The sequence below is a fragment of the Oratosquilla oratoria genome, chromosome 12, assembly GCF_046742065.1.
Source record: "Oratosquilla oratoria isolate Oo_2021 chromosome 12, ASM4674206v1, whole genome shotgun sequence".
Classification (NCBI taxonomy): Eukaryota; Metazoa; Arthropoda; class Malacostraca; order Stomatopoda; family Squillidae; genus Oratosquilla; species Oratosquilla oratoria.
In genome coordinates this window covers 62736856-62803913 of record NC_134788.1, presented here as the reverse complement: position 1 = coordinate 62803913, position 67058 = coordinate 62736856, and the positions used below count along the sequence as shown (strand labels likewise).

The following is a 67058-nucleotide window of genomic DNA, read 5'->3' as shown; positions in this document are numbered from 1 at the left end:
TTAATCTGTCAATTTATTATTATTTACTATTTACCTATTTGTTTATTAAAGTTTACCTATTCATTATTATTTCTATTATTATGATTTTTATCAATGTATTTATTTATCATTATTATAATTTCTTTGCATCTGACCTAGTTATGGACCAAAAGGTCTCCTGTCAGCATGCTCCTTTGTAAAATTTTGATGAGCTTCCCAATTTGCACTCGTAAGAAACAAAAAGATAAAAACTGTTGTATAGAAATGGGAAGTCTGCCACGTAGACTGAACTCACTTTGCGCCACTGAAGTGGTGTTACGGGGCTAAAACACTGTAAACATAATGAGATGTGCATGTCACCAGCCACCACTTGACTGCTGCTGTTAGTATTGATCACTGATTTTCTTTTTTATCATATCAGTATTATATATATACACACCCATGATATCATCTTGATAGATATAATGGAAATCGTGAAAATGGTAAACTGGTCATTCTATTAGTGGGTGCTCCGACCCATTAATATTGTTTCACTACAAAGTAAACAAGAACACAGTTGCCAGATCAACTCTGTGACACAAGGCACTATCCAGCCAATGTACTGGATGTAAGTGCTGATGATAGTACATCCATTCATACTATTATTATGTTCTTGTATAGTGTTCATATCTTGGAAGGAGTGATGTGGTAAATGCTCAATTGAGCCCAAAGCTTACAGAACATTCAAATTCATGTTGATTAAAGTTAATAGGCAGGGGCACCTTCTAAATGAGATAAAACTAACATCAGATAAAGGTTGCACAAAGAGAACAAGATTTTTCCTCTTCTTTTTTGTCATTATCATAAAAGTGTCACAACTAGTAAGGGAGATGGCACAGGCATCCTGAAAGATGACTGGATTTGTGTATATTATGCCTTAGATAACAGTTCTTACCTGAGTACTTCATTATTGCTGAGATTGTTTTAGTGGGTCTATCTTATATGTATATTTTTCTAGTCGACAAACAGGTATTTTAGGAAGTGTGACAAAAAAATATGGAAAGTACCTCTACAACTACTTAGATCAATTTTATTGATTACATTTTATAAAAAATTATATAACACAGGTACACCACCTACCAGTGTATCTTAAACAATGTAACTTGCATCACAAATTTGAGTGAGATAAACTGAATAAACCCTAGAGTAGGTCATGTTTAGATTGAGGTCTTGTGAGCCCAAACATGGAATGTTATGGAGTATGTTAGAATATTTCTGCTGTGGCCAGCTGTGCCATTCCCCACTTCCAAATGTTGTGATGTGAGGAAAACAAATACAGCAAAATTCAAGTAATTCTGGTCGTGGTAAGGAGAGTATGCTTGTAGCTATTGGATGATTTTCAGCATGTTTCTAATGAAAAAATAGATCACAATATGTCATAGCACCATATCTGTTATTGTTTCTATCTATGTTAAGTTAGGTGATGGCATGTACAAAAGGTCTGTTTAGGTACAAAGAGACTTTAGTATGAAATGCTTTACATATGAAAAATCCATCATCTTATTACAGTGTATTACACAATTTCAAAGAGTTAGATGTCAGTCTTTTAATTACATCTTTTTCCAGGATGACGGTATCTATCACCATTGCTTTGGAAGGAAGAGCTCTCTGTAGATTCCATGTGTCATACTATGAAAAAGTGTGACATCTACAGCACAGCTATATCACAGATCATCATAAATATTACATGATAAACCTCTCCAGTGTGACCTGTGTGCTTCCACTTTGTAAGAAAAGGGTGATCTCACATAGCACAAAAGTCGCCTCAAAGGTCATATGACCCACACAGGATCTGTGTGGTTCTGATTTCTCACAAAAGGGTTCTCTCGCACGACATATGGGGAATGATGAAGGAGAAAAGCCTTTCCAGTGTGACCTATATGAATCTGCTTTTTCACATAAGGGTGTTCTCACAAAACATATGAGGACCCACACAGGACAGAAGCCTTTCCAGTGTGACCTCTGTGATTCTGCTTTCTCAAAAAAGAATAAACTCGCAAGGCACATGAGGACCCACACAAGAGAGAAGTCTTTCCATTGTGACCTGTGTGATTCTGCTTTCTCACATAAGGAAAGTCTCAGAATGCATTTAAGGACCCACACTGGAGAGAAGCCTTTCCAGTGTGACCTGTGCGATTCTGCTTTTTCACAAAGGGGTCATCTCACAGTGCATAAGAGGGCCCACACTGGAGAGAAGCCTTTCCAATGTGCCCTGTGCGATTCTGCTTTCTCACAAAAAAGTGGTCTCATGCACCATATGAGGACCCACACTGGAGAGAAGCCATTCATGTGTGACCTGTGCAATGCAGCTTTCTCACGAAAGGGTCATCTCATACAACATCTGAGGACCCACACAGGAGAGAAGCCTTTCCAGTGTGACCTGTGCAAATCTACTTTCTCACACAAGTATAATCTTACAAAGCATATGAGGATCCATACAGGAGAAAAGCCTTTCCAATGTGACCTGTGCAATGCAGCTTTCTCAGAAAAGGGTACTCTCACAAACCATATGATGACCCATACAGGTGAGAAGCCTTTCCAGTGTGACCTGTGTGATTCTGCTTTCTCACGAAAAGCTCAGCTCACACATCATATGAGGTTCCATACTGGAGAGAAGCCTTTCCAGTGTGACCTGTGTGATTCTGCTTTCTCACGAAAAGCTCATCTCACACATCATATGAGGACCCATACTGGAGAGAAGCCTTTCCAGTGTGACCTGTGTGATTCTGCTTTCTCACAAAAAGTTCATCTCACACATCATATGAGGGCCCATACTGGAGAGAAGCCTTTCCAATGTGACCTGTGCAAATCTGCTTTTTCTCAAAAGGGTAGACTCGCAAGGCATATAAGGACCCACACTGGAGAGAAGCCTTTCCAGTGTGACCTGTGCAAGTCTGCTTTCTCATATAAAAATAGTCTCAGCAGGCATATGAGGACCCACACTGGAGAGAAGCCTTTCCAGTGTGACCTGTGCCAATCTGCTTTCTCACGAAAAGCTCATCTCACACATCATATGATGGCCCATACTGGAGAGAAGCCTTTCCAGTGTGACCTGTGTGATTCTGCTTTCTCACGAAAAGTTCATCTCACAGAACATATGAGGATCCATACAGGAGAGAAGCCTTTCCAGTGTGACCTGTGCAATGCAGCTTTCTCACAAAAGGGTACTCTCACAAGGCATATAAGGACCCATACTGGAGAGAAGCCTTTCTAATGTGACCTGTGCAATGCCGTTTTCTCACAGAAGTGTCATTTCACACAGCATATGAGGAGCCACACTGGAGAGAAGACCTTCCAATGTGACCTGTGTAAATCTGCAGTTTTCTTACAAAATGATTAATTAAGGCTTCATGGTGGTTTTTAAATACTGGAGAAGTAAATCCGGACAAGTCTTCAAGTCTCACTTTGGATCCAAAGTAAATAAGGAGGCTTTGTGGTCAATGGTCAATCATGTTCCACAACATCACATTATTTCCGAGTTAAATGACTTCAAATACTTCTCTTACCTCTTTTGTAAATATTCATCCAGGTGTTATCCTTATCTAATTGAGATTCTGGTTGTTGAAGTGATTCAAAATATGTAAAATGTATTTGATATTCATAGATGTTTTTTTTTTTGTTTTTTGTTTTATAACTAGGTAAGAGGTTAGTAGACCAGAAAGAGAGCCACTGTCTGATGGATGGTTGTGTTTAAGTTTGGAAAGGAATGGTAGTGCATTGTAACAAAAAGAAGGGGACGACACACCTTGTGTACTCATTAGGAGTAGCTAAGCTAGTTAGCCTATTTTCTTTTACTTCTTGTTTAGTTCTAATGTACTTTGCCAAGCTATTAGGGTGGTTTTTTGTATAAGGGTGGTTGTACTTTTACTAAGCTATTAGGTTGGTTTATTGATAGAGTGTTGAGAGGGACACAAGGATATTCTATTATTGGTGTCACCAAAGCTTTGCATAGGTGTATATTCATACTATTTTCTGAGCAATATAAATCACATGCAATAACATATGCTAGATAAAAGTGTATAATCTTATTTTCTACATGGTATATCAAATAATCACTTTGCAATTAAATAATATATATGTTAGAATATCTTTTATTATCCTAATATGCTTTTTTTTCAATTATTCATGAATACACACAAATATTTTTATAACTATGTTAAGGAGAGACCATAAAAATAGTACTAAAAGGCATGAACAGAGTATAGTTTTATCTTTCACAGACCTGTAACCAGTTTCCCCTAAATAAATTATTCAAAACTGGAGCTGCTCTTTATATCAAGTTATATATGTGTGTGTGGTCTGATACACCTGTAGCCTCGTTCATAGAGAAATTTCCTTTCAATTAAACATAAATAGAAACCTTGTCAAAATTTGACTGAATTTTACAGAACACATGATGGCGGTACACTAGGCATTTCTCATTAACAATCTCTTGCGTACCCTTCACACAGGGGGTGTTTTTTTTTTCAGGTGAGGCTGGTGGACCATTTTCAACATTCCCAGGTAAGTCATCGTTGAACAATGGGACACTTTTCCAAAGCTCAAAGCCCAATTCAAGGTTAACTCTAGACTCATAAAAGCAATACTTTTCTTCACTGTGGCTCGGTGTCAGAGCAGTATCTAAATGAAAATCTTACAGTAGATACCTTACCATGTTTCAGTGGCGGATCCAGGGTGTGGGGCTGAAGCCCTCACAAAATTTGTTCTTTCATTTCCTCTTAGCAAAGGTCGAAAAACCTTCCTCGTGTACACCGGTATGTCGGAGAAAGGATTACAAAGGAGGGGCATGCAGACAGGAGACCTTTTGGTCTATAACTAGGTCATATGCGAAAAAATATGATGATAAATATATAAAAAATAGTATAAATGATGATAAAACAAATACTGGTATGTAAAGTTGAATAATAAACAGGTAAATAGTAAGTAATTACTTATGTGTCCATTTGTTATTGCAATAATGAATGGGCAGATAAATAATAGTATAAAACAAATGACAGGAATTACAACATCTTGTTAATGTATTTATCTAAACGAACCTTATAGCTTCGAACAGATGTACATCGCACTGCCTCAGCAGGGAGTTTATTCCATTCATAAACTATACGATTAGCGAAGTTGTTTCTATCCACATCCAAATTAAATGTATTTCCTGACAGTTTGAGACCATTATTGTCTGATTCTCATTCAGTATGAAAATGTTGTCGCTTTTGATACCGTCAATTCCCTTTAAAATCATAAAGACCTGTATCAGGTCACTTCTGATTTTTTTTTTAGAAAATAGATTAACGTTTTAATCGATTTTCATATGAATTTATATAGTTTGTAAATGAGAGATGGACTTTTGAAGTCAAAAGATCGCGCAATCAGTCCTAGAATCTTTTTGCTTTCTCAGAGGCTGAAATGCACTGCTTGGATGATTTGAGATCGTTACTGATAATTACGCCGAGGTTCTTTTCACTACCCACTTTTGTTATGGAAGTTCCAAATAGCTTGTAATTGTACTGTCATTTTTACCTATGGGCATAACCTTGCATTTACTTTTGTTAAATTTCATTGGCCACTTTTCAGACCATTGCTGTAGTTTGTCTAAATGTCCTTGAATATCTAATTGGTTCAAGTGGTCATTTGCCATTTCACACAGTTTTGTATCATCAGCAAATTTGGAGAAAATATATTTCAGTTTGTGGCCAATATCATTTATACTATGAATAGAAGGTGCCCATGAACGGAACCCTGAGGGACTCCACTTGTAACATTTTTCAATCTAGAAGTTTTGCCATTTAGAACAACTCCCTGTTTTCGATCGTTTAACCAATTACTAGTCCAACTTAATAGACTACTACTTATTCTGTGTGAAGCAAATTTAGTAAGTAGTCCTTCGTGAGGGAAGGTATCAAAAGCTTTCGCAAAGTCTAGATATATTAAATCTACATTGCAGTAATAAAGTGGCAGAAAATTTCCCAGTATTTGATAAAACACTTCAGTGTTTTGCCAAATATTTTTATAGAAACTAAAGTGATGACATATACTTCAATTTATATTCAAAGTAATTGTGATCGTGCTACAGAATACATCTGTTTAAAAACATCTATATTTACAAAATTCAGGTTAGCTCTCCCCTAAAGTGTCATCAATATTTACAAGCTTCAAGTTAGCCTCCCCCCCCCTCACACACACATTTTGATCCTTGACCCGCCACTGCCAGGTTTCTTATGTCTTAGAGGGTATTTTTGTAGACTATGTGTGTCTTGATCGATAGCTAATGCAAATTTATAAATGTATGTATTATCCTTTGGTGAGGGTCCAGAGCCTTTATTAACCATACAGCTTTGGTCATAACAAGTTGTAGTTACTTTAGGAGATAGTTTGGCAGCCCATACTACTGTAGCCAAGCCCTTCCTTAATTATGGTATATATTTATTGTATATGTATCTCCTTTAATGTATATGTCATACTTCTTTATTACACATGAGTACGTAATATCATCATATATCTATTGTAAATGTTTTGTATAAGTAAGCCTATGTAGTCATTACATTATATAAGAGCCCTATACATAATTATATAACGAATATACATACGTCATTAGGCGTACGCTAAACGCGTATGCGTCTATGCCAATTGTACACGTCGTAGAATTAAGGAACTAAATATATGTTACCCTTAACCATTTTGCATGCATATTCATCATTATATGTAATTGTTCTCTTGTTGCTGTATATTTCTATGTATATACCTAGATATGTTAGTATGTATTGTTTTGCCCAATCTTTTTCCCGCCTAGCAACAATGTAACAGAAAGTAGGCCACGGGCGCGTCTTAATGCCCAGCTAGGTCCCCCAAGCATTCGCTTGTGACAGATCACTTCCTGTCTTACTTGTGTGTAGATCTCCGCAATAAACTCCTACCAAAATACTGCGTGTTTGGCACTTACCACACTACAATGAGTTGCAGTAGTTAAGTTTGTTAATTAAGTGATTATGGACAAGCATCTTCATGGTGGTTCCATCTAGGTATTTCCTGACGAATGTAATGTTTGATACCCTGCTGTTCTTACCACCTGTTTAATTTCATCAGTTGGACTCCCAAGTCCTTTACTGCCTTTCCTACTGTCATAATGTTTTCATTAATTCAATGACTAGATATATAAGATAACATTTCCTTACAATCAGACATTAAGTTTTTTTTATCATTCAACATTACTTGGAATTCATCCAATTACGTCTTTCATGATTCTGCTTTGTTTAGCTTCAGTGTTTTCAGCATCATTCAGCTAAAGGTACAACTGTTGGCATTTGCATAAAATTTGGAGTCAACTCCATGTTTTCTAACCAAATGTGAGAGTTATGTAGTGTATACGCAATAAAATCGGGCTCAAAACACTTCCTTGAAGGACATCTTCGTACATTTATTTTTTATTTATTTATTTATTTATTTTATCTAAATATTCTTGAATATCTAATTGGTTTAAATGATCATTTGCTATTCCGCACAGTTTTGTATCATCAGCAAATTTAGAGACAATTGATTTTAGTCCGTGGCCTATATAATTTATATATACCAGTACTATGAATAGAAGTGGCCCAAGAACGGAACCCTGAGGAACTCCACTCATAACATTCTTCCACCTAGAAGTTTTGCCATTGAGGACAGCTCTCTGTTTTCGATCACTCAACCAATTACTAGCCCAACTTAATAGGCTACAACTTATTCCGTGTGAAGCTAATTTAGTAAGTAGTCTTTCGTGAGGGACAGTATCAAAAACTTTTGCAAAATCTAGATATATTAAATCTATATTTTTTCTTTTGTCATAATTTGAGATGGCTGTGTTGTAGAATTTGAGGAAGTTATTATCATCATGATCATGATCATTATTATTGAAAGTGGCAGCAGACTGGAAATGAGCATTAAGGGAGAGCGACTGGAGAAAGTAGATAGTTTTAGATACTTGGGTGCAAATGTAGCAGGAAAAGGTGGAATGGAGGTGGAGGTAGAATGTAGATTGAGAGAAGCAAGTAAATGCCTTGGTGGATTAAAAAGTGTAATGAGGAATAGACATTTGGGAATGGATGCTAGGGAGACTGTATGAAGGAGTGATTGTGCCAACAGCACTGTATGGGGCAGAAACATGGAACATAAGAGAGGAAGAGAGAAGGAGTTTGAGATGAGGTGTCTGAGAAGTATGATGGGGGTTACTAGGCTAGATAGAGTGAGAAATGAGGAGGAGAACAGGGGTGGAAAGGGAGTTGGGAGATAGGGTTGATGAAAAAGTATTAGGATGGTTTGGACACATGGAAAGAATGAGTGAAGAAAGACTAGTAAAAGAGGTATGGAAGGCAGATGTAGAGGGAGTGAACATGAGGGGACGTCCTAGGATGAGGTGGATGGATGGGGTGAAGAGGGGAATGTCTGTTGAGGAAGGACGGGAGAGGACAGAAGACAGGGGTGAATGGAGAATGGTTGTATATGGATGATGTTGTGATGCATGAGGTGGAATGGGATGGGGGATGAGGTAGTATGTGTGAGCAAAATTTGACGCAGCCCGAAGGGATTTCTCCCCGTCTTCTCCTTTTCTGCATGGGGGGACGGAGAGGGGGGTCACCGATTTGATGAAGCGGCCTTGCTGTGGATGTGCTGTGTCTTGCGACACTGCTTCTGACCCAGGGCAGTGAACAAGGTGCATGGATGACCCGTCATCCAGGAGGTGCTAAGCTAAGAGGGAGGGTGGAGGGGTGTGGAGTGTATTCAGGGATGGAATGGGTGGGAATGATTTTATGCCTTTTCCTTTTTGGCTACCTCTCTTGTAATGGGGGAAAAGCCTTGGTATATGTATGTATGTATTGTTATTATTGTTGTTGAGGCGAAAGAGTATGAATGAGTGTTGCATGGTGTGCCTGGATGGTTGGTCTGGGAAGTGAAATGATTTGTAACGTGGGTGGATGTGTGATTGGTGCATGATTCGGGGAGAAATTAGGGTAGGAGAAGCGAGGGTATGTGGGGGGGGGGACGCAGGAGGGTAGTCCTTGCGGGCCCGCCATAACCACCTAGCGGCAGCACGGTTGCCAGTTGGGCTACAAGTCGCAAATTGGGCTACTTTTGAAAGCTCGGCGCGACTTAGATTTGAGTTTTGCGACTTGCGACATTTTGGGTTACTTTTGAAGTAAGTTGGGCTACTAATGAGAATACTGGTAGTTATTATTTCTGCATACATAAAGACTTGGAGAGTAGTGATTATTTCTGCATTCAGGAAGTAATTTTGGCATAATTTGGCATATTTTTGGCGACAGTTGGCATTTTTTTCTTGGTAAAACCAACCAGGCAACCCTAGTCCCTAGTCCGATTTGAGACTGCTACGTAGGATGAAAATTAACAGGAACCTATTCAACGTGCTAGATCGTCCCGTTCGCTTCTCGGCTTGCAGACGCACAGTACGAAATGAACGTATTCGAATGTGAAAATTAACAGGAACGTATTCAACGTGCTAGATCGTCTCGCTCGCATCTCGGCCCGGAGAGGCTCAGTACGAAATGTACGTATTCGATTAGTCATCTTATATGTGACGGTCGATTGAGGATCATAGTGTTGTAAGCTCCACAGATCTAGAAATGAAGAGGTGGTCAAACTACTCGAAAACGTTTCAGTCTGCCTGGTTAAAGGATCCCCTGTTTGAAAAATGGTTAGCAGAAGTGAAAGGGGATGGAAATAAGGCACGTTGTAAAGTTTGTAGAACGGATATGAGAGCTCACAGAACGGGTTTAAAAAAACACAGCGAGTCGTTAAAACACAAACAAAATGTACTGAAAGTAAGTTACAAGCAGATGAACATCAAGTCTGTTCTATCAAAGAAGGAGGATAAACTTAGTAGATTTTAAATTCGTCTCTCCGTATATGTAGCATGTCATTCTTCTATTCAGTCAGTTGATCATCTGAGTGAACTCTTGAAAGTAGAAATGCCATCAACATCAAGTGCGAGCTCCTGCAATTTGCGGTTTCATAGAACGAAGTGTAGTGCTCTAATTAAGAAAGTCATATCACCAACCCTGCTTAATGAACAGGTTGAAGGTCTAAAAATGTCTCCATTCTCTGTCATCATAGATGAATCAACTGATATTGCCTGTGAGAAGCATTTGTGTTGATATTATAGTGCTAGATGCAATAGGATTTCATCTCAGTTTCTAGGACTAATTTCAGTCACAAGCACTACTTCTGAAGCCTTGTGTCAACACCTCAAAGATTACTTTAGTAGTATTGGAGTTGATTTGAGGCAGTGTTTTGCCATTGGCACAGACGGGGCATCAAATCTGTGTGGAGCTCATCACTCACTTTACACTCTGATGAAGAAGGACATTCCACATTTGATTCTCATGAAATGCACATGTCACTCTTTGCACTTGGCCTGTTCATCTCATGCATCTGATGAATTGCCTTCCAACATCGATTTCATGATTAGAGAAAGTTACAGCTGGTTCCACAGGTCATCACTAAGGAGAGAAAGTTATCTAGAGATTTACAGACTGATAAATGATGGAAAATATCCCTTACAGCTGATCCCTTTGTCAGGAACACGATGGCTAGCAAGGAGTAATAGTGTAAAGCGGCTTTTAGATCAGTGGGATTCTTTAAAAACTCATTTCGAAATGGCTTCATCTTCCTGTGATAGATGTGTTGCGAGACAACTATTTTCAATGTATTCTGACCCTACCAACAAGTTTTATTTCACATTCCTGAAACCAGTCCTAGATGATTTTGAAAGGATCAATTTACTGTATCAAAAATATGAACCAGATCAGTGCGGCCTCCACACTGAGTTGGAAAACTTTACTCTTGGTATGCTTGGAAGAAGTTTGCATCCTGAGCATGCAAGGCTTGATGCTAACTTGAGTATTAGCTCCATTTACTTGCCCCTAGAGAAAGTAGACTTTGGCTACGAGTTGACTAAATTTCTGACCATTAATAGACAAAACAATGCTGTAACCGGAGAAAACCTTCTAAGTAAGTGTTCAACAGAGATGCCACAATTTCTTAGTGAGAGCTTGCAAAGAGCTCCTTGTTCGCATTCCTAGTAATGCTGAAACTTTGAGAACGGTGAAGTACTTGTTGTCACCTAGCATATGCCTTAGCCACACACGGCCACCATTTTTAGAACTTCCATTAGTACTGGGGGTCACCGCAATTCGACAGGGATGGGGCGGTCCATCATCGGTCGAACCTGCGTTCTGTCGAATCATGATGCAGTTTTTCCCATAGGAATACATTGTAATTAGGGGGGATAGGGACAGACCTCCACCCCAGACCCCCCCAAAAAAAAAATATATATATATATCACTATGACCTCTAAAAAACACTAACTTAGACTAGATCAGTAATATTAAAGGCTTCATTTTTATCTAATTTTGTTTATTAAACACATTAAACTCCTGTACAGTACATTTTTGGTGGTGGATATTGTGACCTGCAAGTCCTCCCACAGTGACAAGGCACGCTCCTGCACGAGCCCCATGCTGATCGGCATCTTGCGTTGTGTCCTGCCCTCTATCCACTTGATCAACATGTCCTCCATCGTGTCGAGACGGGAGTCCCTTAAGCCACGGAGAACAAGGGAGGTCGTGGAAGATGCTGATGCAGCGGCCTGCCAGTGTACTGGCAGGCCGCTGCATCAGTATCTTCCACGACTTCCCTTGTTCTCCGTGGCTCAAGGGACTCCCGTCTCGACACGATGGAGGACATGTTGATCAAGTGGATAGAGGGCAGGACACAACGCAAGATGCCGATTAGCATGGGGCTCGTGCAGGAGCGTGCCTTGTCACTGTGGGAGGACTTGATACTGTTGATCTCGGGGCACTCATTTCCGCTGCAACGGCAGAATGAGCCATCCCTGCCTCACACTTTCTTATAAGCTCAAGCTTATCTTTGAAAGGCAGGAAAGTGTGTTACTTAGGGGTGGGGCCGGAGGTGGATTTGCGCAGCATGGTGGAGGTGGAACAGCGGAGCGTGGCTTGCCTCGACGATAGCTGGGGCATCGGGAGTGGCGGCAAATTCGACCGGGTGCGTGGCGCGCGAGATTTGAATGTCGAATTGTCGAGTGTGGCTGTCGAACCTTGAGGGTTGGGTATAAATTAGCTACTGTCGAATTTGCGATAATTCGAATTACGAACGGTCGAATTGCGGTGACCCCCTGTATTAGCTGACCAAGCAAAGCTTAGTGCGATTGAAAGCCAGTGGCGGCGTCTACTGTTAACCCCTTGATTGGGACAGAATTTGTGAAGGACAAGTTCCAATATCCGGATCGTCATTTTGGACCAAAGCTATAACTGTCAAGAATGCTGTTGGAGATCCCATGCTGTTTGATCTCGCTAAATTTGCGCTGAAAGTATACAGCTTACCAGTCGGTAATGCTCTGGTTGAACGGGTATTTTCGAGAGTAACCTCGGCTGAAAGCCTCAAACTAAACTGAGAAATCGAATGGGACTAGAGCTTTTGACATCAATCTTAAGAATTAAAAGTTACCCTGAAGAAAACGGGACTTGTTGCTCATCATTTGAACCACCCTTGTCTATGATGAAATATGATTCATCAATATACAAACATGAAGTTGTGGATATAGCTGAGGAAGAATTATTTGATAACCTATCACCGTAAAGACATGTTATGTGTACACAGCTATAATTGTGCCTCATGCAGTAAGCCTCGGTGAGCTACCCTATTATTCATTTAGTATGAGTAGTGTGCTCTATATGTTTCAATGTGCAGATATGAACATCGAATCAACCATACATGCATATACAGTACACACACACACACACATATATATATATATATGTATATATATACAGGGTGTTCCAAAAAAATTGACGTCATTTTAAATGCCAGTATCTAGGAAACTACTCAGTGCATCTCAATGAAACTGCACAAACTTTATGTTGAACATCATAAGTTTTATTAGTTGACATTTAAAAAAAAAAAATTGTAGATTCTATGACCTATTTCACAAGTTTCACAAATGTTCAATATGAGCGCCGCCTGTGACTCTTGTAACGTAATATTAGATATTACGTCATATGTGTAATTATGTTATAGAATTGTGTTCCTTTGTATTACATAACTATGTTCATATTTCTTGTCTATGTATGTATTGTAACAATGTTAAGCAGTAACGCCCGTCCACTATATGTAATCTTGCCTACGTGCGGAGAGAGGTGCGCACTCTTGTAGAACAAACAGACAAGCGAAATCCTGAATAGTTCGGAGCGCACAGATTTGACAGTTACTAAATAAATAGATTGTTCAAGCGAGTCGAGGGTCCTAAAACTACCCATGTTGGCGTGTTAACTTACCCTCCTCCTCACTCGCACACTCACCGGAAGTATCCCGCTTCCGGTCCAATGGTATATAAGCGGTTGAAATCGCTCACTCGTCGTCATATTCCCACATATTGATCTCTTGATAAAAACTAGAAGGTTTAGATTCATGAGACGATTGGTGTGAAGTGATCACCCTTTTTGCCTACATTACGTGTCTGATATACATTGCATTACTTTACTTATATTTGTACTTATTACTTATTCTGATGCATGTTCCTGATCTCTTTGTACTTAGATAGTACCATATTGTATACGTATCTTGTTTCTTATTTGAACGATAATTTCCATATTCTTATAATCATGTAACGGTCCCATTGACCCTACTGCCCATTCTCTTTTGTGTTGATTGCCTGTAAATATTTTCCATTAATAATTTCGTTTACTAGTTTTATCGCTAGTTTAATATTCCTTTCCTGGAATCTTCTTTGTTACCTTTACTTCTAGTCTTACGAATTATCTAGGCCCTGACCAGATAGTTCAGTCCTACAGTGGCTTCTAGAAGTGAGCTGGTTCTTAAGCACTTAGACGTTATACGTAACGTATCTTCACATACCAGCCGCCCGTAACAAAGTGGCGACCCTTGCCAAGGATATTGGATCAGGTATTTAACACATTCTTATAGAGATGGATGATATAGTTCAAGAATTTGTTCAAAATCCCAAGGTAAGTTTCTTAAAGAAACAAACTAAAGACACTTTGATAGAAATAGGCAAGCACTTTGGAGTAGACATTGATACAAGTTTGCGAAAGAAAAAAATACTTCAGGAACTCGTTGAAAATCTGATCGAAGATGAGATCTTATCTCCAGAAGAGATTAAATCAATACAAATTCCTTCAAATAGGTTAGAAATAGAGGCACGACTAACCGAACTTAAGATTAAGGAGATTTTGAGGAGGAAGCTAAATTGAAACAAATGCAAATTGAGGCAGAATTTAAAGCTAAAGAGGAGGAAACTAAACTGAAACAAATGCAAATTGAGGCAGAATTTAAAGCTAAAGAGGAGGAAACTAAACTGCAACAAATGCAAATTGAGGCAGAATTTAGAGCTAGAGAAGAGGAAGCTAAAGCGAAACAAGTAGCTAAAGAGGAGGAAACTAAACTGAAACAAATGCAAATTGAGGCAGAATTTAGAGCTAGAGAAGAGGAAGCTAAAGTGAAACAAATAGAAAGAGAGAACGAAACTAAAGTCAAATTGGCAGAGTTAGAATTAAAGAAGGCAGAAGTAGAAGCTAGGATTGTTGATAGACGACCCGTAGTTCAGGAAGGTCATATAGATATTTCAAAGTATGTAAAACTTCTACCCCAATTTTCAGAAGGAGAGCCAGAAATTTTCTTTCTTCAGTGGGAAAAATTGGCGCAACAGTTACAAATCCCTAAAGAAAATTGGCCATTAATCATTCAAACACAATTTAAGGGTAAGGCTCAGCAAATTTATACTTCTCTTTCAGAAGCAGAAAGCGAGTATGATAATATGAAAGCTTGTATTTTAAAAGCTTATGAACTAATACCTGAGGCCTATAGACAGAAATTCCGTAATTATAGGAAGACACCTCAGTTAACATACGTAGAATATGCGGCTCAACAAGAGAGGTTATTCAATAGGTGGTGTTTGGCTAGTGAAACGGACACCTTAGATAGACTTAAACAGTTGATTTTATTGGAGCAGTTTAAGAATACCTTAGAGACAGATCTTAGGATTTTTATAGATGATCATGTTCCCGAAACTTTAACTAAAGCTGCTGTATTGGCTGATGAGTTCACACTAAATCATAAACCTAAGTCAAGACAAATGGAATCCCAAAAGTCAAAGTCATATATTCCAGATTCAACAAAATACTCTGATCCTTGGTCCCCAAAGAAACACTTTGAAAATCAGTCTAGCCCATCACATTTCAGTTACAGGTCTGATTTCAATCAATATCCTCCAAACCAACCTTGGCAAAGAATGGAAAGGTTTAAGACTAATCCCCCTGTAACTTGTTCATATTGTAAACAGGTTGGCCATCACATTTCTAATTGCAGAAAGAGACTGACACCCTCATTCTCCAATAAGACACCAACTCTTGTAAGTAATATAAAATCAGATGATTCAAAATCCTCTATTCAGGATAAACTACCAAAGAAGCCAGTATTGTCAAGTAATGTAGAACCCCCCTCATCAGATCATGATCCTTGTTTCAAACCATTTGTATCTTCAGGAACTATATCTCATAGTAGTAGTTCACAACAATATCCTATTTCCATACTCCGAGACACAGGAGCAAAGCAAAGTCTGATTTTAAATTCTGTCTTGCAGAATCTGGGTGAGTCATATACAGGTTATGATATATTGATAGAAGGAGTTGGAGGAATTGTAAAATGTCCATTACATAATGTTTTCTTGCGGTCTGATTTAACAACCGGAATGGTTAAAGTAGCAGTAGTAGACTCTCTTCCCATAGTAGGAATATCCTTATTGTTGGCCAATGACATCGCTGGAAGCAAAGTCATTTCTCCCTTAATAACAAATAACCCTAAGACCTCAGTAGAACCTTCAGATAACTTACAGTTGTTTCCCGCTTGTGCTGTAACCAGATCTCAGTACAAGAAATCTGAAGAGGAGACCTATAATTTAGAATCCCTATTCTCCCAAACTGACCCATCTTCTTCTTCACCAGTTTCTCTATCTAGAGCAGAATTAATCAAAGAACAGAAGTCAGATCATTCTCTTAAAAATTTGTACGAGATCGTTTCATCTCCAGAAGAAGTTGAAAATATGTCACGAGGTTTCTATATAGAAAACGGAGTCCTAATGCGAAAATGGAGAGCATCCACCGCAACCGCTGACCAGCCATGGCAAGTAAGGAATCAAATAGTCCTCCCTCTTGGTTTCAGGAATAATGTTCTAAGATTGGCTCATGATACTCCCTTAGCAGGTCACTTAGGGGTAAGAAAGACCTTGTTCAACATAACCCAACATTTCCATTGGCCCACGGTTGTCAAAGATGTTGCCCAATATTGTAAAACATGTCATACATGTCAACTTGTAGGTAAGCCCAACCAGAAAATTGTAGAAGCTCCACTCCATCCCATTCCTGTAATGGAAGAGCCATTTAAAAAAGTTCTTATTGATTGTGTAGGACCTTTACCTCCTTCAAGTAAAGGAAATCAGTACATTCTCACAATCATGTGTATGAGCACTCGTTTTCCAGAAGCAATTCCTTTGAAAAATATTAAAGCTCAAAACATAATCAGAGAAAATGTTGAAATATTTCACTATGGTAGGATTTCCTAAGAACATTCAAAGTGATCAAGGAAGTAATTTTCTTTCCAACAAGTTTAGAGAAACTCTTGTAACACTAGGTATAAATCATGTAACTTCCTCCGCCTATCATCCTCAATCACAAGGTGCTCTAGAGCGCTTTCACCAAACACTCAAGACAATGTTAAGAATCTTCTGTGCTGAGAACACTCGAAATTGGGAAGACGGACTCCCCTTTTTGTTGTTCGCCACCCGAACAACAATTCAAGAAAGCCTTGGATTCAGCCCGTCAGAATTAGTCTTCGGTCATGAAGTCCGTGGTCCCCTAAAGATACTTCATGAACAATGGATGAAAGAAGAACCACCTGTTCCTTCTTTGAAATACGTGTCCCAGGTCACCGAGAAGTTGTTAGAAGCTTGGAAGTTGGCAAGAGAGAACTTGGCGAATGCTCAACGAGAAATGAAAGGTCGGTATGATAAAAATTCTAAACTTAGAACTTTCTCTCCAGGAGATCAAGTGTTATTTTATCTTCCCATACCAGGAGATCCATTGCAGGCTAAATACAAAGGACCCTATGAAGTCTTGTCCAGAGCCAGTGATCTCAACTACATAATCAAAACTCCAGACAGAAGAAAGAGTTCCCGTCTCTGTCACATAAATACCTTAAAACCTTATCATTCCCGAGATCCAATTCCAGCTTGCAGCTCTACCACAATAGAATCGGAAGACCATCCTGATAACCTGCCTAATCCTCCTGAGATTCCCTTGGAAAACTCTCAGATACTACAAAATCTTCAGATAAAAGTAGGACACTTATCTGAGAAACAAGGTAAAGACATTCTTTTCCTCTTAAGAAGTTTTCCAAAATTATTTCTAGATTCCCCAAGATTCACTTCTTTGATAGAACACGAAATAATTCTAGACTCGCCAAGGGCTATCAAACAAGCCCCTTATAGAGTCAATCCAAAAAAGGAGTTCATAAAAGCAGAAATAAACACACTGCTTCAACAGGGAATAATTGAACCCTCCAGTAGTCCTTGGGCATCTCCTTGCATTCTTGTCCCTAAATCTGACAATTCTTATCGCCTGTGCATTGACTACAGGAAAATCAATGCCCATACTAAGGCCGATGCTTTTCCTATCCCTAGGATAGATGATATCATAGACAGTCTAGGAACTGCCAAGTATGTATCCAAGTTGGATATGTTAAGGGGATACTATCAAATCCCTGTACACCCTCGCTCAAGAGAAGTTACCGCTTTCATTACGGAAGAGGGATTGTTCCAATTCAGAGCAATGCCATTTGGGCTTAAAAATGCCCCTGCCACTTACCAAAGAATGATAAGTAATCTTGTTGCAGGATTGCCAGGAGTAAAAACTTATCTAGATGATGTGATAATATTTAGTCAGTCTTGGACAGAACACATTGAACACCTAAATAATTTCTTTTATAGAGCAGACCAAGCAAACCTTACCATCAATTTGTCCAAATGTGATTTCGGACATACACAGGTCCCCTATTTGGGATTTAAATTTGGAAATTCCCAAGTGTTTCCAATAGACGCCAAGATAAAAGCCATCAATGATGTACCAACACCCACTAATCGTAGAGAGGTACGTCGATTCCTCGGAATGAGTGGCTATTATCGCCGTTTTTGTCCAAATTTTTCAGATGTAGCAGAACCATTGACTGACCTGTTGAGAAAAGACCACGACTTCGTGTGGACACCTACCTGTGAGACGGCCTTCAAAAACCTGAAGTCCCTTCTCACTAACGCACCAGTTCTAAGGGCACCCGATTTCCAACGACCCTTTCTTCTGCAAGTCGACGCCAGCGACACCGGTATCGGTGCCGCCCTCTTGCAAGAACACAATGAAGTTCTTCACGCTATCGCCTACTACAGCAAGAAGCTGTCCCCTGCGCAGAAGAACTACTCAACAATTGAGAAGGAGACGCTCGCTTTGGTCCAGGCCCTTATCCACTTCGAAGTCTACCTGGGTTCCTCAACTACCATTCAAGTATATTCGGATCACAACCCCTTAAAGTTCCTACAGACTATGAAAAACAAGAATCCGAGACTTACACGTTGGAGTTTATTTCTCCAACCCTTTAATCTAACAATTCATCATATAAAAGGCGTCTTTAATGTTTTAGCCGACGTCCTTTCTAGAACATAGCTTTTCAACAGAAAGTGAAAAGCTTTCCCAAACGGTGGAGGTGTAACGTAATATTAGATATTACGTCATATGTGTAATTATGTTATAGAATTGTGTTCCTTTGTATTACATAACTATGTTCATATTTCTTGTCTATGTATGTATTGTAACAATGTTAAGCAGTAACGCCCGTCCACTATATGTAATCTTGCCTACGTGCGGAGAGAGGTGCGCACTCTTGTAGAACAAACAGACAAGCGAAATCCTGAATAGTTCGGAGCGCACAGATTTGACAGTTACTAAATAAATAGATTGTTCAAGCGAGTCGAGGGTCCTAAAACTACCCATGTTGACGTGTGTTAACTTACCCTCCTCCTCACTCGCACACTCACCCGGAAGTATCCCGCTTCCGGTCCAATGGTATATAAGCGGTTGAAATCGCTCACTCGTCGTCATATTCCCACATATTGATCTCTTGATAAAAACTAGAAGGTTTAGATTCATGAGACGATTGGTGTGAAGTGATCACCCTTTTTGCCTACATTACGTGTCTGATATACATTGCATTACTTTACTTATATTTGTACTTATTACTTATTCTGATGCATGTTCCTGATCTCTTTGTACTTAGATAGTACCATATTGTATACGTATCTTGTTTCTTATTTGAACGATAATTTCCATATTCTTATAATCATGTAACGGTCCCATTGACCCTACTGCCCATTCTCTTTTGTGTTGATTGCCTGTAAATATTTTCCATTAATAATTTCGTTTACTAGTTTTATCGCTAGTTTAATATTCCTTTCCTGGAATCTTCTTTGTTACCTTTACTTCTAGTCTTACGAATTATCTAGGCCCTGACCAGATAGTTCAGTCCTACAGTGGCTTCTAGAAGTGAGCTGGTTCTTAAGCACTTAGACGTTATACGTAACGTATCTTCACATACCAGCCGCCCGTAACACTCTGCACACGTCAAGTCGGTACTCAAACTCGTGCCAAACACGCTGCAGCATGTCTTTGGTACCATTCTCCAGTGCGGCAGTGATTCTCTGCTTGAGTTCTTCAACGTTAGCAGGAAGAGGGGGGACATAGACGAGTCCTTTCACATATCCCCAGAGGAAAAAATCACACGGTGTCAGGTCAGGTGATCGTGGTGGCCATTTCAGCAGCAAATTGTCTTCCTCACCACCACGCCCGATCCATCTCTCTGGCAGATTCTCATTGAGATAGGCCCGTACAGTGAGCTTCCAGTGAGGTGGAGCCCCATCCTGTTGAAAAATGAAACTTTCATGTTCATTTTCAATGAGCTGATCAAATAGCCAGTTCTGAAGCATTTGCAGATAAACATCCCCGTTCACATTTCCTTCAAAGAAAAATGGTCCATGAATTTGATTCTTGGAGATGGCACAGAACACATTCACTTTTGGTGAGTCCCTCTCGTGCTCAATTGTGGCATGGGGATTTTCTTCGCCCCAAATGCGAACATTGTGCTTATTGACTTTGCCATTCGTATGAAACGTGGCTTCATCACTAAAAATTAGACGCTCATCGAACTCGTCTTCTTCAAGTTTCTCTAGCATATCATGGCAGAATTCTTTACGTTTTCGCTTGTCATCTTCCTTTAAAGCCTGAAGGAGCTACAGCCTGTAGGGTTTCATTTGCAATCGTTTCCTCAGAACGCGCCAAACTGTTGTTCGAGGAATCTGGGTTTCCACACTTGCTCTACTTACAGACCTCCGGGGACTTCGTAGGAATGTTTCACGAACTTTCTCGACCTTCTCTTCCGATGTTGATGGCCGTCCAGATCCTTTAGCCCTGCATAAGCAGCCTTCCTCTTTAAATTTTTGGTGCCAGGTCCAAATTTGTTTACTAGTTGGTGCATTTTTTGGCAAATTTTGCAAAGAAGGCACGCTGCACGGTCTTGGGTGACTGTGTTTGAGCATATTCCAACACGCAAAATGACTTTTCTTTTGAAGTGAACGGCATTTCTCAACCTGAAAAGAGATAAATGTCAAACATTAAACATAAAATCTTGAACTGTTTCTATGCAAGCTGTGAAAATTTGAGGTCGTTTCAACGAAAATTTCCAAAATTATTGGCCTGCGAAATGACGTCAAATTTTTTGGAACACCCTGTATATGTATATATATATATGTATATATATGTATACATATGTATATATATATGTATATATATAATATATATATATATATATATATGTATATATGCAAAGTAGACCACTTGGAAAAAAACTAACGAAGTAGAGCGCTTTCGTATATTACATCTTCAGTGCAACAAGTGAAGATGAAGATGTAATATACGAAAGCGCTCTGCTTCGTTAGTTTCTTTTTCCAAGTGGTCTATTTTGCATAAGTGAACACACGTACCCGTGTTCTTATTAGCATATGTATATATATATGTGTGTATATATATATATGTATATATATATGTATGTATATATACATGTATATATATATATGTATGTATATGTATATATATATATATATGTATGTATATGTATATATATATATATATATATATATATATATGTATGTATATATATATATATATATATATATATATATATATATATGTATACTGTATATATATATATATATATTCAAGCAGTATTAAAGACGACCGAGACTAAGTTATGTTAAAGTTCAACGAAATTGCGGGGCAAGGAGACAAAGTAGCGTTGGTGATTTTAATAACAGAACGTTTCGTAACTTTGAGTTGCATTATCAACTGAATATAAGTGTGTTTTTATATGGGCATATATACATACACATAAGGGTTACGGGGAAGGTCACAAGAGTGAAGATAATTTGAGCCAATCGATGAAAAATTAACATAGTATACGGACTCAGTATGGGGCCCTCGTGGGTGGACATTTGTGTTTCTTTGAGGGGAGAATTAGAAAATTATTACCACTCTACAAGTTGATTGTGGGTAATTATATATATATGTATCTATATATATATATATATATATATATATATATATATATATGTATGTATGTATGTGTATATACATATATATATATATATATATATGTATATGTATATACATATATATTTATATTTACATATATATATATATATATATATATGTATATACATTGTTACATCTGCGATGTATACTTGCCAAATATGTAATTATTATAGTTTCGAGGAAATGTCATGTACGTGTGTTCGTATTGTGCTGCTTTGGTTATGTCCAAATATGTCACCGTAAGGTATTTTCTTTATGTATTGTATGTATTTATTAATGTAACTATGGTATTAGTTTATAATAATATTGATTGTTTTTTTGGCAATATGTTGATTATTCAAGTGTCCATTGCGCATGCGTCTCTGCTACGTCACAGGCCGTGACGTAAAAATATTTCGTTTGTATTTCCCGCTTAAACAATGTAGGCTCGTCAGGCTAGGTAAATCCCGCCCCCCCCCCTTGTAGTATCCAATGAGCTACGAGCGTATTGCCTCGTCACGCACCGGTCAACGAGTCTATACGATTGTCCAGACCCTGCCTAAACCTACTACACGGGTCAGATTCAAAATGCCAGCCTTGAGGTTAGTACCCTTTTCCCTTGGTATAGCAGTGAGCCAGATCTACTAGGACTTAGCTTTGTAGAGCCCTATTATAAGTGAACGCGGAGTGAGTAGCATTGGGGCTTAGGATTAGCTTATATTTCATGACTGTTTGGTGATCTGTGACCCGGTCTTACGTCTATTCAATCCCGTTAAAATCTTCGAACTTGATTCTTTTGTGTAATGTCAAATGTATGATCAGAAGTCAGATGTATTATGTAAAATCATGTTTGTTTAATTGTAATAGTGTCTTTGTTATATTATTTTCGTGTCATTTTACTTGTATTAACTTTCATACTTATAATTTATTTGATTATATTTCTTTAAGTTAAGTTAGTTTGATTTTCTTTCCCCGGTGTCCGACCGGGTGGCGACCTTATTCAGTTCTTTTGACCGTTTGAACCCGTAATAGACATAGGGTTCCCTTGATGTTACAAACTTCAGACATTCACAAGGCCGGTGAACCTTTGGTACTTTAGAGAGGTTTGTAACAACATATATATTTATATTTACATATGTATATATATATACATATATATACATATATACATATATATATATACATATACATATATATACATATATATATATATACATATATATATACATATATATAATATATATATATATATATATATATATATATATGTTCACTATAAACTCACTGTCGGAGAAATAACAGAAATAAAGGGAAACTGTATATTTCGACTACTGTCTGTAGTCCTCTTCAGCAGAATGCTTACAGGAAGTTAAGATGCAAGTATATATAGGGTGGTGAGGTAGTACATGAAAGGGGGATGGGGCAAAGTAGGGGGACTCAGGTTACATGCCCTTGAAATAGTGTGTGTATATATATATATATATATATATATATACGTATTATATACATATATACAGTATATGTATACTTATATATTGGGCTACTTTAGTCAGATATTTGCGACTTTTTGTCCTGCAGCTCGCGACTTTCAGCAGTTTACATCTGGCAACCCTGCTCGTCAGTATGACTTGAGCGGTGGAGATGGGAGGACGTGCCAGCGGTCGATTTGGATACGTAGTAACTAATGTTTGTGCGTTTACTGTGATGATTTACATTAGTTGTGTTTTTTTTTTGTGTGTCAATGAACTAACAGTATGCTGTGCAGTCTGGGATTATGAGTGCGGTTGTTGTAACCACCGCCTGCTTGTAGGCAACATTGGCTGTTGAACACTGGATCCGAAAGGTAAGTTCGGCAGCTAAATAGTTTCTGGACGGCTCGCCAAGGGACCCCTCCGAAATTTATGGTATTTTTTTTTTCTTTTTTTTCCAGAAGTGCACACCTTCACGATTATTCTTTAATTATATTTTATATTGTAGTTATTTATTAAATATTGGTTGTCCCATGCTTTATCAAACTGACTCCCAAATTTAATAACTGGTTTTGAGTCGATGACATACTTTAGTGCATTCCAGTTGTTTGCTGCTACAAAATGAGTTCTTCCTTTTATCCAGTTTTGGTCTTTACTATTTTCATAGGATGTCCTCTGGTTGTGCCATTTCCCTATAGTTCCAAAATGTCATGGCATACGTCCTCATCGTAGACTCCTGTCAGGATCTTAAGTGATTCAATTGTATCGCCTCGTGCACGTGCTAGTGCTAGTGTGGGTTTCCTCAGTCTCCCCTCACAGTTTCTTAAGTTTTGGTACCAGTTTGGTCACTCTCCACTGTACTCCTTCGACAGCTTCAGTGTCCTTCAGCAGATATGAAGCCCATACTTGGTTTGCATACTCCAAATGGGGGCCGATTAGCGCCACATAGAGAGACCTAAATATTTCCTCATCCAAGGAGACAAAGGTTCTGACATGTCCTATAAGTCTGTTAGCTTTATTTATCTTTTCTGCAAGATGATTTGAGAACTGGAGCTTACTATCGATTATTGCCCCTTTATCCTTTTCTGTACTTATTTCTGTTATCTTTTCATTCATGTTATATCCATAGTTTCTCCCACCACAGTTTCCAATGCACATGAATTTACACTTTTTTTTTTTATCAAACAGCAATGTCCGTATGGGTTTTAATTTGCCTGTAAGGAAGCGCTAAGAAAATGACAGTGTTGAGTGAAGAAAATGGAGGAGAAATAAAGAAAGATGAGGTGAAGGCAGTTAAGATTAAAGATGATGAGAGCAGGTAAGGCACCTGGGTTGGATGGGTGTCATGCAGAATATCTTAAAAAAGGGAGGTACAGTGATGGTGGACTGGCTGGTGAGGTTATTTAATATTTGTTTAAGAGAGGGTAAGGACTGGAGGAGTGACTGCATAGTTCCACTTTACAATGGAAAAGGGGATAAGTGTGAGTGTAGTAGTTTCAGAGGGATCAGTTTGTTAAGTGTAGTTGGGAGGATTTTGATTGAGAGGATTAGGAGAGGAACAGAGGGAGGAATTGGTGAGGAACGGTGTGGGTTTAGGACAGGTAGGGGTCGCGTGGATCAGATTTTTGTGGTAAGACAGATATGTGAGAAAGCTTTAGGAAAAGGTAAGGATGCATTTTGGACTTTTAAGGATTTGGAAAAGGCTTATGACAAGGTGGACAGGAAGGCAGTGTTGGAAGTATTATATATGGGATAGGAGGAAAGCTGTTAAGAGCAGTCAAGAGTTTTTTACAAGAGTAGTAGAGCTTGTGTTAGAATCGGAAATGGAGAGTGTGAGGGGTTTGAAGTAAAGGTAGGGATTTGTCAGGGATGTGTTCTGTTGCCATGGCTGTTCAATTTATACATGGATGGGGGTGGTGCAAGAGGTAAATGCAAGGGTAGTGGGTTGCAGACTGGAAATGGTTAAAGAAAATAGAGAAAAATGGGAGATAAGCCAGTTGTTCTTTGCTGATGACACTGCGCTTGTAGCAGGATCAGAGGAGGGATTGAGGAAGTTAGTTTTACAAAGTCAGGTTTGTTATACATTAATCTTCCTTCTCTGTGTTTCTCATTTCTTCTCACATCATTTTGTTTCTTAAGCTCGAACTGTATTAGTATGTGGTCACTCTTCCCAATTGGTGTCTTATAATTCATTTCGTCCACAATTTCAGGCTCAGAAGTGAATATCTAGTCTCAATGGTTCTTCATTGTGTCTATATCTAGTGTTTTCTTTAACCCATTGAGTCAATGTATAATCAGGGGTCAGATCCAGTAGGACATTGCCCCAGAGTTCCTCTCCACCTTGTATTGTCAATTCTTCTCAATTTATTTCCTTTGCATTTTCTTGCAAAATACTGTTGATATTTATTTGGCCATTTGGCAAGGATGCAAACACATCATTTTTTGGGGGTGTGAGTAACTGCATACTTACAATATTAGTACTTTTCTCAATTTTAGGGGATGGGCTGAAGCCCCTCTCCCCCTTGTATAAAAAGTGTTTGCACCCATGCCATGTAGGAATGTAAATATTGTAATATTAGGCCCATACCTACCTGTAGATACATATGTTGCTGATTGAATGCTATAAATTTGTTTACTTTGGTTGCAGTGAGGAAATATGAATATGTGACCCCATACAGGATAAGCAGAGTAATTTCCAATTTTTATATATAAGCAGCGGTTTTGCTGCACCTGCCTCTGGCAGGTTGCTTGTCCTGTGGCACTTGCTCGCTTCGTTTGTGGGCCATACAATCCACAGATATGTTTTATATCTTAGTAGATGGTTTGCCTTGATCAGATTCTACCTCAGAGCATTTTTCTGCGAGAAACCTACGTTTAGGCGACCTATGTTCTTCGTCGCTGTCTTCACCGCTCATCCTCTTCATCATGATGAAGATCTGATCCAACTTCTTGTGTAGTTCCTTATTTTCCTTCCTTAGTTTGTCCAAAATCTAATCCTTAATATCCTCCAATGAATCTCCAGTGGTTGATGTGTAGTCGGTGTCGTAGTCTGGCATAATCATCTTGATAGCTTCTTCTGTTAGTTTGAATATGTCTTCTGGAATATTGATTACTCCGTACTCAATTAAAAAGATATTCATGAACAACTTATATGCTACATTGTGTGGTAGTTTAGTTACTATTTCTCCGTTTTCTTTAGTGGTTCCGGTATTGATAACACAATGTAACATTTTTTTTCAAAAGTTTTGTTTATTGTATTTTTTTAGAGTTTATTAATCCATTCTTCCTGCTGATTTCAAATGTGCAATTATTTTTTCTGTATCATCGACCGTTATAGAAATACATATAATTTCAATGTTACCATGTATATTTTGGAATTGTTATGTGGTCTGCTACTAAATGTTTATCTAATTTTCTCTTTCAGATCAATGACTGAACTATTTACCTGTTAAGATGGCTACTAGAGGATGTGAAAATTCTCCTGATACATTTTGCTATGTGTGTGGTTATTATATTGGGAAAAAACAAGTACTACATAAAATCGTGAGAGGTGCTAAAGTGTGGATAGCGTACAGACTCTATTTCGGAATGCCCATGGGTGACCAGGACAAGCCATGGGCACCTCATGTGATATGTGGAAGCTGCCGATCTACTCTAGAAGGATGGCTGAGAGGTACAGGAAGGGCAATGCCTTTTGCCATTCCTAGAATATGGAGAGAGCCGAAGAACCATCACGACGACTGCTACTTTTGTATGATTGATGTGACGAAGTACAGGAAAGTGAAAGGAAGACAAGCTCTGCAGTATCCAGACGTACCATCATCTAGAGCACCTGTTCCACATGATGATAGCTTACCAGTACCACAACCACCAGAAAATGCAAGTTTATTTTTATCATACTCTCTTTACTTTTAATTAACTTCAATATATATACATTCACTTTCCTAAAGATATATGGAATACTGATGCTATCGTCTTTGTTGAAGTTGCTATATTTAGTTATTTCTTTCTTTCCAGATGGAAGATGCAATGGAAATTTCATCTGAAGGGTCAGCAGGTAGCAGCAGCCATGAAATGGGAGACGAAGATTTTGCACCAAGAACGACTTCGGAGCCTCACTTTCCAAGTCAGAGTGAGCTAGATGACTTAATCAGAGACTTAGGTCTTACTAAGTCAGGAGCTGAGCTTCTTACATCAAGGATGAAAGAATGGAATCTACTAGGAGAAGACTGCAGGACATCTGTGTACCGGAAACGACATGAAGAATTTAAAATTTACTATGACTTTAGTGATATGTGTTATTGTAAGGATGTTACTGGTTTGTTTACAGCCCTTGGACTCGAACATGATCCTGCAGAATGGCGACTGTTCATAGATAGCTCAACACGAAGTCTCAAAGCAGTATTGCTCCACAATGGAAATAAAAACCCATCTTTGCCTCTTGCACACTCAGTACAGAAGAAAGAAAACTATCATAATGTCAAACAGCTTCTTGAAAAAAACAATTATGCTAAATTCAAATGGGATGTTTGTGGTGATTTCAAAATGCTAGCCTTTTTGCTCGGCTTACACGGGGGATACACAAAGTATTCCTGTTTTCTTTGTTTATGGGACAGCAGGGCTGATGATGATCATTATAATAAAGTTCATTAGCCCCCAAGAGTTGAACTGCAGCCAGGAATGTTAAATGTTCTCAGACAGCCTCTAGTAGATTCGAAAAAAGTTTTATTACCCCCACTTCATATCAAGCTAGGGTTAATTAAACAGTTTGTGAAGGCTTTGGATTTTGGAGGCGAAACTTTCCAAGAAGTTTGTTTCATGTTTCCCAAGCTATCTGAGGCTAAGCTCAAGGGTGGTATATTTGTTGGACCCCAGGTAAACAAAATGTTGAAGTCGGAGAAACTGGAAAGAGCGATGACGAAAGTTGAAAGAGAAGCTTGGTGTTCATTTCGTGATGTAGTTCGTGGATTCCTAGGAAATCACAAGGACCCTAATTATAAACAAATAGTGGCAAAGCTTATTGAGAACTTCAGGAAACTTGGTTGTCGTATGTCCTTGAAGATACATTTCTTGCATTCTCACCTAGATTTCTTCCACGAAAACTTGGGGGCTGTCAGTGAGGAGCATGGCGAGAGATTTCATCAGGATATCGCAACTATGGAAAGAAGATATCAAGGACGATGGAATACTGCTATGATGGAAGATTACATATGGTCACTAGTCAGAAAAGACGAAAGCATGCATTCTAGAAAATCTCGATCGTCAAAGCACTTCTAATCATGAGAAGAGTCATCAAAACACTTGCAGTGCAAAGTTGTGTTGTTTATTTTGTTCTTACTAATATTGTAGCTCTTAAATACACTTCATATTATGAAAAAAATACTAGATGTTGTATAATTATCCTTAGAATGCTAAAGTAGATTGAATCAATTAACTACTGTAGAGAAAGGTTGCGTATATAACAATAAAATATAAAATCAAGAATAAATAAATATCGATGTTACGTCAAAACTAATGTGATATTTGGATTCAGTGACACGAAATACATATATAAACATGAAAAAATACAAATAAACAAAACATGTGTTACATTGTGTAATCAGAGAATCCCTTACGGAAATGTCTCCCAAACACCGACACCGCTGAGGTCATTTCAGAATTATTTTGAAAGTTATGTTCTTGGTTTGAGGTAGATGTAGTGTCGTGTATGATAACTTTCTTTTTCATTTAATTCTTATGCTTAATCAGAGCTTTTACCTTTCTTATAGTGTATTTGTTGTGAATAACAGGTTTTTTTTGTGTGTGTTTTGAAAAGTCTATCTAAGAAATCCATCTGGAAGTTCCTGTGATCAGACTTTGCACCATGTTTAATGAATTTCTTATATCCTGAGAAGTAATGCCGCATGAATGCCTCTGAATCCTCCTCTATCATATTGTCTGAACACTCCAATCCGTCAAACATGTCATCACTGTATTTGAATTGTTTATCGTTCTCTAGAGTTAAGTTGAAGGTGATCACCTTCCCTTGGAACTTGCATATAGACACTTTCACATTAAAGGTCTTGATGTCAGCATACAACCCAGGGGACATTTTACTGTACTCGTCCCTTAGTCTAGCTGCCAACACTTTATCTTCTTGGAATGTCTTCTTCATTATACCCTTGGTAGCTGTTAGCCACTTTCATATGTACTTCTGTCTACACTTCTTCGCTGTTTTGTCTCCTGGAATCGTATAGGTAGTCGGTATTGTACAGCCAATCACCCTTACGGAAGTGTCCCCCAAACACCGTCGCCGCTGAGGTAATTTCAGTATAATTTTGAAAGAGTTATATTTTTATTTATATATTGAAAAACTATTTATGGTGAAACTACAAATTGAAACATCAAAATAGAAATCTATGGTAAAACTAAAAATACAAAATAAAGACTATTTTAGGGAGTTGCTAAATGTGAAGGAGGATAGGGAGGGAAACGTAGTTGCAGTGGGAAGCACTAAGAAAATTACCATGATGAGTGGAGAAAATGGAGGAGAAATGTGGAAAGATGGTGAAGGCAGTTGTTAAGATGATGAGAGCAGGTAAGGCACCTGGGTTGGATGGATGTCATGCAGAATGTCTGAAAAAAGGAGGTACAGTGATGGTGGACTGGTTGGTGATGTTATTTAATGTTTGATTAAGAGAGGGTAGAGTGCCAGAGGACTGTAGAATTGCATGTATAGTTCCACTTTACAAGGGAAAAGGGAACAAATGTGAGTGTAGTAGTTTCAAAGGGATCAGCTTGTTAAGTGTAGTTGGGAAGTCCAATGGGAGGATCTTGATGGAGAGGATTAGGAGAGGAATAGAGGGAGTAATTGGTGAGGAACAGTGTGAGTTTAGGACAGGTAGGGGTCGCGTAGATCAGATCTTTGTGGTAAGACAGATATGTGAGAAAGATATAGGAAAAGGGTAAGGATGTTTTTTGGGCTTTTATGGGTTTATGAGTGTTGGGATGGTTTGGACACATGGAAAGAATGAGTGAAGGAAGATTAGTAAAAGAGGTGTGGAAGGGAAGGTGGAAGGAGTGAACATGAGGGGTCGACCTAGGATGTGATGGATGGATGGGGTGAAAGGGGCATTGGAAAGAGGGAAATGTCTGTTGAGGAAAGATGGGAGAAGATAGGGGTGAGTGGAGAGTAGCTGTATTTACCTAATTGTAGTATACAAATGTATATGGATGATGCTGTGATGCACGGAAGGGAGTGGGTAGGGGATGGGTGTGGGTGAGGAAGCATGTGCAAATGATATTTTGATGCAGCCCAAAGGAATTCCTCCCCATCTTCTTTTTTTCTGCATGAGGGGATGGAAATGGGGGTCGCTAATTAAATGAAGTGGCCTTGCTGTGGAGGTGCTGTCTCTTGCTGCATCGCTTTTGACCCAGGGCAGTGGGAGAGATGTAGGGATGACCCATCATCCAGGAGGAACCAAGAAAAGAGCCAGGGAGGGGTGGTGAGTGGGAATGAAGTACTGTACTGTATGTTGGGATGAAATGGGTGGGAGTGGATGGTTTTATGCCTCTGAGTTTGGCCACCTCCCTTGTAAGGGGGGAAAAGCCCTTGGTATATAATTGTATTGTGTGTCCAACTCCCTTTCCACCCCTGTTCTCCTCCTCACCTCCTCATTTCTCACTCTATCTAGCCTAGTAACCCCCATCATACTTCTCAAACTCCTTCTCTCTTATGTTCCATATTTCTGCCCCATACAGTGCTATTGGCACAATCACTCCTTCATACAGTCTCCTCTTAGCATCCATTCCCAAATGTCTAGTCCTCATTACACTTTTTAATCCACCAAGCATTTCCTTGCTTCTCTCAATCTACATTCTACCTCCACCTCCATTCCACCTTTTCCTGCTACATTTGCACCCAAGTATCTAAAACTGTCTACTTCCTTCAGTCACTCTCCCTTAATGCTCACTTCCAGTCTGCTGCCACTTTCAATAATAATGATCATGATGATAATAACTTCCTCGAATTCTACAACACAGCCATCTCAAATTATGACAAAAGAAAAAATATAGATTTAATATATCTAGACTTTGCAAAAGTTTTTTATACCGTCCCTCACGAAAGACTACTTACTAAATTAGCTTCACACAGAATAAGTTGTAGCCTATTAAGTTGGACTAGTAATTGGTTGAATGATCGAAAACAGAGAGCTGTCCTCAATGGCGAAACTTCTAGATGGAAGAATGGTACAAGTGGAGTTCCTCAGGGTTCCGTCTTGGGCCACTTCTATTCATAGTACTGGTATATATAAATTATATAGGCCACGGACTAAAATCAATTGTCTCTAAATTTGCTGATGATACAAAACTGTGTGGAATAGCAAATGATTACTTAAACCAATTAAATATTCAAGAATATTTAGATAAATAAATAAATATACCAAGGCTTTTTCCCCCTTTCAAGGGAGGTAGCCAAAAAGGGAAAGGCATAAAATCACTCCCACCCATTTCATCCTTAAATACACTCCACACCCCTCCCACCCTCCCTCTCATCTGAACAACACCTGGATGACGGGTCATTCCTGCACCTTGCCCACCGCCCTGGGTCAGAAGCAGTGTCGCAAGACACAGCACATCCACAGCAAGGCCGCTTCATTTAATCGGCGACCCCCCCTCTCCGTCCCCCCTTGCATATGAGGAGAGGACGGGGAGAAATCCCTTCGGGCTGCGTCAAAATTTGCTTACACATACTACCTCACCCCCACCCCCTGCCCATTCCTCCTCATGCAATCACAACATCATCCATATACAACCACTCTCCACTCACCTCTGTCTTCCGTCCTCTCCCTTCCTTCCTCAAGAATATTTAGATAAAATAAATAAATAAATGAATAAATAAATGAATAAAAAATAAATGTACGAAGAGGTGTCCTTCAAGGAAGTGTTTTGAGCCTGATTTTATTGTGTATACACTATATAACTCTCAAATTTGGTTAGAAAACATGGAGTTGACTCCAAATTTTATGCAAATGATAACAGTTGTACCTTTTGCTGAATGATGCTGAAAACACTGAAGCTAAACAAAGCAGAATCATGAAAGATGTGATTAGATGAATTCCAAGTAATGCTGAATGATAACAAAACTTAATGTCTTATTGTAAGGAAAAATTATCATCGAATTAATGAAAACATTATGACAGTAGGAAAGGCAGTAAAGGACTTGGGAGTCCAACTGATGAAATTAAACAGGTGGTAAGAACAGCAGGGTATCAAACATTACATTCGTCAGGAAATACCTAGATGGAACCACCATGAAGATGCTTGTCCATAATCACTTAATTAACAAACTTAACTACTGCAACTCATTGTAGTATGGTCTACCAAACTATCTCCTAAAGTAACTACAACTTGTTATGAACAGAGCTGTATGGTTAATAAAAGCTCTGGGCCCTCACCAAAGGATAATACATACACTTATAAACTTGCATTAGCTATCGATCAAGACACGCATAGTCTACAAAAATACCCTCTAAGACATAAGAAACCTGGCAGTGGTGGGTCCAGGATCAAAATGTGTGTGTGTATTTACCTAGTTGTATTTTACGGGAAGGGGAGCTATGCTCGTGGGGTCCCGTCTTCATATCTCATTTTATCTAAACTATTTTTAAATTCATGTATCGTTTTTGCACACACCACTTTCTCATCTAACTTGTTCCAACTGTCTATTGCTCTGTGAGGAAAGCTGTTCTTTTTCAAATCTCTTCTATAGTTGTCTTTTTTTATTTTCTTTCCGTGTCCTCTTGTATTTCTGTCATCCCATTTTATCAGATTCTCTCTATCAGTAATTTCTATGCCTTTCATGATTCTGTAAATAGCTATCAAATCTCCTCTCTCTCTTCTTTGCTCTAGTGTCTGTAGTTTAAGTTTTTGTAGTCTCTCTTCATATGATAGTTTTGAGAGTGTTGGTGCCAGTTTTGTAATTGCTCTTTGTATTCTTTCAAGTTTTTTTATACATTTTTTTGTACTTGGTGACCATATCGTTGCTGCATATTCCAATCTTGGTCTTATCAGGGTGATTAGGATTTTCCTCACCATTTCTTCATCCAGGTATGTAAATGCCACTTTGATTGTTCTTATTAAATTATAAGTTTCTCCAAAAATCTTATTTATATGTTTCTCAGGTGACATATTATTCATAACAATGACTCCCAGGTCCTTCTCATTTTCTACTTTTTTTATTCCTTCTTCTCCCAAATTATATGATCCTGTTATTCTGTTTTTGCTTTTTCCAAATTCCATTATACTACACTTTTTTGTATTGAACTCCATCTCCCACTTCCTACTCCATTCTTGTACTTTATTTAGATCTCTCTGTAGTGATTCACAATCTTCTTCAGTTTTCACTCTTTTCAGTAGTTTTGCATCATCTGCAAAGAAGCTCATATAGCTTTCAATTCCTTCATCCATATCATTAATATATATAGCAAACATTATTGGGGCCAGAACTGTTCCCTGCGGGACACCGCTTATTACTTCATTCCATTTTGAGTGCTGATCTCTTATCACTACTCTCATTTTTCTTTCTTGCAAAAAGTCTTCCATCCAATTTAGCAATTTACCTTGTATTCCTCCTTCATATTCTAATTTCTTAAGCAACTTCTTATGTGGTACTTTGTCAAAAGCTTTTTTTAGGTCTAGAAATGCACAATCAGCCCATCCATCTCTTTCTTGTATTATATCTATTAGCCTTGAATAGAAACATATTAAATTGGTGACGCATGATCGTCCTTGTCTGAATCCAAATTGCCTTGGATTTAGTACGTTGTTTTTTTCCAAGTATTTTACCCATCTACTTTTGATAATTCTTTCACATATTTTTGCTATTGTACTTGTTAGAGAGACTGGTCTATAGTTGGTAGGTTCTTCTTTATTTCCTCCTTTATATATAGGTACTATATTTGCTTTTTTCCAATCTTCTGGAACTTTTCCTTCTTTTAAGGAACTGCTTATTATGCTATGTATTTTGTCTGCCAGTTCATTCCTGCATTCTTTCAGAATCCAGTTTGCTATTTCATCTGGCCCATGTGATTTTCTGACATCAAAATTACCCAAGTGTGTCAATATTTCATTCTTTGTTACTTCTATTTCTTCCATAGGGGGGACTTTTTCCTTCCACTCAATCTCTTCAGGTTGTATATTTTCCCTTGTAAACACTGATTTAAAATGTTTGTTCATAATTTCTGCCATTTCCATTTCCTCAGTGTATTCAACTCCTCCTTGTCTTAATTTCTCCAAGTCTTGTTTGTTTTTCAGTTTATTGTTTACAAATCTGTAGAATAGTTTTGGTTGATCTTTACACTTTTCTATAACATCTTTTTCATATTTTCTTTTTTCCTCTCTGCACTTTTGTACATATTCATTTCTATAACCAGTATATATTTTCCATTTTTCAGGTCTTCTGTCTTTTTTCCATCCGGTCCAGGCTTTGTCTCTTTTGTCTTTTAACTCCCTACAACTTTTGTTGTACCAGCATTTTACATATTCTTTTTCTTGTTTTTGTCTTGGGACATACTTTTCCACTCCTTTTTTGTAAATTTTTGTCAAGATATTCCATTTCTCTTCCACTGATGTTTCTTCTTTGTATATTTCTTCCCAGTTTTCTTGTTGGAAGAATTCTCTTATTTTATCAAAGTTTGTTTTTTCATACATCATTCTTCCTTTTCTATATTGTTCATTTCTTTTCATATATTTTTCTTCATTAAGTTCCAGTTTAATCAATATGTGGTCACTTTTACCTATTGGTGTTTTATATTCAATCTTGTCCACTATTCTAGGTTCAGATGTAATTATTAAGTCTAGCCTCGATGGTTCTTCTTCATTTCTATACCTAGTGTTCTCTTGTATCCATTGTGTCATTGAATGGTCAGTAATCATCTCAAGTAGAGCATTTCCCCATGAGTCATCACCACTCTTTACTGTCATTTCTTCCCAGCAGATTTCTTTGCAATTAAAGTCGCCCATCATAACTATTCTTCCTCCGTCTTCCATTATTTTAGTTAATGCTATCTTTGTGTCCTCTAACATACTTTTATGTTCACTCTCCTCCCATGAGGCTGTTTTCGGAGGCACATAATTGATCACAAATTTTCTGTTCTTCTTATCTCGGTCTTCCACTTCTATCATAATCATCTCTACTGTATTCTTTCCATATATGACACCTTTCACGTTTATATCCTTCTTAGTCAGGAACATAACTCCACCCCCTTGTTTTTTCTCTCTGTTTCTAATCCAATAATTGTATGTATCATGTCCTTCACTGTTGGGTGGTAGTGGGCCTTTTAATTTTGTTTCTACAATTCCCATTATGTCCGGTTCTTTTTCTTTCAAATAATCATTCAGTTCATTCAATCCTGTTATCAATCCATCTATATTTGTGTAAGACACTCTTAGTTTTCTGCCACTTCCATTGTGTTCTCTGTTTCCCTTATGTTTTTCTTTAGTATGTCGAACTGCTTTATTTTCATGTTCACTACTCTCCAATAGAATCTCTCTTTCTCTGACTCTGTTCTTTCCTCGTTTTTTGCCTTAGCTTCAAGTCTTTTCTTCTTTTCTGCCTCTCTTTCCTCCTTATTCATTTCTCTTTTTATCCATACCTTTTTATATTGATCATTTGTTGCTAGTTTCCCTGTCTTGGATAGAATTTTCTCTGCCGTTGTTTGTGACCTGAATTTAATCTTAATTGGTCTGGTCTTATCTGTACTATATTTTCCTAGTCTGAATTTTTCCTCAATTTCCTTTATAATTTCTGGTTCATCTTCCTGGACTAATTTTAATAAACTGCTTACCCTTTCATTTTCCTCCTTGATTCTTGCGGTTCTATCTGGGTTATGTTTCTCTTCCATTCCTAATATAATTATACATTTCTTTTTGTCAGCTAATTCTCTTACTATATTCTCCTTCTGTCTCATCACTTTAATAACTGAGTCCTCATTATGTTCTTTCAATTGCTGTTTGACTATGTCAGTGAATGAAACCTTATTCCCTTCTTGAGTTATTCTCCAATTTTTAGCTTCTGTAGCTATTTTCTCACTGTTTTCATTACTATTCTTCTTCAATTTCTCATTCTCCTCCTTTACATTTCCTAACTGTCTTTTTAGGTCCTCTATTTCTTCAGTTAAGTTTCTGTTAGCCTTCTCTAGTTGTTCCAACCTTTCAATTCTCTGGAAAATGGAGTCTACATTACCTAACTTACGTTCCAAGTCCTCGATCACCTTATCAACTCTCTCCTCTAGTCTTATCAGTCGGGGGGGGGGGGGGGGGGGGGGGGGTGTTGTGTCCCCCCCACCCTCTTTAAATCCCTGGAACATATTCTCGTCACTTTCTACTGTATTGCTCCTCTCTATACTTCTAATCTTTACATTTTTATTAGACATTTGATCCTCACTAAGTCTTTTGTCATGTTGACCTTCCGCTTGTCTGGCTGGGCAAAGTCCTCCCTCCTCATTTCCTTCCATTTCCCTCAGTAATCCCTCCCCTTTTCCTCTTTTCCTACTTTCCACTACTGCCACGAGCAATTTCCCCCCCACCCTGCAAATACACTAGGTACTTCTCTTTGCGTTGGGATCCACAGACTTCACTTTTCTTCAGAACGTTCTTCAAGCCGTCCGTTCGTTGAAAGTGTGTGTGTGTGTGTGTGTGTGTGTGTGTTGGGGGGGGAGGCTAACTTGAAGTTTGTAAATATTGATGACACTTTAGGGGAGAGCTAACCTGAATTTTGTAAATATAGATGTTTTTAAACAGATGTATTCTGTAGCACGATCACAATTACTTTGAATATAAATTGAAGTACATATCATCACTTTAGTTTATATCAAAATATTTGACAAAACACTGAAGTGTTTTATCAAATACTGGGAAATTTTCTGCCACTTTATTACTACAACGTAGATTTAATATATCTAAACTTTGCAAAAGCTTTTGATACCGTCCCCCACGAAGGACTACTTACTAAATTTGCTTCACACAGAATAAGTAGTAGTCTATTAAGTTGGACTAGTAATTGGTTAAACGATCGAAAACAGGGAGTTGTTCTAAATGGCAAAACTTCTAGATTGAAAAATGTTACGAGTGGAGTCCCTCAGGGTTCCGTTCATGGGCACCTTCTATTCATAGTATAAATGATATTGGCCACGAACTGAAATATATTTTCTCCAAATTTGCTGATGATACAAAACTGTGTGAAATGGCAAATGACCACTTGAACCAATTAGATATTCAAGAAGATTTAGACAAACTACAGCAATGGTCTGAAAAGTGGCTAATGAAATTTAACTAAAGTAAATGCAAGGTTATGCCCATAGGTAAAAATGACAGTACAACTACAAGCTATTTGGAACTTCCATAACAAAAGTGGGTAGTGAAAAGAACCTCAGTGTAATTATCAGTAACGATCTCAAATCATCCAAGCAGTGCATTTCAGCCTCTGAGAAAGCAAATAAGATTCTAGGACTGATTGCGCGATCTTTTGACTTCAAAAGTCCATCTCTCATTTACAAACTATATAAATCTTTAGTTCCTTCACATTTGGTATATGCTTGTATGGTCATCGAATCTTATTACAGACATTTGTAGATTGGAAAAAGTAAAACAGTGTGCCACAAAGCTGATTTCCCCCCCAAAAAATCATATGAAAATCGATTAAAACATGAATCTATTTTCTAAAAAAAAAAATATTCAGAAGTGACCTGATACAGGTCTTTATGATTTTAAAGGGAATTGACGGTATCAAAAGCGACAACATTTTCATACTGAATGAGAATCAGACAATAATGGTCTCAAACTGTCAGGAAATACATTTTATTTGGATGTGGATAGAAACAACTTCGCCAATCGTATAGTTTATGAATGGAATCAACTCTCTGCTGAGGCAATGCAATGTACATCTGTTCGAAGCTGTAAGGTTCGTTTGGATAAATACATTAACAAGATGTTGTAATTCCTGTCATTTGTTTTATACTATTATTTATCTGCCCATTCATTATTGTAATAACAAATGGACACATAAGTAATTACTTACAATTTACCTGTTTATTATTCAACTTTACATACCAGTATTTGCTTTATCATCATTTATACTATTTTTTATATATTTATCATTATATTTTTTGCAGACCTAGTTATGGACCAAAAGGTCTCCTGTCTGCATGCTCCTCCTTTGTAATCCTTTCTCCGACATACCGGTGTACACGAGGCAGGTTTCTCGACCCTTGCTAAGAGGTAATGAAAGAACAAATTTGGTGAGGGCTTCAGCCCCCTCCCTGGATCCGCCACTGAAACCTGTTAAGGTATCTACTGCAAGACTTTCATTTAGATACTGCTCTGACACCGAGCCACAGTGAAGAAAAGCATTGCTTTTATGAGTCTAGAGTTAACCTTGAATTGGGCTTTGAGCTTTGGAAAAGTGTCCCATTGTTCAACGATGACTTACCTGGGAATGTTGAAAATGGTCCCACCAGCCTCACCTGAAAAAAAACACCCCCTGTGTGAAGGGTACGCAAGAGATTGTTAATGAGAAATGCCTAGTGTACCGCCATCATGTGTTCTGTAAAATTCAGTCAAATTTTGACAAGGTTTCTATTTATGTTTAATTGAAAGGAAATTTCTCTATGAACGAGGCTACAGGTGTATCAGACCACACACACATATATAACTTGATATAAAGAGATGGATTGGAGCCCAAGAACAGCTCCAGTTTTGAATAATTTAATTAGGGGAAACCGGTTACAGGTCTGTGAAAGATAAAACTATACTCTGTTCATGCCTTTTAGTACTAATTTTATGGTCTCTCCTTAACATAGTTATAAAGATATTCGTGTGTATTCATGAATAATTGAAAAAAAAAAGCATTTTAGGATAATAAAAGATATTCTAACATATATATTATTTAATTGCAAAGTGATTATTTGATATACCATGTAGAAAATAAGATTATACACTTTTATCTGGCATGTTATTTATATTGCTCAGAAAATAGTACAAATATACACCTATGCAAAGCCTTGGTGAGACCAGTAATAGAATATCCATGTGTCCCTCTCTACACTCTATCAATAAACCAACCTAATAGCTTCGTAAAGTACATTAGAACTAAACAAGAAGTAAAAGAAAATAGGCTAACTAGCTTAGCTACTCCCAATGAGTACACAAGGTGTGACATCCCCTTCTTTTCGTTACAATGCACTACCATTATTTTCCAAACTTAAACACGACCATCAGGCGGTGGCTCTCTTTCTGGTCTACTAATCTCTTACCTAGTTAAAAAAAAGAAATAAATAAATAAGAAAAAAAAAATCACATGTATGAATATCAAATACATTTTACATATTTTCAATCACTTCAACAACCAGAATCTCTATTAGATAAGGATGACACCTAGATGAATATTTACAAAAGAGGTAAGAGAGTATTTGAAGTCATTTAACTCGGAAATCATGTGATGTTGAGGAACATGATTGACCATTGACCACAAAGCCTCCTTATTTAGTTTGGATCCAAAGTGAGACTTGAAGACTTGTCCCGATTTACTTCTCCAGTATTTAAAAACCACCATGAAGCCTTAATTAATCATTTTGTAAGAAAACTGCAGATTTACACAGGTCACATTGGAAGGTCTTCTCTCCAGTGTGGCTCCTCATATGATGTGTGAGATGACACTTCTGTGAGAAAACTGCATTGCACAGGTCACATTAGAAAGGCTTCTCTCCTGTATGGATCCTCATATGCCTTGTGAGAATACCCTTTTGTGAGAAAGCTGCATTGCACAGGTCACACTGGAAAGGCTTCTCTCCAGTATGGACCCTCATATGATATGTGAGATGAGCTTTTCGTGAGAAAGCAGAATCACACAGGTCACACTGGAAAGGCTTCTCTCCAGTATGGGTCATCATATGATCTGTGAGATGAGCTTTTCGTGAGAAAGCAGATTGGCACAGGTCACACTGGAAAGGCTGCTCTCCAGTGTGGGTCCTCATATGATGTGCGAGATGAACTTTTCGTGGAAAAGCAAAATTACACAGGTCACACTGGAAAGGCTTCTCTCCAGTGTGGGTCCTCATATGCCTGCTGAGACTATTTTTATATGAGAAAGCAGACTTGCACAGGTCACACTGGAAAGGCTTCTCTCCAGTGTGGGTCCTTATATGCCTTGTGAGACTACCCTTTAGAGAAAAAACAGATTTGCACAGGTCACACTGGAAAGGCTTCTCTCCAGTATGGAACCTCATATGATGTGTGAGCTGAACTTTTCGTGAGAAAGCAGAATCACACAGGTCACACTGGAAAGGCTTCTCTCCAGTGTGGACCCTCATATGGTCTTTGAGAGTACCCTTTTCAGAAAAAGCAGATTTGCACAGGTCACACTGGAAAGGCTTCTCTCCAGTGTGGGTCCTCATATGCCTGCTGAGACTATTTTTACATGAGAAAGCATACTTGCACAGGTCACACTGGAAAGGCTTCTCTCCAGTGTGGGTCCTCATATGCACTGTGAGATGACCCTTTTGAGAAAAAGCAGACTTGCACAGGTCACACTGGAAAGGCTTCTCTCCAGTATGGATCCTCGTATGATGTGTGAGATGAACTCTTTGTGAGAAAGCAGAATCACACAGGTCACACTGGAAAGGCTTCTCTCCAGTATGGGCCCTCATATGATATGTGAGATGAACTTTTTGTGAGAAAGCAGAATCACACAAGTCACACTGGAAAGGCTTCTCTCCAGTATGGGTCCTCATATGATGTGTGAGATGAGTTTTTTGTGAGAAAGCAGAATCACACAGGTCACACTGGAAAGGCTTCTCTCCAGTATGGGTCCTTATATGATGTGTGAGATGAGTTTTATTTGAGAAAGCAGAATCACACAGGTCACACTGGAAAGGCTTCTCACCTGTATGGGTCATCATATGGTTTGTGAGAGTACCCTTTTCTGAGAAAGCTGCATTGCACAGGTCACATTGGAAAGGCTTTTCTCCTGTATGGATCCTCATATGCTTTGTGAGATTATACTTTTGTGAGAAAGTAGATTTGCACAGGTCACACTGGAAAGGCTTCTCTCCTGTGTGGGTCCTCAGATGTTGTATGAGAATACCCTTTCGTGAGAAAGCTGTATTGCACAGGTCACACATGAATGGCTTCTCTCCAGTGTGGGTCCTCACATGGTGCATGAGACCAGTCTTTTGTGAGAAAGCAGAATCGCACAGGGCACATTGGAAAGGCTTCTCCCCAGTGTGGGCCCTCTTATGCACTGTGAGATGACCCCTTTGTGAAAAAGCAGAATCGCACAGGTCACACTGGAAAGGCTTCTCTCCAGTGTGGGTCCTTAAATGCATTCTGAGACTTTCCTTATGTGAGAAAGCAGAATCACACAGGTCACAATGGAAAGACTTCTCTCTTGTGTGGGTCCTCATGTGCCTTGTGAGTTTATTCTTTTTTGAGAAAGCAGAATCACAGAGGTCACACTGGAAAGGCTTCTGTCCTGTGTGGGTCCTCATATGTTTTGTGAGAACACCCTTATGTGAAAAAGCAGATTCATACAGGTCACACTGGAAAGGCTTTTCTCCTTTGTCATTCCTCATATCTTGTGCGAGAGAACCCTTTTGTGAGAAATCAGAACCACACAGATCCTGTGTGGGTCATATGACCTTTGAGGTGACTTTTGTGCTATCTGAGATCACCCTTTTCTTACAGAGTGGAAGCACACAGGTCACACTGGAGAGGTTTATCATGTAATATCTATGATGATCAGGGATATAGCTGTGCTGCATATGTCACACTTTTTCATAGTATGATACATGGAATCTACAGAGAGCTCTTCCTTCCAAAGCAATACTGATAGATACCGTCATCCTGGAAAAAGATGTAATTAAAAGACTGACATCTAACTCTTTGAAATTGTGTAATACACTGTAATAAGATGATGGATTTTTCATATGTAAAGCATTTCATACTAAACTGTCTTTGTACCTAAACAGACCTTTTGTACATGCCATCACCTAACATAACACAGATAGAAACAATAACAGATATGGTGCTATGACATATTGTGATCTATTTTTTCATTAGAAACATGCTGAAAATCATCCAACAGCTACAAGCATACTCTCCTCACCACGACCAGAATTACTTGAATTTTGTTGTATTTGTTTTCCTCACATCACAACATTTGGAAGTGGGGAATGGCACAGCTGGCCGCAGAAGAAATATTCTGACATACTCCATCATAATATTCCATGTTTGGGCTCACAAGACCTCAATCTAAACATGACCTACTCTAGGGTTTATTCAGTTTATCTCACTCAAATTTGTGATGCAAGTTACATTGTTTAAGATACACTGGTAGGTGGTGTACCTGTGTTATATCATTTTTTGTAAAATGTAATCAATAAAATTGATCTAAGTAGTTGTAGAGGTACTTTCCATATTTTTTTTGTCACACTTCCTAAAATACCTGTTTGTCGACTAGAAAAATATACATATAAGATAGACCCACTAAAACAATCTCAGCAATAATGAAGAACTCAGGTAAGAACTTCTATCAAAGGCATAATATACACAAATCCAGTCATCTTTCAGGATGCCTGTGACATCTCCCTTACTAGTTGTGACACTTTTATGATAATAACAAAAAAGAAGAAAAAAAAATCTTGTTCTCTTTGTGCAACATCTGATGTTAGTTTTATCTCAGTTTAGAAGGTGCCCCTGCCTATTAACTTTAATCAACATGAATTTGAATCTTCTGTAAGCTTTGGGCTCAGTTGAGCATTTACCACATCACTCCTTCTAAGATATGAACACTATACAAGAACATAATAATAGTATGGATGGATGTACTATCATCAGCACTTACATCCACTACATTGGCTGGATAGTGCCTTGTGTCACAGAGTTGATCTGGCAACTGTGTTCTTGTTTACTTTGTAGTGAAACAATATTAATGGGTCGGAGCACCCACTAATAAAATGACCAGTTTACCATTTTCACGATCTCCATTATATCTATGAAGATGATATCATGGGTGTGTATATATATAATACTGATATGATCAAAAAGAAAATCAGTGATCAATACTAACAGCAGTCAAGTGGTGGCTGGTGACATGCACATCTCATTATCATGTTTACAGTGTTTTAGCCCCGTAACACCACTTCAGTGGCGCAAAGTGAGTTGAGTCTACGTGACAGACTTCCCATTTCCATACAACAGTTTTTATCTTATTGTTTCTTACGAGTGCAAATTGGGAAGCTCATCAAAATTTTACAAAGGATTACAAAGGAGCATGCTGACAGGAGACCTTTTGGTCCATAACTAGGTCGGATGCAAAGAAATTATAATAATGATAAATAAATACATAAATAGATAAAAATCATAATGATAGAAATAATAATGAATAGGTAAACTTTGATAAACAAATAGGTAAATAGTAAATAATAATAAATTGACAGATTAATGATAATCAAGCAAATAATAATAAAGAGACAAACAATAACAAATACACAAATAAAATAAATGGAAGGCATTACAGTAGACCCTCGTTTTACGCGGATTTTTTATGCGCGGTTTTGAATTTACGCGGATTTTTGGGTTTTTGTATATCTATATATATATATATATATATATATATATATATATATATATATATATATATAGGCGACAGCTAATCATTGTTTCTTTTTCTAAATTTATTATTGTGACAATATAAAATAGATTTCATTTGTTTTTTCATTGGTTTTCATTTGTGTCTGCATTGGATCTGCATTTTTCTTTTAGCCAAATATATTTATCTCTGTTCACAACAAAAAGGCTTGGACCACCACCACCATATTTTTAGACTGGGTTCATAACTGTTTGTTGCCGGAGGTGAGGGCGCACCTGGAAGGGCTTGGTATCCCTAAAAAGATTTTGCTGGTTTTGGACAATGCCCCAAGCCACCCACAGTCCCTGGAGGGACTCTACAATGATGAATTGGAGGTTGTCTTCCTGCCCCCTAATACAACTGCCTTACTTCAGCCGCTGGACCAGGGTGTCATTCGGGCATTTAAGGCCTATTACACACGGCTTTCTATGTCTCGAATGCACTCTATCCTAGATGAGAATCCAGACCTGGGCATCAAAGAATATTGGAAATCATTCACAATTGCAGACTGCCTCACTATTGTGGAAGGGGCAACCAAGGAAGTTAAGCATCAGACTGTCAACTCCTGCTGGAAAATTCTGTGGCCAAGCTGCGTCCATTCTTTTACAGGCTTTTCAGCGGATGAGCAAGTGGAAGATCAGGTGAAGAAGACTGTAGCCTTAGCAAAGGAAGTTGGCGGTGAAGGATTTGCAGATATGGAGGAAGAAGAGGTTCGGGAACTGGTTCGTGGCCATGCAGTTGAGCTGTCTGAGGAGGAACTGGTGGAACTCGTCCAGTCGGCCAGTGAGGAGGAGGAGAAGGGCAATGTTGAAGAAGAAAGCCAGCCACAGGAAGGATTAACTTTGGACTCATTGGCAGCCTTGATACGACAGGCCTCCGCTCTCAAGGCTGCCATTTATGAGACTGACACATCCATGGTGAGGGCAATTGCGGCGCAGAATGGCATCGACAGTGTTATGGCGCCCTACAAAGCCGTTTTGCAGGACATGAAAAAGCGCCGAGTACAATTGCCCATCACCATGTTTTTACAGAAACGTGGTGGTCCAGCTAATTCTGATGCCGAGTCCGACTAGACTGCTACCTAGACTACTACCCCTTCTACATATATTCATTTCATGCACTGTTTTTTCTTGTTCTTTTGTTTGTATTGTATTGTTTTCCTATTTTTCTATTGTATTATTTTGTTCAATATGGCAATTCATTGTGGAAATAAAATTATTAGGGTTCTAATGATTGTTTTGGTATATCTCCTTCAGTGGCGGAATTTTACGCGGATTTTCGTTTTACTCGGGAGTTCCTGGTCCCTAACCCCCGCGTAAAATTAGGGTCTACTGTACAGCATTTTCATTTGGCGATTATCTAAACCAGTGGTTCTTAACCCCTGGGTCGCGACCCAAATTTGGGTCGCCAAGGCATTTTATTGGGTCGCTAAGTGGTTTGCAGAAAATAGTTACTTTCCCACTACAAATATATTATAATTACATACTGTAATAATTAAAATACATGATGCCTAGTTTTAGGATTCTAAGCAGACCATGATTAAATAAAAACTCCAAAGCAGAAAATTTATTTGAAGTGTTTTGAAATTTCAATGTAAAACTGACAATATCTATGTAGGCTTGGGTCGTGATGCTTGATTTGTGCAAAATTTTGGGTCGCTGCCAAAAAAGGTTAAGAACCACTGATCTAAACGAATCTTAAAGCTTCAAACTGAAGTATATTGCACTGCCTCTGCAGGAAGTTCGTTCCATTCATTAACTATATACTTGGAGTTGTTTCTATCCATTTCCAAATTAAATCTATTTACTGACAGTTTGAGACCATTATTTCTTGTCAGATTCTCATTCAGTGGGAAAATTTGTCCCTTTTGATGTTGCCAATTCCCTTTAGAATCTTGAAGGCCTGTATCAAGTCACCTGAGTCTATGCTTTTTTTAGGGAAAACAAATTCATATATTTTTGTCAATTTTCATACAATTTATCTTTTATACTCAGAATCAGTTTTGTGGCTCACCATTGTGTTTTTTTTTCAATCTGCCAATGTCTTTAATGAGATTCGGTGACCATAAAGAAACAGCATATTCAAAATATGGACAAACCGATTTATATAGTTTGTTAATGAGAGATGAACTTTTGAAGTCAAAAGATTCCACAATCAGTTCTAGAATCTTGTTTGCTTTCTCAGAGATTGAAATACACTGCTTAGATGATTTGAGATTGTTACTGATAATTTCAGCAAGATACTTTTTACTATCCACTTTTGTTAATGAATTTCCAAATAACTTGTAATCGTACTTACTGTTATTGTTACCTATGTGCATAACCTTGCATTTATTTATGTTAAATTTTATTAGCCACTTTTCAGACTATTGCTGTAGTTTATCAAAATCTTCTTGAATATCTAATTGGTTAAAGTGATCATTTGTCTTTCTGCAGTTTTGTATCATCAGCAAATCTGGAGACAATAGGTTTCAGCCCGTAGTCTATATCATTTACATATACTATGAATAGGTGCCCAAGAACAGAACCCTGTGGAAGTCCACTTGTAACAATTTTTCCATCTACAAGTTTTGGCATTTAGAACAACTAGGTTTTTGATTGTTCAAACAATTATTAGTCCAACTTCATAGGCTACCACTTATTCTGTGTGAAGCTAATTTATTAAGTATTCTTTGGTGGGGGACGGTATCAAATGCTTTTGCAAAGTCTAGATATTTTACTCACAAAAATGTTACAATCTGCACACTGAATTCAAAGTGAACTTCATATATTCTAGATTTTTGTACAGAGGAAGACAAGATGGAGTCTCATTCCCCAATAAGAATGTAAAAACAATGTAAGCAAAAAAGACAAATGAATTCATAAATATAAAAATGCTTGCCAGTCTTAATCTATTCTTTTAAATTGCTACTGACATTAATATCAATTTAAAGTATTTATATTTATGGCTCAAATACTCATAATGATAAGAACTTGCCAATGAATTGGGTATGAATTGCAGTTGTGAGACCTGACCTGACCAAACCTACCCTAGCCCCTTGGTAAATAAAAAATGTTATCTATTTATTATTATTATTTTTCTTTAGCTATTAACGTTTTTTTTTCGGTAATTATACCTGGAATTCAAATTACTCGGATTAACCAAACCTATCTGTTGATATAGGTAATTGCAGCTGTGAGACTGCCAAACATCTTGATATATATCCACACGTTTACCCCTCCTCAGAATGCCACATAGGAATTGAAGTGTAGCAAATTCAGAATCAATGTGCATGAACTAAACTACCTTACCACTATATGATTCCACTTACAAATTCAAGAAGGCACACTTGTTTGGCCTGTACAATGCACAGCCATGGCAACGTACTCTCCCAACAGCTGAATGTGCGGAACTGAAGGTTTGACGGGCTATCACACAATATGTAAATAAACAAAGCCAACGACTTTAACAACAATTGAGTAAAATGCGAGAGTTAAAGGAGATACTGACTATGATGAATCAACGGCAGGGAAAATATTTTTCGGTAAAGCAATAATACATGTTAAAAATGAGAAACTACAAAACAAAAACTAAGGGAAACAAGATAAAAGAAATTGAAGGAAGCGGACAGAGTATAAACAAAGAAAAGTCACAAAAGAAAAAAATTAGAACGAAAATCTTTATAGACAGTTCAACTAGGAAATAGTTATATGTATGTGTGCTAAATAAAATCACCTCGGACATCGACCTGAATCTGAGGACTGAAACTGCGAAGGTGCAGGTTTTCTATTTTCTATATATTTTTCAGTTTTCCTATTTCTACTCTTTATTCTATTTTCATATTTAAATTCTTATACTTTATAATCTATATTTTATAATTTATATGTTATATTTTTTATATTATGTATCAATATCTTATATTTTTCTACCCATAATATATATACATATATATGTATGTATATATATATATATATGTATATATATATATATATATATATATATATGTATATATATATATATATATATATATATATATGTATGTATATATATACATATATATATGTATGTATATATATATATATATATATATATATATATATATGTATATATGTACATACATACATATACCAAGGCTTTTTCCCCCTTACTAAGGAGGTAGCCAAAAAGGAAAAGGCATAAAATCATTCCCACCCATTTCATCCCCGAAAACACTCCACACCCCTCCACCCTCCCTCCCATCTTAGCCCCTCCTGAATGACGGGTCATCCCTGCACCTTGTCCACTGCACTGGGTCAGTAGCAGTGTCGCAAGACACAGCACATCCACAGCAAGGCCGCTTCATTAAATCGGCGACCCCCCTCTCCGTCCCCCATATAAAGGAGAAGACGGGGAGAAATCCCTTCGGGCTGCGTCAAAATTTTGCTCACACACACTACCTCATCCCCCATCCCCCCATCCATTCCACCTCATGCATCACAACATCTTCCATATACAACCATTCTCCATTCACCCCTGTCTTCTGTCCTCTCCCGTCCTTCCTCAACAGACATTCCCCTCTTCCCCAAAGCCCCCTTCACCCCATCCATCCATCTCATCCTAGGACGTCCCCTCATGTTCACTCCCTCCACATCTGCCTTCCATACCTCTTTTACTAGTCTTTCTTCACTCATTCTTTCCATGTGTCCAAACTATCCTAATACTCTTTCATCAACCCTATCTCCCAACTCCCTTTCCACCCTGTTCTCCTCCCCACCTCCTCATTCCTCACTCTATCCAGCCTAGTAACCCCCATCATACTTCTCAGACACTTCATCTCAAACACATTCAAGCTCCTTCTCTCTTCCTCTCTTATGTTCCATGTTTCTGCTCCATACAGTGCTGTTGGCACAATCACTCCTTCATACAGTCTCCTCTTAGCATTCATTCCCAAATTTCTATTCCTCATTACACTTTTTAATCCACCAAGGCATTTACTCGCTTCTCTCAATCTACATTCCACCTCCACCTTTACTCCACCTTTTCCTGCCACATTTACACCCAAGTATCTAAAACTATCCACTTCCTCCAGTTGCTCTCCCTTAATGCTCAGATTACCGCCCTCACTTCACCCTTCCTTATTTCTCCTCCATTTTCCTCACTCATCACTCTCATCTTCTTAACATTTCCCACTGCAGCTATCTTTCCCTCCCTATCCTCCTTCACATTTAGCAACTCCCTAAAATTCTCTGCCCATCTTCCCCTCACTGCCTTTTCCTCCATTATCATCTCTCCATCTGCACCTTTTACCTTTTCTTCTCTACTTGATTCGCCTCCTCTTCCTCTCTTAATTTCTTTCCAAAACATCTTTTTATTACTTTCAAAATTTTCTGTCATACTCTTACCCCATTTTACATCTGCTCTCCTCTTCGCCTCCTTTACCTTTTTCTTTACTTCTCTTTTCTTCTCTTTGTACGTCTCATATGACTCCCTCGTCCCATATGTATGTATGTATGTATGTAAATATATGTGTGTGTGTGTGTGTGTCACAAAATCCCTGGACAGTGGAAGGAGAAGGTGGTGGTTATGGGGGCGTGGGAAATACCTACCTTAAGTGAGGGATGAAGGGGGAAGGATAGCCGCAGTGGGAAGCCGAAGTCCAGGAGATTTGAGTCACCGACCGGGACCACGCGCGCTCCCTTCTCGGCGCGCGTGTATATAACTCAAAGGGGGGTGGGACAACTCATTAAGTAGACCGTCCTAGGCTAATCAAACAGATCATCCTATTGTGAGTTTTATTGATCCAGATTATTTCTACAATCAAACCTTGTTGGCATGCAACTCAAATCTATAAAGGTTGGTCTAAAAGATAATAAATTCTTCCTACAGTATTCTAACTCCCTGCGCACCTATCTATGGGTCCTATTTAGTAAAACACCAATATCATTGCTTGCTACCATCCTTAGGGGGCTTCTGCTGGTTGCCGGGATATCTTCAAATAGGCGCGGGTCCCTCGTTCTACCATCAAATAATAAATGTATAAGGAGAACGCCAAAGAACAAAACAACTACAGAGATAAATAAAAGAATTAATAAATAACATCACAAACTCCCTGAGGAGCCGGTTACATATCGCACTTGTTATCAAAACATATGCATGTACCTACAGAGTAGCTCCGACCCTCCCCATTCTAGTGGATAAACCATTAATATACCTTGAATTCAATAGCCTATATAAAGGCAAACATAAAACATGCATATAAAAAAAAAAAATCCGAACGCACCCCCTGGTCAATCTCAATACGCCCTTCTAACAAGTTGTCCAATACGTCCTTCCAACCATTTCTATAGAAACCATGCAAGTGGGTCTGCCCCCACTCTGTTACACTTAACTTCCTTCATTTTCAATACTGTCGTCTTCTACTAACACCCCAACCCTCCTCCTTACACCCAGCTTCAAACTATCTATCCCCCCCCCCTTTTGAATATATATTTGATGAGCAGACGCAGAGCCAGCTTATCCATGCAACCAGGCTCTAACTCTTTCGTATGCGGACGACACTAACCACATCAGCAGACACAAAACGCTGCAGGGAGCGTTACACGTAATGCAAAACATCCTAGACGGGGCACGCACGTGGGAGCAACAGTGGCGCATTAAGACCAACGCGTCGAAATACAATGCTGTATACTTCTGCTGCAAGCGAACCAACAGAACAATCGCAAATACTCCTCTTAAAATAAACAACACAAACATCCCAGTGAAGGACCATATCTGTGTGCTGGGTAGCACACTTGATAGTGGCCTTACCTGGACCCCACACTCCCGCAAGCAGGGAGCGAAGGCTAGGGCTGTGCTGGGAAAGCTAAGACGCTTCAAAACTGCAACACTGTCCACCAAACGTCGATAGTACCTAGCCCTCGTCAGACCGATTCTGTGCTAGTCCCCGGGACTATTCACATCAAAAAACACTTATAAAACACGAACCAATAAGAGTTTTAAGCTGAAAATTTCAGGGGTTCTTAGTTTTAATACACTTGTTGAATGTGCCAAAAATTAACAAAATCAAATGATAAACAATTACACATATAAAATTACATTTTTTTTTCATTGAAGGAAAAACTTTTTAGAAAAAAAAATGCACCATGGAATTTGTCTCCTCGTAAGCTATATTTTCATACCAGATACCTTTACTTTTTTCATTGTGTAATTGTAAGACATTAAACACCTTTTTCTCAAAATTTTGTTCTTGGCGCATACGCCCCTTGGGCACGGAGGTCCCATATGCAACAATTTCCTACCACAACTGACTATAAAATGTTTCGTTTGTGATTTGTTTCCTTCGTTGATACTCCGAACGCGAGAATAATCTTATCCTAACTGTTTTGTTTTTCCTTTGTTTATACTCCGCCCGCCTCCTTCCTCTTTTCTCTTGCTTTCCATATTTTGTGTAACGTCTCCTTTTTAACATCTATTTTTGCTTTCCCGAATAAGAATTTCCCTTCCCTCAATTCATCATTGTCACTATCTACTTATGTTTCACTCCATTATGCGAAGCACAGTGTTGCCGTCCTGTGGAAACTCATCATCGAAACCGATAGATACGTCATCCAGCAGACATGGCGTCATCAGCGGAATTATGTCCGTAATGTCCCCTTTCTTCTTAAATTCAGAAGTATATGATAGAAAAAATAAAATTACAATTCGATATGTCTTGTTATTGTGTTCCCTAGATTAAGATAGGTTTAATCACGTACGAATATTACTATGAATGGTGGTACGTGGTGATTACCTGCACTGGACTACGGAAATGGCCAGCTCAGTATTTATTGCTAGACTTCCTCGTTGCATTTACCTCTGTGACAAATCACAAAACTACCATCCTCCATCACCTACACATATCCCTTGTGTAATATAACCTAGGTTGGCCAGATACAAGTCCATATGCTGCATCATTACATTGCATCATTACATTACCGGGTAGCTGCTTCAGTTAGTGATATGGCGAGTGATTGTGTTACCGTGTTCAGCGCCGATGATGTACAATCTCTACTTAGTAGAATTGAAGCCTTGGAGGATGCTGTTAAGTGCCTTAAGGAGAAGAATCGAGTTCTCCGCTCGAAGGCCCAAAATACGGAAGACAAAATTAGCAATGAGCATGGATGGAATACGGTGAAAAATAAGATGCGGAATAGTGGAAAAAATTCCTCACCAGCCCCACTGAGCTACAAGAACTCATTTCAAATATTAGCGAAACTGCAGGAAGAAACTAATGAAATCTAAGAGAAGAAGGGAAAGGCAGATGCTGGATCCCTGCCCACAGGTAAGATTTTGGTTGTAGGAGACAATCAAGTGAGGTACTTAGACAGGGCTTTCTGCGATAAAGATTTTTCTAAAAACGTGTTATCTAAATTGTATCTATTTTCGGGGTTGTGTAGCCCTACGTTTAACACGCTACACTTAGAGATATTGAAGTTCATTTGCCATTTCACCGACCATGTTAACAATTTATTAAGATCATCCTGCAGAATCTGGGCGTCGTCTCCTGACCTAATGAGGCGTCCTATGGTAGTGTCGTCCGCAAACTTACTAACATCACTATTTATCCCATCGTCTAAGTCGTTTATGTACATAATGAACAATAAGGGACCCAAAACCGAGCCCTGGGGGACCCCGCTAGTAACATTGCCCCACCTAGATTTTATTCCATTTATGGTGACCCGCTGTTTTCTGTTACTAATCCAAGCTCTAATCCATTCTAACACTTTTCCTCCTATGCCATGGACTTTGATTCTATTTAGTAGTCTCTGGTGTGGTACCTTGTCGAACGCTTTGTTAAAGTCAAGGTAAATAACATCGTAATTTTCATTGTTATCTGACGCCTTATATACTTTAGTGTAAAAGGATAGAAGATTAGTCACACATGACTTACCCTTGGAGAAACCATGCTGTGAATCACGAATCAAATTATGCCCTTCGATGTGTTCTCTGAGTCTATTTACTATTATTGATTCAAGCATTTTTCCTATAACCGATGTCAAACTGATTGGCCTGTAGTTGCATATACACGATCTATCTCCCTTCTTAAAAACAGGAACAACGTTTGCCTGCCTCCAAGTAGTTGGAACAAAACCAGTGTCTACCGATTTATTGAATATTTCAGTTAACATGTCGCAGATTTCAAATTTACACTCCTTAAGCATTCTTGGAAAGGTAATTATTAAACTCTGTCTAGCGATAGTTAGACCCATCCTTGACTATGCGGTACAGTTTTGGTCTCCGTCCTACAGAATGGACATAAATTCACTAGAATCAGTATAGAGAAGAATGACCAAAATGATACATGGACTCGGAAATTTGCCTTACGAAGAGAGGCTTAGGCACTTAAACTTACACTCTCTGGAAAGACGCAGAGTGCGGGGTGATCTAATAGAAGTGTTCAAGTGGATCAAAGGCTATAACAAGGGTGATACAAACAAGGTCATCATAATAAAACAACAGGGCAGGACTCGCAGTAATGGGTATAAACTGGACAAATTTAGATTTAAGAAGGAAATAGGCAAAAATTGGTTTACTAATAGGGTGGTCGATGAATGGAATAAACTTGTAGCCATGTAGTAAGCGCTGAAACTATCAGTTGTTTTAAAAAACGATTAGACAATTTTATGGATGGGGATGACAGGTGGTGATGGATACGGAGCTGCCTAGTGTAGGCCTTACGGTCTCTTGCAGTCTCCTTTACTCTTATGTTCAATCATATCACTGGGCAAATCGACATTTCTCAGATACATTAGTCACCCCTATAATTTGACTAGTACGTTTTCTTTCACAGTAGATGATGAGAGAAGACGGAAATTGGAGCTACGGACAGAGGGCAACACTGGCGAAGCCTTGAGTTGCACTCTTTCATCTATTTGAATAGTTTGTTTTCGTGGCTGTGTTTTGTACAAGCCAAACAAGTGTGTCTTTGTTGAATTTGTAAGTGAAATTATATAGTGGTGAAGTAGGGTAGTGAATGTATTCTGTGTTTACTTTTGGCATTCACTTACCGTTTGGTAGTGTAATTGGCATTCTGAACAAGGGGTAAATGTGCAGGTATTTATCAAGATGTTTGCCAGTCTGGCACCTGCAATTACCTATATAGTCGGTTAGCTCATATAATTCTGAGTGTTTTTAACCCCAGATATAAGTACTGCAAACTAAAAGTGGTGTCAATAGTTGTTTAAGAAAATTGAGATGAGTGGACACCTTTATATTTAACAAGGCCAAGGGGTTAGGTTAGGTCAGGTCAGGTCAGGTCAGGTCTCACTGCTGCAATTTTTAACTCTATCTCTTATCATTAAGTATTTTAAAACCCATATATAAGTATTACAAAGTAATAGTAATATTGGTAGCAATTTTTAGAAAATTGAGACTGGAAAATATTTTGGTATATCTTAAAGATATTCGCTAGTCTCAAAGCTGCAAACTTTATCACTGGCTAGCTCTTATCATTGTGAGTATTGTGAGCTCAAAATAATATTAACATTTGTAATTTAAAAAAAAGTTAGGACTGGCAAGCATCCTTATGCTTATCAATGTGTGTATTTTATTTGCTTATGTTGTTCTTATATTCTTATTAGGGGATGGGTCTCCATTCAGTCTTCCATGGTAGGAAAATAAAAAATTCATAAAGTTCACTCAAAATTCAGTGTGTACTACAGGTACTCCTCGTTTAATGACCTACTCGGTTAACGACAACTCGAGTAACGACGGGCTTTATGACATTCGTTTAATGTAAATCTCCCGAAGTTACGACGTCGTGTACGATAATTAAGTTGGCTGAGGCAAATTTGTATGATATTATAAATGAACTTGTACGGTGGATATTACCTGTGAGGTAAAGTGTTTTGAAGCTTAGGTCTACATTACCATCCTGCAAGCTGAAAAAACTACCTGGGGTACAGTATATACCGGTAGTGGTAAATTTTTAGTTTCGACCAAGGGCGCAATATAGCAATAGAAAATTAATTATTAATTTTGTAAATTATAATGTATCAACATAATATGCAATTTTGTGAGCGGGAAAAAACATGCTAAAACAAATTTCGTAAGTAACGAAGTCATGTCGGACGAATGGTACACCATGTTTGTTATGATAGATGCCGATGTCAAAGAAATGAAAGGATGATAAATTCGTCTAACCTAAACTAAACTAACCTAACCCGTGTTTGATAAATCATTACCTGCAAATTAAATGTCATCCGGCTCGTCCTCGTTGTCGTCGTTGTGAGAGACGTTGGCAGACGACTTCGTTCATTAGCATATTCTCTTGTAGCATGGTATTTTTTACTTTCATTTCCGCCCACAAAATTTTATATTACGTTGATTCATTTTAATTTACAAGATTAATAATTAAATTTCTATTGCTATATTGCGCTCATGGTTGAAACTACAAAAATACCCCGGTATTCAATATGGAATGTCAGCATACGCGGATTTGGTCATATACGGTAATTTCAGGAACCTAACCACCGTAAATAAACAGTAAATAAAGCTTTAATGTACTGTATAAAAGAGGGAAAATACACGAAAATAAAGATACATGTATTGCTGGACATGGTACATACAGTACATGTACGTATATGTATACACTTTCGCTTAACGACCAATTCGGTTAACGACAGCGTGCTGGTCCCAATTATCGTCGTTAAACGAGGAGTACCTGTAATGATATTCTTGTGAGTAAATTAATTTTTTCTTGATATTCATTCCACACATCCACGCCACATCAATCAGAAGTTATTGCATTGTAATATAAGCAATTATACCTCCCCTTATGCAGTCTTGCATATATAATGGATGTAGGTCATGTGACCTATGTGTCCAGATCACTTTCAGCTTGAGTAGGTCAGGCCTCTGATTTGTGTCCTCCGTGTCCTCCCCCAATTGACTTTGACCAGGTGTGTCCACCAGTATAAGACTTGCCCCAAAATTAAATTTTGTCTTCTGGTTGACCCAAAATTGATCAAGTCTCCTTTTGCATTGTATGACAGTAGAAGCCCAATTTAAGGTCTTCTTTTTTTCCACATTAAGGGGATGGAGAGGGGGTGTCACCAATTAAGTGAAGCAGCTTTGCCATGGATCTACTGTGTCTTGCTGCATTGCTTTTGATCCAGAACAGTGGGAGGGATACAAGGATGACCTATCATCCATAATGAGCTAAGATGAGAGGGAGGAAAGAGTGGTAGATTGGAGTGAAATGGCTGGGAGTGGGTGTGAACCTTTTGACTTAGCTACTTCCTTTATAAGGGAGGAAAAAGCCCTTGGTGTATATATATATATATATATATATATATATTTCTAAACAGAAATGTAGTAGCACATTTGTAAATGACATGCAGGAACCCACAGTCGGAGAAAATAAACTTCGAATAAAGAAGAATCCTATATTTCAGCTATCAACTGTAGCCCTCTTCAGGAAAGTACATAGACAGAGTACAAAGGGGACTTATAAGCTACAGAGAAGAAGAGATGTGGGCAGGTGACCTCACTCAGGCGCGGGGCAAACTGGGGTGGCGGAGGAGGGAGGGGGTGAGGAGAGGGGGGTTGTAAGGTCCGTATCAGCTTGCTAACTGCTGCGCGTGAGATTATGTCAGGTGTCCACTGCCCTTTAGAAACATTAATATTAGGGCATTTCTCGATTAATGCTGATTCAACTATTTTCCTCATGAAACTGCAGTGGGACTTGAACACTAATCTGGCCTTACCCCAGTCGAAAGAATGATTCTTATTTTTGACATGAAGAAAAAGAGCCGAATTTTCTTGCCCATACCTAATTGACCTTTTATGTTCTGCCAATCTAGTGTTCAAGTCTGGTTTGGTTTACTTGGGTCAAACCGGGAGAGACTTGAACACTAGATTGGCAGAACATAAAAGGTCAATTAGGTATGGGCAAGAAAATTCGGCTGTTTTTCTTTATGTCAAAAATAAGAATCATTCTTTCGACTGGGGTAAGGCCAGATTAGTGTTCAAGTCCCACTGCGGTTTCAGGAGGAAAATAGTTGAATCAGCATTAATCGAGGAATGCCCTAATATTAATGTTTCTAAAGGGCAGTGGACACCTGACATAATCTCACGCGCAGCAGTTAGCAAGCTGATATGGACCTTACAACCCCCCCTCTCCTCACCCCCTCCCTCCTCCGCCACCCCAGTTTGCCCTGCGCCTGAGTGAGGTCACCTGCCCACATCTCTTCTTCTCTGTAGCTTATAAGTCCCCTTTGTACTCTGTCTATGTACTTTCCTGAAGAGGGCTACAGTTGATAGCCGAAATATAGGATTCTTCTTTATTCGAAGTTTAGTCTTTCTCCGTCTGCGGGTGCCTGCGTGATATATATATATATATATATATATATATATATATATATATATATATATATATATATAATGTATATGTGTGTGTGTGTGTGTGTGTATTTACCTAGTTGTATTTTATGGGAAGAGAGCTATGCTCGTAGTGACCCACCTTTGTATCATTCAGCATCCAGTTTGATCTTAAATTCTTGTATAGTTTTTGCATTCACTGTTTCCTCATTCATTTTGTCCGAGATATCTACCACTCTGTGTAGGAAGCTATTCTTTTTCAGATTTCAATTATTTTCCATTGTGTCTTGTGTAGACCTTTGGCTAGAATGGTGGATCCCTTCCAGTTTGGTAGGTATCCCATAGACACAGAGGGACACCTACCAAACTGGGAGGGATTCACTATTCTAGCCAAAGGTCTACACAAGAATCAACAGAAAATAATTGAATCCCTTTACATTGCCAACTACAAAAACACAAACAAGAGAACTGGTGACTTGAAATGGACAAAATCTACCTTGACATTAGCTCTCCAAGAATGGCTTCATAGACCCCCGACTCTAAGTAGATACCTTTTTCTCACCACTTTTGCCTACCCTTTCCAGCTTTCTTCCTTTTGACAATTCTTCTTACACCGTGCTACCATATTTTATTTCAGATGCTATCAAATCATGTATCCTCCATTATTTATACTTTGTTCCTTCACCACTTAATATTTTCATCATTATCATTATCATTATTAGCATAATTTTTCATTATTATATCACCATTATTGTTATTCTCTTCTTTTTATTATTATTATTATTGTTATTATCATTATTAATTTAATATTAATAATCATTATTTATTTGTATTAATATTGTTATTATTACATATAGCAAGGCTTTTTCCCCCTTTCAAGGGGGGTAGCCAAAAAGGGAAAGGCATAAAAACACTCCCACCCATTTCATCCCTAAATACACTCCACACCCCTCCCACCCTCCCTCTCATCTGAGCACCTCCTGGATGACGGGTCATCCCTGCACCCTGCCCACCGCCCTGGGTCAGAAGCAGTGTCGTAAGACACAGTACATCCACAGCAAGGCCGCTTCATTTAATTGGCGACCCCCCCTCTCCGTCCCCCTTTGCATATAAGGCGAGGACGGGGAGAAATCCCTTCGGGCTGCGTCAAAATTTACTCGCACATACTACCCCACCCCCATTCCTCCTCATGCAGTCACAACATCATCCATATACAACCATTCTCCACTCACCTCTGTCTTCCGTCCTCTCCCTTCCTTCCTCAACAGACATTCCCCTCTTCCCCAAAGCCCCCGTCACCCCATCCATCCACCTCATCCTAGGACGTCCCCACCAGTTCACTCCCTCCACATCTGCCTTCCATACCACATTTACTAGTCTTTCTTCACTCATTCTTTCCATGTGTCCAAACCATCCTAATATTCTTTCATCAACCCTATCTCCCAAATCCTTTTTCACCCCTGTTCTCCTCACCTCCTCATTTCTCACTCTATCCAGCCTAGTAACCCCCACCATACTTCTCAGACACCTCATCTCAAACACATTCAAACTCCTTCTCTCTTCTTCTCTTATGTTCCACGTTTCTGCCCCATACAGTGCTGTTGGCACAATCACTCCTTCATACAGTCTCCTCTTCGCATCCATTCCCAAATGTCTATTCCTCATTACACTCTTTAAACCACCAAGGCATTTACTCGCTTCTCTCAATCTACATTCTACCTCCACCTTCACTCCACCTTTTCCTGCTACACTTGCACCCAAGTTATTATTATTAGTTATTATTATTAGTTATTATTATTATTATTATTATTGTTGTTATTATTATTATTATTATCATTATTATTATTATTTTTATCATTATAATTATTATTATTATTGTTATTATTATTATTTCATTATTTTTGTTGTTATTATTATTATTATTTTCGTTGTTATTATTGTTATCATTTTCATTGTATTTACCACTACTCTTATCATTATTGCTAGCGTTATTATTATTGTTACATTTACTTATTATTTGTTACAATGAATATGTAATGTTCACAATTTGTCACCAATTCTGGTAACATGAAGAGGTAGTGATGTCCACCTCATGTATAAAATACCCACAGCTCGTTTGTACACCATTCCGTTGAAAAAGGATACCTGCAAAACTAGTCAGGAATAAACTTAGACTAAGACTCCTGTCTGGGGTATTGGCTGCATGTTATTGTGGCAGAGTAGCATGCAGTTGATACTTTAGGGTCTATATGAGGCGCCCCTATGGACCAGAGCCACATATCATTTTGTCTGTGATAGAGGAAAATTCTGTACGTAGAGAAATGATGACACTTTTATACTACGACTGTCCCTCCGTTATGCTGTCCCCCAACCCCTTGTTACTGTCCTGTACCATTTCTCTGAATATTCATTTCCTTTTTTCGCCTACCTACCCTGTGGTGGGGGCAAAAGAATACTGCCACCAAGTATTTCCACTTGAGTCGTAAAAGGCGACAAAAAATGGGACGGGGGATGGGATTAGGAGTCCTACTACCTGTAGCCCCAAAAGGGGATATTCCTAAAAAAGAAAGTAAAGGCATAAGAGGGTCTGGGAGCTTTCCAACCAGTACCCTAAGGTTTGGGTCTTTTAATGTGCATGGATGTGGTACAGATGAGAGTAAAAGGGAAGAGATAGGTAGTATGTTTGTGAGAAGAAAGATGGATGTGTTGGCATTGAGTGAAACTGGGAAGGGACATGTGGGTTTTTGTAAGTGCATATGGGCCTGGTAGTGAGAAGAGTGTAGAAGAGAGGGAGGCTTTTTGGATTGATTTAAATGAGTGCATAGAGGGTTTAGGGAGAAATGTCAATGTAGTGGTATTGGCAGACCTTAATGCTAGGGTAGGAAATGAATCAACAGATGGAGTGGTTCGAAAGTGTGGAGTGCCAAGAAAAATTGTAGTGCAGAATTGATGGTGGAGATGTGTCTTGAAAGAGAGTTGATAATACCAAATACAGTGAGGAAGAAAGTCAAGCATGACAGCACATGGGAGAGGGTGGTGGATGGGTGGTAAATAGAGCATTAATGAACTACTGTATACTGTATAGCGGTAACCAGGAGAATAGTAGGAATAGTTAAGGATGTACATGTTCTAAGGGGAGAGAGTGGGGGAATATCAGATAATTTTTTTGGTGGAAGGTAAGTTGAGAGTGAAGGATAGATGGAGAAAGAGGAAAAGGACAGAAGGTAGGGAGGTGCATAAAGTGAAGTGCTTAAATGAGAAAGAAAAGGAGGAGTACAAGAAGAAGCTGAGAGAGGAGTGGGAAGGAGTGAAGGATAGAGTAGAATTAGGAGTGGAGAAGGAATGGGGATAATTCAAGGAGGGAGTCACAAAATGTGCAAAGATGGTGTGTGGAACAAGGAGGACATGAGGAAATAGAAGGAAAAGTAGTGAGTGGTGGGATGAGGAAGCAAAGAAGGTTGTAGAAGAGAAGAAGCAAGCATTCACAGATTGGTTACAAAATAGGATGAGAGAATCATATGAGAGGTACAAAGAAAAGAGAAGACAAGTAAAGCATAAAAGAGGCAAAGAGGAGAGCAGATATGAAATGGGGTAAGAGTATGACAGAAAGTTTTGAAATTAAAATATGTTTTGGAAAGAATTGAGAGAGGAAGAGGAGGCAAATTAAGTAGAGAAGAAAAGGTAAAAGGTGCAGATGGAGAGATGATAATGGAAGAGACAGCAGTGAGATGAAGATGGGCAGAGTATTTTAGGGAGTTGCTAAATGTGAAGGAGGATAGGGAGGGAAAGATAATTGCAGTGGAAAATGCTAAGAAAATGACAGTAACTGGGGGAAATTGAAGAGAATTAAGGTAAAGATGAGGTGAAGGCAGTTGTTAAGATGATGAGAGCAGGAAAAAGACCTGGGTTAGATGGGTGTCATGTAGAATGTAAAAAAAAAAGAAGAAAAAAAAAAGAGGTACGGTGATGGTGCAGTGGCTGGTGAGGTTATTCATTGTTAACTTAAGAGAGGGTAGAGTGCCAGAGGACTGGAGGAGTGCCTGTATAGTTCCACTCTACAAGGGAAAAGGGGACAAGTGTGAGTTTAGTAGTTTCAGAGGGATCAGTTTGTTAAGTGTAGTTAGGAAGGCTTATGGGAGAATCTTGATTGAGCGGATTAGGAAAGGAACAGAGATAGTAATTGGTGAGAAATAGTGTTGATTTAGGACAGGTAAGAGTTGTGTGGATCAGATTTTTGTAGTAAGACAGATATGTGAGGAAGTTATAGGAAAAGGTAAAGATGCTTTTTGTGCTTTTATGAATTTGGAAAAGGCTTATGACATGGTAGACAGGAAGGCACTGTGGGAGGTATTGCAGATATATGGGATAAGAGCAGTCAAGAGTTTTTACGAGAGTAGTAGAGCTTGTGTTAAATTCAGAAATGGAGTGAGTAGTTTGAGGTAAATGTGGGACTTCACCAGGGATGTGTTATGTCACCTTGGTTGTTCAATTTATATATGAATAGGGTGGTGTGAGAAGTAAATGCAAGGATAATGGGTCGGGGATTAGAGATGGTTAAAGAAAATGGAGAAAAGTGGGAGATAAGCCAGTTGTTGTTCGAAGATGAATGTGGGTAAAAGTAAGGGGATGAGATATGCAAGAGGAGAAAGTGACAACAGACTGGAACTGAGTATTAAGGGAGAGAGACTGGAGGTAGTGAATAGTTTTAGATACTTGGGTGCAAATGTGGCAAGAAAGGAAGGAGTGGTGGACATAGAATGTAGATTGAGAGCAGTTAAATACCTAGGGGGATTAAAAAGTCTACTGAGAAATAGGCATTTGGGAATGAATGCTACAAGAAGATTGCATGAAAGAGTGATTATGCCAACAGCACTTTATGGGGCAGAAAGATGAAACATAGGAGAGGAGGAGATTGAATGTGTTTGAGATGAGGTGCCTGAGAAGTATGATAGGGGTTACTAGGCAGGATAGAGTGAGAAATGAGGAGGTGAGGAGAACGGGGATGGAAAGGGATTTGGGAGATAGGGTTGATGAAAGAGTGTTGGGATGGTTTGGACACAAGGAGAGAATGAGTGAAGAAAGATTATTAAAACACCTGTGGAAGGCAGAGGTAGGAGTTGACATGTGGGGATGACCAACGATGAAATGGATGGATGTGGTAAAAGGGGCATTGGGAAAGAGGGGAATGTCTGTTGAGGAAAGACAGGAGAAGACAGAAAATTTGGGTGAATGGGGAATGGTTGTGTATGGATGATGCTGTGATGCATGAAAGGGAGTGGGTGGGGGATGGGGGGTGAGGGAGTGTGTGTGAAAAATAAATTTATATATCCTGAAGGGATTTCTAAGCCATCTTTTCCATTTCTAAATGAGGGGATGAAGAGGGGGGATCACCATTTTAATGAGGAAGTGCTATGTCTTGCAACACTGCTTCTGACCCAGGGCAGTGGGCGAGATGCAGGGGTTACTGAGGAGCCAAGATAAGAGGGGAGGAGGGTGGTGGATGGGAGTGGAGTATGTGGGGATGGAATGGGTGGGAGTGGATTCTATGTCTTTGTTTTTTTGGCTACCTTCCTTGTAAAGGGGAAAAAGCCTTTGGTATATGTGTATATATATTATCACACAAGTGTCACAACTGGTAATGGAGTCACAGGCTTCCTGGAAGATGACTGAGTTTGTGTATGTAATGCCTGTGTTTAAAGGACCTTTAGGTTGAATATGTGAAAGCACTAATTCTGATATTATACATTGTCCTCTTGCTATTTCCACATTTACTGGGATTGAACCTTTAATACCACTTCCTTCCTGATTACATCACGATTGTTGAGATTGTTTTAGTAGGTATATCCAATATATTTTTTTTATTAGACAAACAGGTATTTTACTTAATGTGACAAGAAAAAATATGGAAATTTCCTCTACAATTTCATTTATTATGTTATTTAGAAATAATAACACAGGTACACCACCTACCAGTTTATCTGAAAGGATGTGACAACTTGCATCACTTATATGGGTCAGATGAGATGAACTGAATAAGCCCTCCTAGGGTTTGTCATATTTAGACTCTGGTCTTGTGAGCCCAAACATGGAATGTTGTGGAATTATGTTAAAATATGACTGCTTTGGCCATCTGGGCTGTTTCCCACTTCCAAATCTCATGGCATGATGAAAAAGCCAGAGCAAAATTTTTGTCATTCCAGTTGTGGTGGGGTGAGTATGCATGTAGCTATTGGATGGTTTTCAGCATATTTCTAATGTAAAGGTAGAATGCAATATATAATAGCACTATATCTGTTAGTATTTATATTTCATGTTACATTATGGCAAGTACAAGGGGTCTGTTTTGGTACAAAGGGACTTGAATATTAAATGGTTTGTGTACACAACACTCACAATCCTATTACAGTATATTACACAATTTCAAAAGTTAGATGACAATCTTATGATTACATATTTTCCAGGAGGAGGGTAATTATCACCATTCCTTTGGAAGAGCTATCCATAGAATTCATAGGTGTCATGTAATGAAGAGGATCTGGTGTGACATCTATAGCACAGCTATATCATGATTTGTTTTAGATATCACATGATGACCCACGCAAGAGAGAGGTATTTCCAGTGTAATCTGTGTGATTCTGCTTTCTCACAAAAGGGTCATCTTACAAAGCATATGAGAACCCACACAGGAGAGAAGCCTTTCCAGTGTGACCTGTGTGATTCTGCTTTCTCACAAAAGGGTTCTCTTACAAAGCATATGAGGACCCACACAGGAGAGAAGCCTTTCCAGTGTGATCTGTGTGATTCTGCTTTCTCACTAAAGAGTAATCTTACAAAGCATATGAGGACCCACACAGGAGAGAAGCCTTTCCAGTGTGACCTGTGTGATTCTGCTTTCTCAATAAAGGGTTCTCTTACAAAGCATATGAGGACCCACACAGGAGAGAAGCCTTTCCAATGTGACCTGTGTGATTCTGCTTTCTCACAAAAGAGTGATCTTACAAGTCATATGAGGACTCACACAGGAGAGACGCCTTTCCAGTGTGACCTGTGTGATTCTGCTTTTTCACAAAGTGGTAATCTTAATATCCATATGAGGACCCACACTGGAGAGAAGCCTTTCCAATGTGACCTGTGTGATTCTGCTTTCTCAATAAAGTATTCTCTCACAAATCATATGAGGACTCACACAGGAGAGAAGCCTTTCCAGTGTGACCTGTGTGATTCTGCTTTCTCACAAAAGGGTTCTCTTACAAGTCATATGAGGACCCACACAGGAGAGAAGCCTTTCCAATGTGACCTGTGTGATTCTGCTTTCTCACAAAAGGGTAATCTTACAAGTCATATGAGGTCCCACACAGGAGAGAAGCCTTTCCAATGTGATCTGTGTGATTCTGCTTTCTCAATAAAGGGTTCTCTTACAAAGCATATGAGGACCCACACAGGAGAGAAGCCTTTCCAGTGTGACCTGTGTGATTCTGTTTTCTCAATAAAGTATTCTCTCACAAATCATATGAGGACTCACACAGGAGAGAAGCCTTTCCAGTGTGACCTGTGTGATTCTGCATTTTCACAAAGTGGTCATCTTATTATCCATATGAGGACCCACACAGGAGAGAAGCCTTTCCAATGTGACCTGTGTGATTCTGCTTTCTCACAAAAGAGTGATCTTACAAGTCATATGAGGACTCACACAGGAGAGAAGCCTTTCCAGTGTGACCTGTGTGATTCTGCTTTCTCACAAAAGGGTTATCTTACAAGTCATATGAGGACCCACACAGGAGAGAAGCCTTTCCAATGTGACCTGTGTGATTCTGCTTTCTCACTAAAGATTACTCTCGTAAGGCATATGAGGACCCACACAGGAGAGAAGCCTTTCCAGTGTGACCTGTGTGATTCTGCTTTCTCACAAAAGGATCATCTTACAAAGCATATGAGGACCCACACAGGAGAGAAGCCTTTCCAGTGTGATTCTGCTTTCTCACCAAAGGGTTCTCTTACAAAGCATATGAGGACCCACACAGGAGAGAAGCCTTTCCAGTGCAACCTGTGCAATTCTGCTTTTTCAAGAAAGGGTGATCTGACAAAGCATATGAAGACCCACGCAGGAGAGACGCCTATCCAATGTGACCTGTGCAGTGCAGCTTTCTCAAAAAAGGATTCTCTCACAGAGCATATGAAGAGTCACACAGGAGAGGTCTTCTAGTGTGACCTGTGTAACTTTGCTTTTTCACAAAAGGGTTATCCCACACAGCAGATGAAGACTCCCACAGGAAAAGAGCCTTTCCAGTGTGACCTCTTTGACTCTGGTTTTTCACATAAGACTTCTCTCACAAGGTATATGAGGATAGACATTGGAGAGAAGCCATTCCTGTATGATTTGTATGATGAAAAGATCACACTCTTCTGACGGCTTGGATCAAACCAGCAGAAAGGCATACGCAAGTGATGCCTACACAGTTAGAGTCCAGCATGGTGTTCCCTTTGTTTTACCTGTATAGAGGTATTAGGGAGAAATTTCAATATAGTTGTATTGGGTAGGAAATGAACCATTAGATGGAGTGATTGGGAAATATGAAGTTCCAGGAAAAAATTGTAGTGGAGAGATGATGGTGGAGATGTGTCTAGGGAGTTGATAGCAAATATAGTGTTTAGGAGGAAAGTGAAGCATAAGTGCACATGGGAGAGGGTGGTGGATGGAAGTGTGGTAGATAGAGCATTAATGGACTTTATACTGATAACCAAGAGTATAGTAGGATGTACATGTTCAAAGGGGAGAGAGTGGGGAAATATCAGATCACTTTTTGGTGGAAGGTAAGTTGAGAGTGGAGAATAGTTGGAGAAAGAGGAAAAGGACAGAAGATTGGGAGGTACTTTGAGTGAACTGCTTAAATTAGAAAGAAAAGGAGAAGGAGTACAAGAAGATGCTGAGAGAGGAGTGGGAGGGAGTGAAGGATAGAGTAAAACCAGAAGTGGAGGAGGAATGGGGATGGTTCAAAGAGGGAGTCATAAAGTGTGCAAAGGTGGTGCATGGAACAAGGAGGATGAGAGAAAATAGAAGGAAAAGTAGTGAATGGTGGGATGAGGAAGGAAAGGTGTAGAGGAGAAGAAGCAGGCTTTCACAGATTTGTTACAAAATAGGATGAGAGAATCATATGAGAGGTACAAAGAAAAGAGAAGACAAGTAAAGCATAAAAGAGGAGAGCAGATATGAAATGGGGTAAGAGTATGACAGAAAGTTTTGAAAGTAATGAGAAAGGTTTTGGAAAGAAATTAAAAGAGGAATAGGAGACGAATCAAGTAGAGAAGAAAAGGTGATACAGATGGAGAGATGATAATGGAAGAGAAGGCAGTGAGGGAAAGGTGGTTAGAGTATTTCAGGGAGTTGCTACATTTGAAGGAGGATAGGGAGGGAAAGGTAGTTGCAGTGGGAAGCGCTAAGAAAATGACCATGATGAGTGAGGAAAATGGAGGAGAAATAAGAAAAGATGAAGTGAAGGCAGCTGTTAAGATGATGAGAGCTGGTAAGGCACCTGGGTTGGATGGATACCATACAAAATGTCTGAAAAAGGGAGGTCCGGTGATGGTGGACTGGATGGTGAGGTTTTTTAGTGGTTGTTAAAGAGAGGGTAGAGTGCCAGAGGACTGGAGGAGTGCCTGTATAGCTCCACTCTACAAGGGAAAGGGGGACAAGTGTGAGTGTAGTAGTTTCAGAGGGATCAGCTTGTTTAGTGTAGCTGGAACTTATGAGAGGATCTTGATTGAGCAGATTAGGAGAGGAACAGAGGGAGCAACTGGTTAGGAACAGTGTGGTTTTAGGACAGGTAGGGGTTGTGTAGATCAGATTTTTGTGTT

General features: G+C 38.7%; 3 protein-coding genes across 3 annotated transcripts in view; 2 read left to right on the top strand and 1 right to left on the bottom strand.

The window, feature by feature from the left end:
- The window catches only part of LOC143031900 (uncharacterized), a 5986-nt gene extending 1919 nt beyond the window's left edge, over window positions 1-4067 (top strand). The window contains exon 2 of the mRNA XM_076196264.1: window positions 1585-4067. Coding sequence (XP_076052379.1) covers window positions 1856-3232 — 1377 coding nt within the window. The 5' untranslated portion in view covers window positions 1585-1855 and the 3' untranslated portion in view covers window positions 3233-4067. The remainder of the gene's footprint in view (window positions 1-1584) is intronic.
- Window positions 4068-39172: 35105 nt separating this feature from the next.
- LOC143031899 (uncharacterized) lies at window positions 39173-47520 on the bottom strand. The gene is made up of 2 exons (XM_076196263.1): window positions 47200-47520; window positions 39173-42103 (listed from the first exon to the last, which is right to left on the bottom strand). The coding sequence occupies exon 2, from the start codon at window positions 41830-41832 to the stop codon at window positions 39952-39954; it is 1881 nt and encodes a 626-aa protein (XP_076052378.1). The 5' UTR covers window positions 41833-42103; window positions 47200-47520; the 3' UTR covers window positions 39173-39951.
- A 6188-nt stretch (window positions 47521-53708) lies between these two features.
- Window positions 53709-65613, top strand: LOC143030454 (uncharacterized). Its single transcript, XM_076193602.1, has 4 exons — window positions 53709-53822; window positions 63668-64834; window positions 65035-65048; window positions 65443-65613. Exons 2-4 carry the CDS (start codon window positions 63772-63774, stop codon window positions 65611-65613), a joined length of 1248 nt encoding a protein of 415 aa, XP_076049717.1. The 5' UTR covers window positions 53709-53822; window positions 63668-63771.
- Window positions 65614-67058: the final 1445 nt, after the last annotated feature.

Excerpts from the sequence above, each read along its gene's own strand:
- LOC143031899 (XM_076196263.1), bottom strand. The coding sequence starts at position 41,832 with ATGAGGAATGACAAAGGAGAAAAGCCTTTCCAGTGTGACCTGTATGAA.
- LOC143030454 (XM_076193602.1), top strand. The coding sequence starts at position 63,772 with ATGATTTGTTTTAGATATCACATGATGACCCACGCAAGAGAGAGGTAT.